Source organism: Myxocyprinus asiaticus, chromosome 19 (genome assembly GCF_019703515.2).
Source record: "Myxocyprinus asiaticus isolate MX2 ecotype Aquarium Trade chromosome 19, UBuf_Myxa_2, whole genome shotgun sequence".
Classification (NCBI taxonomy): domain Eukaryota; kingdom Metazoa; phylum Chordata; class Actinopteri; order Cypriniformes; family Catostomidae; genus Myxocyprinus; species Myxocyprinus asiaticus.
The window spans coordinates 14,104,969-14,177,057 of NC_059362.1; positions in this window are offsets into that span (position 1 = coordinate 14,104,969).

Here is a 72,089-nt window from a genome sequence, read left to right on the forward strand (position 1 = left end):
ACTTTGGGGTTAATAATGAGCAGTGTTGGATTGATCGCCATTACAAGAGCGGCTCCACTGATTAAAAACAGCACAACTTTCTCCATCCCTATTTCTGTCATTTAGGTGGGTAAAACTTGTGATAACACAAAGACATTGATGATATGACATCATAATCACTTTAGTAAAGTGTTTAAAATATTGAAGTGGAATATGTTATGGAAATTTGTGCTCATTCCACATACTGTATGTCTTATAATTGTACGGTTTATTCTTCTTCTTACTCGTTTTGCTTTTAATGCTGTCCTCTATTTGAACTAATGTTCTGTGTGTGTTGAAGAAGATGCTGTTCCGACTCTAGTTTGGGTGTTAAGTAACAGGGCAAGGTTAACAACTTGAGACAATTAACAGCCGAAACTCTCAGAGATGAAAGCAAGAGCAGCTATGTGGTGGAGTTTGCGAAGGTGGGGGCTGCACTCCACAGATACTGATAAATAACCAATGTAACAGAAGGCACTGGTTTCACTGACCAAGAAGAAGCTTTGGCATTCCAAATGGTGACTGAAACAATTTCTTGCAAGAAATTAAACTTACAGAAAGACAGTCCTCTGCTTCTGAGTCTTTTATTTCAGAATTTCCACAACCATTTTGATGTCCCTGGGTGGGCCGTCGGCTGATCCGACCAACTAACTCAGTGGTGAAGAAAAAAACTGTGCACAGGCAGGGGTTGGAGTCCCCGGAAAAAGTGGGTGAGACGTGGCTCCCGGACGGCTGAGAACAGGGTTGGATCACCGTACGGCCTAAAGAATCGAGGTGGTTTACTAAGATCAACTCAAGCAGGACTTCTCTTTCTGGTAAGAGGAAATGTCTTATAAGACATTTTGGGTAAAGGGCAGTGATCTAAATAATTCAGGGAATTATTTTGGCTGACGGGTCACTAGGGCAGGTCAAGGGAGACCGCTAGAGAATCACTTGAGTACTCCATTCACTAGGGCTGGGACACTCTGCTAGTTGTACATTTTATAACTAAGGCTGTTGCAGTGACACCGCTAGTTGGATGGTATGGGTTCGAACAAAAGCAAAAATGGGGATAATTCGATTGTAGATGAACCCGATTTGGGTTCTCCAAATTGTAAGTACATGATAACTAATTATGGCAATAGATGTTGTGATCAACTGCGAGTCTATGCCTACATAGCAAACAAGGGGTGTCCAAATTGACAGTTGAACTCTCTCCCCACGCAGCAACAGTCCAAATGCTGCAGATTCAGGTGTCAGCTGGAAATGGTGAGGTTCAGTATGCATATTGACCATAGACTTTTGCTGATATTAAAGAAGTGGCCCAAACATTGCCTGATGTGGAGGAAGTTGGGGGGAAGAGTATGTGCGGCAGTTGAAAGAGTTAATCCCACAGTTTTGACCCTCCACTGGAGAAATACGGAGATTTAGGAGGAAGGCCCAAAGGGAAAGCAGGTGACAATGGCGCCAACAAGGAAGCTGTGGAACCCATATGAACTGTTGGGGTGTGGCCTGACCTGTGGTACACTGATTTTGACACTGCTCACATTGGTAATTGTACTGCCCATATTGTTGTCTCAAGATCTGCAGCAACAAACACAGAAACATGGAACTCCAAACGAAGATGACTTCTTTGCAGCAGGTGGGAGAGGTGACCTGTTGAACAGAACAAAAAGGGCAGTGCAGAGTGGCAACAAACCATGGTTAGATGATGATTCACATCCATTGCACCATTATTATGCCAACAATCTTTGATGGAGATACGCGAACCCCACAGCAAAAACTTGAAATCACTCAGAGTGTTATGTGCACACACTTACCACACTGGTCCAAAACACCTTTCCTGAGAATGCAAAACTTGACCAGTGAGCACACAACTTGCCTAGTAACATTTGCAACACATCCAGGAGTGGGGATTGAGTGGTCAAAAGCAAACTACTCTGTACCACTAAAGATAATGACCTCACCGGTGATTGATTGACCATGTAACATGCTTACTGACTACTTAGCGTGGCCCCAAGTAAGCATGAAATTCAGAGAAAGAGTAGTGGTGTTGCCCAAAATAACATTTGAAAGCTGTCAGTGGCGGAATGGAAGCAAAGAATTGGGCTATTTGAACAAAAGGTAATGTACGCACAGTTATGTGTATTGCCACAACATAAATAAAACCAAGTGCATGGTGTATTTGAAAAACACTAAACTTTACACAACTTCGAACCAACTGAACTCCCATTGCGCGAGAATTCGAACCAATGAAGAACAGCAGGGAGCAAATTATGTTAATGCATCATATTGATCTGTTGCTCCTGGGCCCAAGGGGACATGGAACTTAGCTGATTGGTACAGGTTATGTGGAGGGCACATTTACACTGCTCTGCCCAAGAACTGGGGTGGGTTGAGTGCCCTGATAGGACTGGATGGCCACACCTATATCAGCCCCCAAACCGACTACCAAGGCCTCAAAAAGGGCAGAGAGATCACTTTCCTCTCCCAACATCATGCCATACGAACATCGTCTGTGGAAAGGACCAGAGAAGCTTTTCTAAGCCCTGTTCTCCATGGTAGGAATAAATGAAGTGATTAAGGAAGTAGAGATAACAAGACACAAGTTAATGGCTTTCATAAACACCACAAAAGACACAATTGAGTCGAACGAACACAATTGTGAGAAACGAACTTACTGCACTGAGGTTGGTGAATATGCAAAATCACATGGTGCTAGATCAGCTGACAGCAGCACAAGGAGGAGTATGTGTTATGGTGGGAGAAGCTTGCTGTACTTACATACCTGAAAATTATGCAGATGGACATGAGCTTCAACAAGTAATTGAAAATATGACAAGAATTAGAGATGAACTGGCAAAAAGAGAAGTTACAAGTGGTGACTGGTTTAATATTTTTGCAGGATGGCAACAAACATTAATGAGAATTTTGTTACCTGTATTAACAGTATTGACACTGCTTGCATTGTTTACATGTTGTTTAATTCCTCTGGCTAAAGGATGTATCAGTAAAATTATTAGTTCATCAATGGGTCAATACGTACAACTTAAATCAAATGCCAGTATTCCTGATTATGATCCTTATGATCCTGAAGAACAATCTGACATGAACCCAGTTCCAGAATGGGTCCCACCCTATCATGATTATAATGATGAACTTGTGTAGTAATGTGATTTAATTTGCTCTCTTTCCTTAAAATCTTGCTCAACCTATGTTAGCACAAAAACAGCACTTTGCAATATGTTTTATTATCATATTTGTATTTCTCTGAATGATATATAATCAATTGTAATGCCTCATGGTTTCTGTTGATTTCTTTTGTTTAGTGAGCATTTCACGCTCAAATGAGGGAGTGGGAATTTATGCTCATTCCACATAAGTCTTATAATTTTACAGTTTATTCTTCTTACTCGTTTTGCTTTTAATGCTGTCCTCTGTTGAATTATGCTGTCCTCTATTTGAACTAATGTTCTGTTTGTGTTGAAGATGCTGTTCCGGCTCTAGTGTGGGTGTTAAGATAACAGGGCAAGGTTATCAACTTGAGACAATTAACGTCCCTCCACAGATACTGAAAATTACCAATGTAACAGAAGGCTCTGGGTTCACTGATCAAGAGGAAGCTTTGGCATTCTAAATGGTGACTCAAACAATTTCTTGCAAGAAATTAAACTTACAGAAAGACAGTCCTCTGCTTCTGAGTCTTTTATTACAGCATTTCCATGACAACTATTTTAGTAGCTGTTTCAATGCTGTTTTCAGAGACTGTATTAGGCCATCAAAATGGTGATTCATTAATGGTGTTTTATAAAATTATACTGAAGTTTACTCTATATGGTATGCTCCAGTACAATGAAACCCCTAAAAATGTTGTGTTTATTTCAAAGATGTTTATGTAATGTATGGTTACAGTTTATATTCAACCATCAGAGTGTTGATATTAATAATTTGAGTGGATGGTTGATAACTAGCTAAATTAATTAAGTTTTCTTTTTGGATTATTTGATTTCTGTGTTCATATTGCATTATTTGTGACTTGCTCATTCAGTAAGTTAACATGAACAGTCTATTCCTTAAAAAACATGCTTATTAAGCACTGGGAATTAGTCCATCAATACATTTAAGCAATGTATATGAGTGTGATATTGTGGATTGAAGAACCACATTGTAACACCTGAGACTTTTGCCCTAGCGGCCACCAGAGGTCACTAGGAGTTTAGTGACTTTTAGTTTGAAGTTTTGTGTTCACCTTCTTGTGTCTCTGTTCCTGGTTCCAGCCCTGATTGTTCCCAGCTGTTTCTCGTTTACCTTGTTTGCCCCAGTGTATATAATGTCCTTCTGTTTGCTCAGTCTTTGTCAGTTGTTGTTCCTGTTACCATTCATGGATGTGATGCTTGTCCTGGTCGCTTGTCCTGGTCGCTTGTCCTGGTCGCTTGTCCTGGTCGCTTGTCCTGGTCGCTTGTCCTGGTCGCTTGTCCTTTCCAAGTTTTTGTATCTGGACTTGTTTTAAATAAAGCTGCACTTAGATCCTGCTCTCTTGACTTCCTCCAACAATCGTTACAGAACAACTGACCATCGCTATGGATCTAGCTGCTTTGCAACTGCTGTCTCAAACAGGGAGACTTAATCATCGAGCAGTATACTGAGTGTTTCTGCAGTCTCACCCAGGATTTTAATTGGGGAGATATTTGTTTCAAGGACATCTACTGGTTTGGACTCAATTTTCCGGTGATGTCCTGCCTGCCTAGAGGCAAGTGTGAACTCCCTTTAGTAGAATTCGTTAACTATGCTTTGAGGCTCACATTCTCCCCTTACACTGTGGGGTATGGTGGGAACCCCGTGCCACTGCCAGCGTCCACACCTGCCACGTCCGCAAGCCAGCACCTGCAGACTCGACCGTCCCAGACCCAGCGCCTGAAGCCTCGTTGGTCCCAGTGCCAGTATCCTCAGCCATGGAGGCCATTCCCACATCAGCGCTCATGGCCATCCAGAAGAGAAGGAGAAGGGCTCCTACTCCCCAGTCAAGGTTGTACGTGTAAGAGGAGGAGAAGGGCTCCTACTCCCCAGTCGAGTTTGTACGTATAAGAGGAGGAGAAGGGCTCCTACTCCCCAGTCAAGGTTGTACATATAGGCACTACAATATGAGTCATTGTTCACTTTCACACATGTGTGGACTAAAACAGCACATTATCAGTTCATATATACTTTTTGCTCTGTTCCTCACACAATGTCTTATGACATCAAAAAACTTTATGGCACACAAGCTTAAAATTCAAATATGATGAAGTTGTGTGGTAGCTCAAAAGTGTCATAGAAGCATCACAAATAGACATGGTTGCTTCAGCAATTGTTTTTAATTTTATTTTTTATTTATTTATCCTTCATTTGCTTTTATGGCACTATCGGTTACGTTTAGGCAGTGTTGGGTAAGTTACTCCAAAAAAGTACTAATTACATATTCTACATTGTAATTAGATTACTGTACTTATTCAACATAAAATTATTCTTAATCCTTTAAAATAAATCCTATAATATCAAATAAAGTATTCTTGAACAGTTCTTAAACTGTTCCTAAATGGTTAATAAAATGTGTTACTCAAAATCGATCACTCTCTTTATATCTTCTCCAAGGAAGTACATTTGTTGCAAAAGGCTGTATTTTACATAAGCATCCTAGGCAACATTCATAACAGTAAACAGTTTTAACAAGGCACAGCGGCCCCTCAGCAAAAAAACATATTAGCTTACCATTTATCACAGGCTAAAACTTTATTTGGACTGAAACTTTACCATCTGGAATCATGTGTAATGGTGCAACAGTCACAAAGTCCTCTTTGACACCTGAACTTCAGAACATTGAATCTTAATGACACCAGTGCTGAAAACAAGCTAGACACAGCACAACAAATGAAGCAGAAAGCAGGTGTCTCGAGGTGCATTTTTAAATATTAAAGCTCATTTTAACTTGACACGGTGCCTAAAATTCGTCACTTTTGAGCGAGACTTGAATGAAACCCTAAGATGCGCCGCAGCAGTCAAAGATGGCCATCTAGCACACGATTACATCAGAAAACAAATAAAACACAATGCAGACGTGCGCAAAAACATGTTTGGTGTGAACAGCCCCTGCGATCTCTTAAAAGTGTATATCTATGTTGCCATGTCAAGTGCTTCAGTAGGTACTTGTGCTTCAGATCTGCATTTGTCTGATCTGCATTTGTCATAAACTCATAGTAATGGGGATATTTCCATTTGGTTAAACAGCCACTTGTCTCTTCCGATATCTTTTCACTTAAGTGATTTCTCATCACGCGTGTAGGTATATTGCCAATACATTTAAAAGGTGCGGCTTTGAATTAGAAAACAAATGTTATTATTAGACGTTAAATTTAATTTGTAATTAAATTACTAAAAAATTAAGAGTAATGCCTTACAATGGGAGTTAGGGATTCTTACAATAAGAAATGGGGCAATTACTTAGCATTTTTGGGGGAATCTCAAGGAGGGGTGGTGGAGGGAGTAATTTAGAGTTTTTTATTTTTTATTATTATACTTGATTATTGTATTTTATTTTTTGTTGTTTTAGTTTTGTGTTTTTGTGTGTGTGTGTGTGTGTGTGTGTGTCTATATTCTACTGACCACAGGGGTGTTCGTGGGGGAGTCAGGGTGGGGTGGGAGTTTGGTAGGGAGAGGGGATATAGTGGGAGTTTAATGTTTAAAGTGACTGATTCAATATTTATATATATTTTTTGTGTTAATTTATGAATCAATAAAAATGTTAATAACAAAAAAAAAGAAAAAAAAAAGAGTAATGCCTTTAATTTTGTTTTATAGGTCTCGTACAATACATTTGCATGCATCCAAGGTCAAAAAACACTTTAATTTGCTCATAATTTAAATTGCAGCATTACCTTTTTTTCCAAGTGTCAAAAACGACTCGTTCAATGATCCGTTCTAAAGGATTCATTCTAAACTCCTCCTTTCAGAGAGCCTACTCTGCTCTGATTGGTCAGATGTCCCAGTCTGTTATGATTGGTCTACCGCTTAGTGTAGTGTTTGAGGGCGGGTCAAAGCTGTTCGCGAGCAGCCAATGAAGACCAGAGGCAGGTTTTTTGTTACCAAATTACTTTGCAGACTTTTTTACATTCACAAACAGCTGTAAAACATACTACATGAAAGGTAATATTTGAAAAACCATAAAAGGTGCTCTTTAAATGTTATTAGAGGTGTTGCAGTTCCATTTCATGAGGGTTTTCAATATTTAAAATGCAATATTAATCAATATTTATGTCCTTTTTAACATGCATTCTCCTCTCTGCCCAGTAGGTGGCAATATGCACAAAGAATGCAAATCGCAAAAAAGGAGATTTATAGCAAAAAAGGACTTAAATATTGATCTGTTTCTCACCCACACTTATCATATGGCTTCTGAAGATAAGGATTTAAGCACTGTAGTCTTATGGATTACTTTCATGCTGCCTTTATGTGCTTTTTGGTCCTTCAAAGTTCTGGCCACCATTCACTTGCATTGTATGGACCTACAGAGCTGAGATATTTTTCTAAAAATCTTTGTTTGTGTTCTGTAGAAGAAAGAAAGTCATTCACATCTGGGATGGCATGAGGGTGAGTAAATTATGAGATAATTTTCATTTTTGGGTGAACTATCCCTTTAAAGTCCAAAAAGTATAAGAATCTGTTTTAAGAGAGGACATGACTCAGGTCAAATTCGAACCAAGGTCCCCAGGAACAATGAGCTCTTATATGTCCTGAACGTCTGTGTAGCCAAAGCTCTGACAGGACTGAATAGATTCGTACTACAAACAGTTACAGTTACTTCATACAAAATTCATCTTCCTCTGAAGAAATAAAGCAATTTGGATTTGGAACAATTAAATGATAACAGAATTTTCATTTTTGGGTGAACTGCTTCTTTAAAGCTATGCAGGTTGACAAAAAAAATAAAAATAAAAAAAAAATGCCTCATTCAACAACACTACTCAACTTTTATCTTGCTTTTGTTGTATTATGGCAATTAAATGAGCCCTTAGCATGGAATAAATGTGCAGTGACTTCCCCTATTTCCAACAGAGCAGGTGACAATGGCATATTGATTTGTCATTGCTTTAGCTCTTTAATTGCAGTGCAGTCTTCTGTTTCTCAGACAGTTATAGCTTACACAGAAGATTAAAGATGCAGTCTAGCGATATTGATCAGAGAAAAACTCCACAGCTCCAGCATAATTAGAGACACAATGCATGAAGGTCAATAAAAAATAATGTTTCTTACTGCAGTGTTTTCTGCCCTCTGTTTTATCTCCTTCGTTTAAGCAAGAGAAAGTGCTGTTGTGTCCCACTTTTCACTGGGTTCATTATACTAACTGATTGCTCAAGTAAGTGTGATCTTTCTATGGATTATTCAGAAAGCCCTTCTTTGTTCTCTGGAAACTGTGCAGGGTCAAGTCTTTCTTGGTAGAACTTTTGGTTTGCTAGAAGATACTTTATGTTACGCTCCTCCAAGCAAAGGTCCTTTATTGCAGCACCTTAAGGCCGAAACATACTTCACGTATGTACGCAAACGTAGATGCGAGCGCTTGGCCAACGCTTGGCCAACGCATGGCCAACGCGTGGTCCCGTTGTACATATGTTACATACGCTCTTGCGTTGCTCTGGTGGTTACAAACCTCAGACCACAACGGGGCAATAGATTTTTTAGGCGTGACCACGAAACTAGATGTGGTTGATGAGTCGATAGTTGAGGAGTGGGGAGAGACACAGAGAAAAAAACAAGTTCGTTTGAATGGACTGGGAACAAAAAGTCATATATATTTTTAGAAAAGATTCAACTCAAATTGCTGCCCGAGTCCGCCATGACAGTTGTTGATTGAAAGAAGAAAATCCGCTCTAGCGCTCCTTGCGCAACGCTAAGAATGCAACGGGTACTTGAGTTGGGATATGAATTGAAATCGAGCTTGCGTAGTTTCACGTACCTGCGTAGAGTATGTTTTGGCTTTTAGGTTCAGCAAAGAACCCATTTCTTATTATGAGGAATTTTTCATTGCTAAGAGTTTTTGAAATAGCTTAATGGTTCTGTTTAGAAGTTCCTGATGTTACATTATAGGTTTTTCAGATCAGCTGTTGGTTCATATGTTCTGCCAGCATAAGGCCCTTTCCCACTAGCAGTACTAAAGCCTGTTTAATGTACTTTCCCCCTGGACTAGTACTTTTCGTCGCTTTCGCACCCAAGGATCTATGGTTCCTCTGAGCTGTTTTTGGGGGATTTTTAGCTCCTACTCTGGAGTAGGTACTCTGGAGTAGGTGTGGGCATATTGGGACTGTTGGAGACTGTGGGATGTGCTATAGCCTGTGATTGGTCAAAAACCTATGACGCACAAAGCATTGAGAAAGGAGAGGAGTCCACAGCTGCCATTGTAAACAACTAGCTGCTAGTATGCTACTCAGAGGATTGCGCTAATTTTACAATTCCCTTAACAGAAATAAAATAAAACCGACAAAGTATACAAAGAGGATCACCCATTGAGTGTGTGTGTGTGTGTGTGTGTGTGTGTAACTTCATCAGGAGACACGCTTTGAGTTTTCATCACATCTTTCCCAGGCAGCCATGAGCGTCGGGCTAGAGTGGAACCCTCCACTCTCCCCTGAACCCTCGCGGCTCAATGATTGGTTCCTGGGCTGAAATGTCTCTCTCTCTCTCTCTCTCTCTCTCCTCCCCAAGTGACATAACAGATTCCCACAGACCCCACATGGCTTCCACTGGTTTTAATTATATAGGAAGCACTTTCAGTACTCTTTATTTAATAATTATGGCATCCTACAAGTAGTTGTTTACTCATAGCTAGCCTAGAACATAAAATTTGGTTGGTTTCCCATTTCCTTGTATGAGTATCAAAATAAAGACAGAGGATGTTTTTGAAAAGCATCCATCACTGTATTGGAAATGTAAAGTATAATCAACTGAAACAACATCTGAAGAAAAATATTTGTTCCAATTCCTTTAGAGACTGTGCTTGTAAGAGATAGGAATCAGAATTTTTTATAGGCAATTTAAACTAAGGGCCCTATTTTCATACATGCATTAGACACAGGGCTATGCACTACAACCGTGCGTGTTTTCAGATCTGTTGCTTGTTTCATCACCAGTTTTAGGGAAGCAGCCACTTACATATCCTTGGGATATGATTGGCAGGCCCATGAACAAGCTCCTCCCAAACGTACGTTTGGAACTTCATTAATAAAAGTCACACTGTCGCCTCATTGGTCAGAATATTTGTACACCGTTCTGGGATTTAACTCATACTGTAATGTTACAGAGCAGGCAGGACAGGCTGAAGACAGGAACAGACAACGATAATGTCAGAACCCAAGTGCAATTTATTTACAAAACCAAAGATGTAGTCAGTAAACCTGAACATAAACTAAACTTGAATAAACTTCACTATAAACAATGACTTGACTAACAGCATGATGACTGACATAATGTTACACCAACACAATACTTGACAAAGGACAATGGCACACATGAGGGCTTAAATATATGGACATGGGTAACCAGATGACTTAAACAACCATTGATGAGACTAAACTAATGATCATGATAACATGAGCGTCGGGAGCCGCCCGACGCCCAAACATAAACAAAACTAACAGTAGAGTTCAAGGCATGGTTTGGCAAGACAGGGCATGGAGCATGACCTGGCAAGACAGGGCGTGGAGCAGGAGACCAGGGCAGAGCTGGTGGTGGGTTTGGTGGTGGCTCCAGGAAGGAAGCGGGGTCCGGTGGTTTGGGTGGTGACCACAGGGCAGGGACAGGAGGCCTGGGAGGCAGCTATGGGGCAGAGGAGACAGAGTTCTGGGCTGCGGCCGTTGGACAGGGTTCAGGAGGGAGTGGCTCAGAGGGCGGAGCCATGAAATCTAAGGGAGAAAACGCAGAACAGATCTCACTGTGAAATCATAAACAGTCGGTTGCATTTTATTTCGCTAAAATTGGCCTGTGCTTACTGAAATTCGAAACACTGTTCCCAGTGACCAAAGCGCTAAGTGTTGTTGGACATATGGGCATGTGTGATATCCATTTTCCGGGTGTAATGTCCACAGAGAGCCTCCATTATAGGTTGTAATACAGTGAAAAAAAAATCATTTTTTTTTTTTAAATGGTACCCCCTAAGCCAAATCCTAAACCTAACCATCAGTGGAGTAAATTTAATGTTTAAAAATGCAACCTCCGAATCATACTCGTCACTGATTCTGCAAGCATGATTACTTCCAGAATCCAAACCCGGGTCTCCAATGCTGCTGACGCAACGCACTTCAAGTCAGACTACAAGGGAAGGTAACCATGCCAGAGCAAATGCAAAAAATGTCTTACAGGAGATGATGCTTGTCAGTGAGTCATCATAATGTGGCCAATCTTAGGGTGCTGTAACTCTCGGAAACAACATGCAGACTTCCCGTGTGATCATGCTGGAGAATGCACCAGGTTCAGAATCAAATGCTTAAAATAAGCCAGGTGTGAAAATGCCCTAAGTGCATTTTTTGTGCCAGGACAAAACGCAACTGGGTGTAGGAGTAGCCATAAACGTGAAAACTGTATATTAGTAATACTGTATGTAGTATTCGCATATTTATAATGGTAAAATAGTAACATAAAGTATTTGCATTTTGGATGTGTTTGTCTTTTTATTAATAGATACATTGAGGGTGGAGACAGGAAACGATTGGGTGAAGAGTTGGTGGGGGTGGCTTTTTTGTAGTTTTATGTGGATTCCCCAAACAACTGGAAATAGTCGCATTCTGTGGCTCTGTTTTAAATATTGGACAATAATGCAAACATTATAAGATAAGATAAAAATGAACACTGTATCCTTAATTTTCAGACTTTATTTGTCTAAGCCCCCTTTTGCTCTCGACCTTGTGGTTCAACATATTGTATTCTGTTTCATATTTTCTATTTCCTCCAGTTGCCAAAGTGGGTGTGACCAGGTTGGAAAGACACTTAACTAATTGTAATATCAAATTGAATAGGGACAGAAATCCAAGCCTTGTTCATCTCATAACCGAGCTTATTAATAAAGACTGAATTACATGCCGACTCATTAAAATGAAAACCAATGCTTGCATTGATTTTTTTCTTAACCATCAGTGAGAGGCTCTTCATGATGGCAAAACCACATTGTAATTCAATTTTATTAGACAAGTACAACAGCTGAGATGAACTGGTGTTATAAATTATTGAAGAGATGGCAGACATAATCCAACCTTTCCCTTAAGTGAGAATTCTCCTGCTTTTATTTGCTTTTGCAATAAACTAAGGTTTTCAGGAACATCTGTAGCCTATTTATTTTCTGCATGAAATGGCATCAATATGTTTATCATCTTTCTGTATGATTAACTAAAATTATATATTGCAATACATATCAATATGTTACTGTGGATGATTAACCAAAATCATCTACAATCAGATCCATGAGTGTCATTTATATTGACTGTTAAATTATGCAGAATAACAATCATACAATCTTTGACAATCATACAGGAATCAGTACTCCAGGTTTATATGTTGACATCCTATATCATTGATCCTGATGCTGTTTTCTATGCATTCCTTCATGTAATTTCTGTAGATGATTTAGCTGGTTAATGACAGAGAATGCACTTTTATTTGGATCATGTACTGTAGAGTATAGCTTAGATACTGTATATAAAGTCTTCAAGCCCTGTTACATTTTCACCTCTAAGAACAAATTTGGGGCTGCATACTTATAGTAACAAAGTTGGTAGACAATAATGACTCAGTACAAAGGTTACCAACAAACCATACAGTATAGCTTTTGTTTCTGAGCAAATCCTGCATATCAAAACATTCAAAGTTTCCATCCTACTTTCAGAAATGACAAAAATCGCATTAGTACTTTGACATTTAACTTCTGTTTTTAGAAGACCGACCACTCAGAAGCATATAGATCCAAGTTTTGTGGAGACTCTGGCATTTGTTTTGTATTCATTGCTATGTCCATCTGAGAGATTTTTATACCAGCAATTCTGCAGGATTTATTAAGGGTCATTGACAGATCTCTCCAATAAACCTTTAGATTAGTTCATGATATTATGTGATTTAAATGAAAATGAAAATGGAAAATTGATCTTCCCATAAATTCATTGTTATATTAAAATGTCTTAATGTCTGACCTTGGGGTCATAGTTATTAATGGAAAATAATAGCATCACATATTGTAGATAGAGACATCATTTTTTTTCTACAATGATTGCAGTGCTTGCATGATAAATGAATCAAGACATTTGATATGAGTTAAGCCGGGTTCACAATGTTCAATTTTGCCGCCTGACACAAATGTCGGGGATCGTAAAAGGTTTATCTTGTCGAAGGGTGAGATCGGCAGTCTCTGAACGCTCGGTATGACATGTTCACAGAGGCCAATGCATCTTAGGCCACTTCCACACTAATACGTTTTGGCCTTCCATCCACACTGAGACAGCGTTTTTGTCCAGCAAAAACTGAGCTTTTTGAAAGCGCTCTCTCAAGTGGATAAAATTGAAAACACCATTTTCACTTTGCAGTGTGAACAAGGAAAATGGGGATATCTGAAAACGATGACGTATTTGTTGTCATGTGACATAGTCATGTGATCCATTCAACCCAAAACAATCAAGATGGCGACCCATGTTGTACTTGTGCCTGCTATTCACTTTGTTAGCATTGTTAAAGATAAATGTTACTTGACTATGATGTGTATTGTACAGTCTGACATAATGTTGCACAGTGTGTCATAGCTTTTACCCAAGATCTCACTGGGATAATATCTTGCAGTCTGACAAGCAACAATCTTAAAAGATCATAAAAATCGTACAGTGTGCATCCAGCTTTTGGCTTTCTCCAATAATAAACATATCATTAAAAAAAACTCCTGTAACATTAAAATTAAGCTTCATTTTTAAATAATAACACATCAAAAGGACAGCAGTGTACAATAATACATCCATTAATGCATGTTTTTAAGTCACACATTCATAGCTTAGGCTTTAGATCACTGGTGATGAAGCAGAAGTTCTTCGAGGATGTGTGAGACTATCCGATCTCTTTTCTATAACGATACTACAGTAATCCTAAACTGAATAAACATGGCCTGTGTATTGATTCCAGAGCATATTGTATCAAAGATCTAAGCTCCTTTGTTTTGTGTGTGAGAGGAAAAAAAAAAAAACAATACAACTTGTGGTGTCCCCTGTGGAGGTTTTAAGATTCATTATCGATCTTGTTGGACAAGTTTGGCCCTGGTGAAACATTGGTGGGTGACTCAGAGGGCTTGTTTTAGAAAAGTGAGTCTCTTTGTGTCACGTTCTGTCTTCCTCATGTTTCCCTTGGACTCTTATTTTGAAGTTTTCCCCTGGACCACATTTCCCCCTCATCACTTCCATCTGTTCCACATCATCCTCACCTGTCTTCCATCCCCTCAATAGTTCCTTTATGTATTTATATCCTCCAGTTATGTTTATTCATTGTCAGTTCTCATCCGTGTAACACTTATGTTAGTCTGTGGTTTATTTGGTTCTTTGTTTACATGGTTTATGGTTCTCCACATTGTTATATATCTTCTTCTTCGTCTTCCTCAATAAAGCCTGAAAATAGATCCATCACCACTTGCTCCTTCATCATCTCTACTACACAAATACGTGACACTGAAGTTTTAAAAGCAAAACTGGGAAGAGTTGTAGAGAGTTTTCAGTCTGAGTTTCAAAAATGTATACTTATCATTATTATTTTTAATATTTATAGATGAGCCTTTTCCAAATAGCACCAATGAATCAGTGTTATACAATCAATTATCATGCAGAAGAAAAATTAATTGAAAAAACAAAAAAAACAATGAAGAGACGAGTCATTTAAGTAATTTAGTTCTCAAAAAATCACATTAGGTCATGTGTAACTGTTTTTTTTTAATCGTCTCTCCTCTTAGGTCATTAGGCCTACATAATTACGTTTAGGTGATTGTTTATTTTGAAATCTACTGATTTTAATGGAGAATGTTCTAGTGTTAATCACATCCATGACTTTTCACATTATTAAAAAATTAACGATTAAAAACAATTTTTTTTTAAATGCTTGTGTTGAAATGTAAGAAATTACTTCAGTAAAAGACTTGAAAGGTGCTCTGGTCAAGCTTGGTCAAACTTAAATGTAATAACTTGATTATTTACACAATGGCAAAACAGGATGCCTAGCAGGATATACTGCAAAGAGCTAAAGTTATCCATTGCTCAGTGAGGGATTGGGAGTTAGCTTACATGAGGAACTTGAAGTTAATTTTGATATTTGTAAAATTTTATATTTTTGACCATTTTTATAGCCTATAATACAGATTACTTAACTTTACCAAAAAGGATGGAAGGTTTTAGTGTGATTTAGAGCACAAACCAATATTACCACAAAACATACAATTCATAAAATCCATTTCTAATGCTGTACTGTTGTTTTCCCACCAAAATGATGTCACTTCCTGGCAAATGATAGCAATAAGGAACTGATTTTGTTAGTTAAAGGGATATTACAAAAGGCTAACAGGACGGAATGTGTTTTTGACAGCCTGATCTAATGAAAATTACATGCTTCATTACGCATTTTACTGCAGTTTCCTAGTGAAATGTCCAGTGAGGGGTGCGAAAAGTGAGTTAAATGGTGTCATAATTAGACAAGGTTTTTAAGGTGAATGTTAGATGGAGGTTTTAATAAGTAAAACATACCTCCCTAACCCAAAACTATAAAGTCGCACTGAAGTGCCTTGACGAGCGCTGTTCAGTTCTCTGTTTTTAAAAATTGCCAATAGGCTTTAGTTTACAGCCACTCACTCACACATCTTTCCACTGTGCTGCTCATGTCAGAGTTGCTTACCGGGGAAACTTGTGAAATTGCGATCTCAATATGATCTCAGCGAATGATCAAACTGTCATCATTTCTACATAACCAGCCCACAAACGCACACAGCACATTGCAGTATTTGTTTACAATAATGTGAGAGCCATTATGCCAATACAGATGAATGAGAAGATTCATGGTGACTTTAACCTAAACCTAACCAATAGTGTCCTAAAAGCAAATGAAAAGTAAACAAAACAGACATCCTTACCCTAACCAACATCTTAACTTACCGATAGTGTTCTAAAAGAAAATGTGACATGAAAAGCAAGTTTTCTGAAGCAACCACGCCATTTCATGTCACTTCTATGACACTTCTGGCTCATGTGTCAGCATACCTGCTTCACTGGGCTCAAAATACAAGAATACAAGAATTAAAATGTAAAGTTTTTCAAATGATGCATTGGAGTTAAAGTGTTTCTATATCCTAACAGTGTTTGAGTATTATAGCAAAAACACAAGTGTTTATAAAGTCATAATCGACAGTTAAACCAGAAACTGCTGTGAAACATTGAACGCAGCACATAAAACTCAGTTTGCAAAATGTAGTTAAAGTAATGTTCATTCTATTGGTTTTTGAGGACAAATGAAAAATCTCTAAATTGACCAATTATAGCAATATTCTCAAGAAAACATGTTTTGTTTGAATCGGAAAAAAAGGAACATGGTATACTTCTTAATAAATTCCCAGTTTCATTTTAGAAGTAAAACTCAAAGTATTGAAATTATTTCAAATTCACAATTATGTGAACTTACTGTATTTGTGATAAAACTAACTACTGATTTCCACCTTTAAAATCTTGATATTAATATGTTGTTTAATATTTTATCCAGGATATTACTGTAAGACATACTGTATTTGATTGGGACATGAACATGTTCTGCATAGTAGAAATGACCCCACTATATTTTGACACAGACTTGCTTTTGACAGTTCTCACAGCTCTGCTCATGTCACGCTCCTGTCTGCACACCTCTTTAAATTACATCATAAAATTTGAAAATCATGCTCATCGCAAATGAACATAAATACCATCAGAACCTCTCTGGGCTGTTAATCTTATGCATTTTAAATGACAGTCTCTTTGTGAATTATAGCTTTGTAAATTGTATTCTCATTATTTTAAGATGAAGTGAAAATAGGAACATATGTTTAGAACACTGGAGTGGAAATGATTGATTTGACAAATAATTTGGAGAGAAATTATGCAATGAGAAATGACTTCCGATATGGAAAATATCTCTCATTCTTAGGACATATTTAGTAATATTATTTTTACCACAGACTTAATGATGTGTGAGGTGCTCGATCTCAGAGCATATTTTGTATCTTCTCCAGTTACTTAAAGTATAAATATGAATTTTGCACTGCATATGCTGGACAAATGCTGTACATAAATATTTCTGAGAATCCTCATGAATTAGGCCTTTTTATTTGGCTGGTTTTCTGTTAGAACAAAAATAATCCTCCAATGAAGATTCTGTATACACTGTACAGCATTTTTGAAAGAGCTGCTGATGGAGGAAAAGAAAGAGTGAAAAAAAAAACAGTATCATCCACTGTATTCTGTATTCTGTATTCTTTTGTTTCAAGCCTGGAGGCACCTTACAGGGTCCCACATCAATCGACTGACAGGAAAAGAAATACAGAAACAAAGCATGTGCACAATAGCGTCTTCTCTCAGAGGAACGGTGTTCCTTTTGAATGTAAAATGCATGTTTTGAGCTAATCCTAAAAATCACATTACAGAATCCCTTTAAAAACCCATCCATCATGTGGGACAACAGCATGAGGGACACACAACTCATGTTTCAACATTGAGGATGTGGTGTAGGACTTCAATTTATGAGCAGGGGTGTTATGTACCAGGGATTAAATCCTGATCCAATGCATAATTTTCACAGTAATAACTGCAAACAAAACTGCAAATTAACTTTACAGTCAATGTGGATCATGCATTTCTGTTGTATGCATAAGAGCAGTTGACATTTTAAATATAAATCCTTTTGTGTTTTACAGGAAAGATTTATATGAATTGTGCACATAAGTTATTTTCAATTGAAAGCAAATGATCTGTGGAAGGTTCAGCTTGATTGTACTGACCAAATTTCTTACCAAATTGATTATTGTGTGTGCCACCTCAGTTTGAGTGGGCATGGCTCACTATTGCTTCTGAGGCATTATGGAGAGAAAATAAAAATATTTGAATAATAGATAAATGTCTGCCTGACTAAGTTATGGTCTTTAGATTATTCACCCCCACCTGTTCAGTGAAGCAGAAAATGGGAAATGTGCCTCGCAGGGCAGCAAAGGTTTATTTTCAGCAGAAATGGCAGGTTCCAGGGAGCCACAAGGAGTCACCACAAAAATCTCCCAGAGTGGCAGAAGCAGCCTGCAGCATTAATTATAACACATTGGAACTCATATGAAGAATAAATCTGCTTAAAACTGTATCCAATTCAAGTGAAAAGGGCTGAGACAAACTGGAACATGACTGCTTACAATGCTTCTATAAGTTAAAAGACAGCAGAGTTTTCGAGGCTATTTGGCCTTAGTCCTGGTGGCCGTGTCTGACACACACCGGAAAGGTAGCTGTAGCTTTGCTTTGCTTCAGTTGCTGTACTTTTAGAACCTAAATGTTTTCATTCCTCATGGCCATGGTCATTTAAAACTTCTGGCAATAAAAAGGTTTTAAAATCTGGTCATTTATAACAAGGGTCGGCAACCTTTTTGACATGGAGTGCCATTTTTAATTTCATTTTAAATACTGCATTCTAGTCACACTTTAAAATTAGCTTCCCATTCAGCTCATAAAAACAGGCTGCGTGATCATGAGGAAGGATTATATCAAGAGGTAGATTTGCATGCAGGTGCAAAGTGACTTTATATAAATAAAATAGCCCACTCTCTGGCTATTACTCTCGTGCCAGTGATTACCCCTCGGCGAGCCAATGCTGGTACCCATGCCATAGGTTACTGACCCCTGATTTACAATATCAAATTCCTCTGTTACCAACAGATGACTGTCAAGGGGTAAGTTTGATCTAAGTAGATGTTTCTTCTGAAATAATACATTTTTTTGCAAGTAATATATAAATTCCAAATATTTCATATTATAGTACATGTTTTGCCAGACAGCGATTTTTAGAGGGGTCTTAAAAGCACAAAGTTTTCCCCTGTCTGCTGTCTCCCTTGTCAAGGGCTATGCAAGTTCTTGTGGTGCCATAAACCAGTGCTGGGTAATAATGGATTATATGTAATCTGGATTATGTAATCAAATTACAAAAAATAAGTACTTGCAATCAGATCACATTACATTTTAAAATACTTGTAATCAGATTACAGTTACTTTTGTATGGACTACGTGATTACATATTAAATGGAGTTAATTAACAGAGGTTTGGGAGGAGCATGTTAATTTTAACCTGACAAATCACAGCCCACGAGCAGGAGTATATAAGATGCTGCTTGCCTGCTTCCTGTGACAACTCTCCTGACATCCCACCTCCACCCCATCTCCACTTATTCTCTAGATCCATTATCTAAATAAGTAAAGTCCGGGGGGGTAATCAGGACTCAAATCGAGTCTCGAGCTCCGAGCCCTCCAGTATACGGACTGCAAGCCAAATACATTTACTGCTTCAACACAAGATTACATTAACATAAGGGGGCCTGGGTAGCTCAGTGGTAAAAGACACTGGCTACCACCCCTGGAGTTCGCTAGTTCGCTAGTTCGAATCCCAGGGCGTGCTGAGTGACTCCAGCCAGGTCTCCTAAGCAACCAAATTGGCCTGGTTGCTAGGGAGGGTAGAGTCACATGAGGTAACCTCCTCGTGGTTGCTATAATGTGGTTTGTTCTCGGTGGGGCGCGTGGTGAGTTGTGCATGGATGCCACGGTGGATGGCATGAAGCCTCAACAAGCGCTATGTCTCCGTGGCAACACACTCAACAAGCCACATGATAAGATGCACAGACTGATGGTCTCAGATGTGGAGGCAACTGGGATTCATCCTCCACCACCCGGATTGAGGCGAATCACTACGCGACCACGAGGACTTAAAAGCGCACTGGGAATTGGCATTCCAAATTGGGTGAAAAAATAAAAGATTACATTAAAATACGAACTACTGAATCAGGCAATGGCAGTTTTTGTAATTTTTCATTCTTTAAATCAGACTTGCATTTGGTAAGTCTTTGAGTGTTTCTTGGAAGAGAGTGTGAGGGTTGTGGAATTGCACACACAGACACATAAATACTAGCCACTAGCCAGGTGGCTATAATTACACTGAAGATGGAGTGGTCACACTCATCATTTGGCCACTGGATTTACAAAACTCATTTCACTTTTAAGGATACACAGGGCAGAAAGATTACTGTGCAATGTTAGACTTTATATCTTATTCACTGCAAAAAATTCTGTGTAAAATCTTTACATTGCACATCTAACTCCTAACAAACACATTTTGATTATTATTTGAATTATCACTCTGTGTGTCAGATAATTATGTGTCACTATGTCTTTTTAAACATTTTTTCCATCAAGCGCATCAAAATGCCAAAATACACGTCATTTCGGATTCACAATCTAATCCACACAAGAATACCAAACCAACTGCATTAGCACGGTAAAGTTAGTTTTAGTCTCGCAGATAGGGTTGCCAACCGTCCCATATAATACAAAATCGTCCCGTATTTGAGGGAACAAATGAGTTCCACATGAAATCCATAAGGGACACCATTTGTCCCATATTTAATGTCTCACACCCAAACTGCTGAGAATGTTTTACAATCTAAGAGAAATGGACCTGAAACACTTACCTTTCCTATGAGTTGTGTGATATATCAGCTGTTAAAGGTTACACGGACACCACACTTGACAGAAGCGGCTGGGGGAAAGATCGATGTAAAGCAGCACCTGTTTTCAGTCGTGTTTTCTGTCAGAAGCAGGAGCATTTGGTCAAACAAATAGCATTCGAGTGCAGGAGAATGTTTCTTACCATTGTATTTCCAAAAACAACAGTAATTCATGACATGACATGACATTGCATATGTACTCGTTCTGGAAGAGAGACTCTAATGCTAAACGATTGTGAGGAAAACTGCAGCACAATACAGTACAGGTTTAGTTAAACACTTAATGTGATTTTCTTACATTTCCCTTGTGATAAACATTATTTACTGTCAAAACAACAACACTGTAATCCAAGGAGAAATACACTATTTCATGTTAAGCATTTTCCCTCCTATGAAAATCCATTATAATAATAATGCATGGTTACTTAACACAGAAGGACTACTAGAACTTGTACTGAGAATTTTACTGGCCCTGGAAGGCCAAATAATTTTTTTTTGTGATAAATAGCCTACTATTTTTAACACATTAGTTATATACTCTCTGCAAACTGATGATCTCAATTTTAGACAGAACGCCGGTTCGTTGAGCTCTAATGATGAAAAAAAGGGGAAGAACTCTTTTGTCAGAGGTGTCTCCAAAGCCACACCTCCTCTATCACACATGAACACACGCGCTTTTAGCACGCTCTTGATCCAGATGTTTTTTCGTTGTAGAAGTTTCAAACACAGTCTTTCTTTTCTTGTTTCCTTTTACTGGTGGTTCAGGAGGAACATAAGGTAGCTGCGGTTCACCTTCCATGCGTCAAGCAACCCGCGCTGATGACGTGTGATTGTCTGCGCGAACAAGTTGCGTGGCGGGATGCAAATATAGATTGGCAGACAGGAAGGGCATCCTATCGTTACATTCAGACCGATTGCAATGATTGGTCGATAATTTTTTAGTCCTGTCCATTCCACTGTAACGTCTGTGTAGGATCAGTGATGGTTAATTACACTTTGTTTAAAAAAACCCTTTTAGCCTTTTGACATTTGCATATAAATTACTGACCTGGCCTCCGCGTTTACATTTATATGGGTGCTAAATTGCAGATGGTCTTTATCACTATCAAAAGGATGCTAAAACAGGTCGCCTCTGGAGTGTCTCCATCAAGCTTCAAACACATTCCACAGAAAGGGGGGTGACCCCCGTGCCAGGCACCAGAGCAGTTGTCTGTCTCCAGTAATTCCAATACACGTCACACACACACCTAAAGACATTTTCTCTATTTAGGCCATAGTAAGCAGTTATAAATGTATCTGCTATATGCATGTGTTGTATGTATATTCCCCTATTATATTAACTTAGTTAAAACCCTTTACTTGTATTAGTTAGACGTTAAATGCCTATATTCAAGTGTATGAGTGTATCTCTGCTTTAATATCGTCTGGAGGTTACCTTCTTGGTATCAAAATGATCTTCTCTTTATTTCTCACACCATAATGTACACCATGTGATCGTGAAATGCATCGAACAATTCTTACTATGTTTTGAATTAAAAGCTGCACTAGCGGTCCAGATCAGCAATAAAATGCGAATGGGCCATAAACGGAGACAAAGGATGTCTCTCCCGCTCAAAATGCATGCCTCTGATTGGCCACTCCACCCACAAAATGGATGCGGCAATGAACTAGTAAAACTCCAGAACGCAGACTAATCATCGCTCAAAACTCTTCTTCTTGAGACCAACACACTCCAAAACTCTCCTCTTGAGTTTAACCTTCTGGCAGTGTTTACCTTCAAGTAACTCTGTGGATTTGCTGTGGACTTCTTCAACTCACTCCTAAAGAAATCGTCGAGAACCTCGTCTACCGCATCAAGACTCTTATTCAGCAACAAACCAATGCAAGTAACCATTTACAACTGATTAGATGCGCGTTTAAGTTTGAACCCCTTTTAAGGTGAATTGTGCCTCTGATGATTCTCATTTAGGTTGTGGTTAACTGACGTGAAATACTGCCATTCTTTGCTCTTCTCTCTCCTTTCCTTACTTTCCTTCATTCTATATATGTATGTTTTGCTTAGTTGTTTGTATGTTAGTTATAGTTTCATTTATTAAATCCCTTATATTCACAATTGATTGTCTCTGTGTTCCGCTCACAATTCAATGTCACTGAATGTTGCTCCTTGCTACATGCTAAACTACTGCTAGCACTGTATAAGTAGGAAGGCTATTGTTCCTTGGCCAGGAAAGTAATCTTCTTAGAATTGATAAATAATTATATTGTCTGCTCGGTGGACGGACAGATCAGGTAATTGTAATATCGATTCTGCTACAGTTAATTCTAAGATCTAATCTAAATATTTATTATTAATTATAACCAGTTATAATTAATTATAAATAGTTCCCTTTTTAAGCTAATTTGCTATACCACAGAAGAGATATATATATATATATATATATATATATATATATATATATATATATATATATATATATATATATATTTTTTTTTTACATTTAGACCACTTAAATTATTGATTGCTATCAGGATGTGAAGAGATTTTCAACCAGTATAACAAAAAAAAATTTGCACACCCTAGCTTTAAAGCCTGTAGATCTGAATTCCACCTCTTCAGCCTATCCCTAGGAGTCCTAAACTACAACAAAAGGCCAGTAGACAAAGACATTGTTCACAGCAAATAGGAAGTTGCTAATTTGAAGCTGTTGATGTGTGTATTCTCTATACTCATTAGCAGCTGGTGTCATCTTTCTGAATATTTGCTTAGTTATGAAAGTTTACTTCATTAATCGCACACAGCTGATGGCATTGGAACATTTAGCAAGGATTTCTTGTTTTCACATTGCAACTGATTATTAAATTACTTGATTCAACAAAATGGTTGAAAGGAGACATTTTGAAGACTGTAACTAGGACACAATAGCACCATAAAAGTTATTAATATGACTCATGCAGTATATTCTAAGTCTTTTGAAGTAATTTGATGGCTTTGGGTAAAAAACAGCCCTTACAAAAAAATCTAGAGTTCTAGCAAACTAGCCACAAACTTGCTACAAATTTGCCACTCATTATATTCACATGAAAATGTTTGCCAGAGGTTGGCAGCTTTTCACTGGTGGAGGTGAACCTGCAGCAAACATTTGGCAACAAATGACAATTTGCCGTAAGTGTGGCGCAAACCTCATTTGCATGTGAAAATAATCAGTGGCGAATTTGTGACAATTTTGCTATGAACTCTCGATTTTTTGTAAGGGAGACTTATTACATATTAAATTCTGTAATATGGGATGTTCCTACCATCTGAGTAATTCAAGCTTGATGTATCACCTTGATGTTGTTGTGAATCTGTGGTAGTATGGGGTAGTCAGCACTCCGGCTGAATGTGATCCATTCAGATGGTCCCTTATCATAGACTCCACAGTTTTAGCACAATTTAGCACAATGTAAGGACTTTTCAGACAGCCCCTTACCCACCATAGGCATAATTTCCAACAAATATCAATGATCTTGAACGAATTTGCGGTGACGCCATTGGACCAGCTTAAATACGATCACATTTTTTATGGGACAGGTGGCAACCCTACTTGACACAGCATCTTAAAATCATAGCAAGACGCAAAAACTAGTAAGACAGCGCAACCAAAGTAGGATGATCCAACAGAGTCCATCTTATGCATGAGTACATAGACCAACAATTACAAATACCACAGAGTGAAGTAGGCCTATAATAGGGTTATGTTCAATTGTATGGAAATTATTCTGCATTCCATTCAGTGCTGAAAGACAGAATTTCTAATTTTCTTCTTGGAAACATGTAATGGAATGCCACTTGAAGTCGAACTTTCAACTTGTGTGATGTCACGCAAACATGTCTGCACCCATGCAGACAATATTTATTATTGATAAATATTGAGATTTTTTGCATCGAGCAAAAATTTCTACATTACATGTAATTAAAACAGGTTTAGCAAATGAATGCAGCAGCAGGTGTGTAAAACACGGTAAATTATAATCTGTTCTGATAATGATACACCTATTAAACAATGCTAGCATTGTAGCATCGATTATCAATTGAGTTGCTAGGAGATATCTCTGTCGCAGACAAATAGCTGTTAGGTTAAACCAGAGCATTGCAGTTTTCTTTCCTAATGCGTCATCTTTTGATCATTGGGCAATGGAATGCCTTTATGGTCAGAAATTGGAGGTATCAAGTAGGAGTGACCCGCATCAGATTTAAAATGGAAGGTAGCATAAAAAAATATACTTTAACTTTTATAGCCACTTTTTGTATTGTCTAAATGCTTTACTTTTCTGTTGCCACAATATGTATATGATGTAATGTATTTGAATTATCTGAAATATAATATATATTATATATTAGCCTATATTATATTTATAATTAATTTCATTATTATATTCTAAATTATTAATAATTAATTGGATCATTATGTCATTAATTACATTAAAAATATTTATTGATTGACAGCCCTAATTTTCAGTCCCCATTCATGAACAAATCATTCTTTTAAGTTGGATCATTTGATCTGATACGGTTCTTAAGTTACATTTTTATGACACTTTTATGATGCTTTTGTGTACATTTTGAAGCTTTAAATCATCAGTCCACATACACAGGGCCAGCCCGTGGGTTTGTGGGACCCTAGGCGAAATCATGAAAATGGGCCCCCTGGTGTGAAAATTGTCATAAATTTAAAACATCCATAGAACCACTGCAAATGTGATGAGCAGATTTTTTTAAATAGAAAGCACTAAAAAAAAGAACCACTATACTGTATAGCTTGGTAGATGACAAATAACGTGTCCAATAGCTTTTTTTCCCAACATGAAGATGTTAGGTTAAAATGTACATGCATGCATAAAGGAATATGTGTATTTTAGTCTCCATTTTATCACCTTATTTTTATCACTTTTCAAACTTTTTCTAGAAGCACAAATAAACCAGTGTCTCAATTAATATGAGGTCATGGAAACTGCAAGTGTGATAATTACTGGGTAACATTTTACAATATGTTTAGCATTAGATATAATTACAATGTATAATACAATTTTTACAATTAAAATTTTTTACTAATACAACAAATACAAATACAATAAAAAAAGAATACAATTGTTTATTGTTTGTTCATGATAGTTCATATTGTTTTAACTAATGCTAATTTACACAATTTTAATGTAAAAAATGGACTAGTATATGTAGAAATTAACGTTAACTAAGATTAAGTATTGTAAGTATTGTTCATTATTAGTTCATGTTGACTAATGTAGTTAACTAATGTTACCAAATACAACCATAAAACTATCTAAATAGTTTTATATAGTTTTAATAGTATATGACACTGCTGACAATACTTGAAATTCCATATCAACCACCCAAATTTGTGTAAATGCTTATTTAGAGCAGCAAAATCAGTGAAAACAAAAAGTTGGCCAGAATGTGTGCAGAAGTTAATAGAAGTTAAAACATCAGGGAAAATCTGTTAACTACAGAAATAAATGACATATTTTAAATAGGGCCTATAAACACAACACCTTGAAATATATATTTGTAAACAAATGTAAAGAATAAACACCTTTACAGATAGGATGGTTTGGTTATTTTCCAGATTAATTGCTCATACGTATGTTCACTCTATATGAGTTTTTTGCATCTTTATATGGGCAGTGTTTTAATTCCTTCCCCAGCAGATTATTCTTGAGGAAACGTGAAAAGCTCTAATGATTTGTCAAGCGCTGTTCCTGCTATCCTTTACACAAAATAAGCCTCAAAGACTCAAATAGCCACAAAGCAATATTTTTCATAACTTATTTCCTGCGTTTCTGTCAGGCTTGCGCATTATTCAGCAAGTTGTGCAATCTGTGTCTTATAATACTGTTATAAGAAGCCACACTCCATTTCCAAACAATGCTTTGCATTATGAATAAATTATGCAGATTAGTGTGTACTGCTTAGCTTTACTTCTTGCCGATTTTAGATATACTGCTGTTATTTTATTTGTTGTAACTTTCAGTTATTTGTCTTTTAGTGATTATTCAGAGCTCATTTTATACTTAATAAGTTGTTTTTAGTTTTCACTCTCATTATGATTTGTATGTTAAATGATCAGGTCCACGTGAGTTGCATGCTCTCCTGTTTGTGTGCGCGATAGAAACAATTGCACTGCGGAGAATTTCAAAGTAAAAATCAACAATGTTTCTTAATCTTATGACTTGTTCATTTACTTTACACGTGTTCACATTGTAATTGCATGTAAAAGAGAAACCAACACAAAATGTATCTTATTGTGTACAGTACCATGGAAGAAAGAAAGTCATAAGGGTTTGGAACAATGTGAGGATGAGAAAATTATGACAGAATTGTCAATTTTGGGTAAATTATTCTTTTATCCTTGATTTTCAGAGTGCTTCAGATTATTTTCAATTGCTGGAGACAGTTATATCAAAATGTTTTCAATGACATGATCAAACCTGAGATCAAAAATGTATTAAAATTATTTTTTAATCAAAACCTCACACAAATAAAATGTATTGTATAGAACAAAATAAAAAATAAAAAATAATAGCAGTACACTGCATGTCCATGAAATCTCCCAGTGCTGCTGGTTCACAAGCCGCATCACTCCTGCAAAAGGTCGGCCACCTCCAGTATGAGATCCATACTGCCATCCAGCAGGGTGGTTGACAGGCCGGTAATTTCCTCTGTCAGGTGACTGATTGAGGGATGTAGACTGTGGCACATACAGCCTGTAAATGAGATGAGGGTCTTTGGCTGCAGGTTGGCTTGTCATGGCTGTTTTAAATAAGCTGTTACATTCACTGTCACTAAGAACATTAGCCTTGAGGCCTCAAGGTTAGCCTCACTCATGTGACAGTGTTGAAGCATGCTAATGAGAATCCTGTATGTTACTATCCTAGTCAATTTGTTTGTCAATTAGCAATTCAAGGTTTGGGTAATTGATGACATTTATACAGATAGTACAAACAGTAGTGCATTCAAGGCAGCAAAACAATTGTGTTCATGTTTTAGATAAGTTTAGGTTTTAGGCTTCTATGACATTAACTCTGGGACAGCTACTGTACATTTATTTCAAGCACAGAATATCCATACTGTATAAATGCATAATACAACCATAATCCTAATTGTATTATTTGATGCTATACTAAGGTCAGAACACTACAGCCATAGCGAAAATGAACACGGCACATAAATAAAACAAGGCACAGAAAATCAAACTGCAACGACAAGGGATTGATTGTTTGCCAAACATTTTGTTTAAAGATGGTGTGAATCAGTACACACAGCTGGTTTGAATGAAACTGGCATTCGTATAGTTAGACCTCACACTATTAAACATAACAATTTCACCCGTGTCGAAACAGCAAGGCACCATCAATGGCAAGGATCAAAGATTTTCCTTAGAGATTGTGTAGATTGGTGGAGATGGTGGAGATTTTTTATGGTGTATTTTAAGTTATGACATCTGAAACACAGTGTGCTTATATCCTGTTCATCTGTTGGATTGAGGTTACTACAAACCCTCTTTTGAGTCTCTGTATAAATGCATGGCCGATGTGAAGTGTTGGTTGGCAAACAACTTTCTCCAATTAAACGAGGATAAGTCAGAGTTTATTATTTTTGGTCAAAGGGGATGTGGGGTAAATTTAGATGGCAACTTGTCATTGCTTCCAGGTAAAAAACTTTCCTATGTGAAAAACCTGGGTGTTATTTTTGACACTGAGCTCAAATTTGATCGGCAAATAAATGCTGTTGTTAAAAATAGCTTTTTCCATCTTAGATCTATAGCAAAGTTGAAGTCCATCCTCTCTTTTGATGATTTGGAGAAGGTTGTGCATGCCTTTGTGTCTTCTTGTCTGGACTATTGTAATGCTTCGTATCTGGGTGTGAGTCAGGCCTCTCTCTCTCGCCTGCAGCTGGTCCGGAATTCAGCTGCTAGGCTTTTAACTGGAACCAGGAAAAGAGACAATATTACCCCAGTATTGATTTCCCTACATTGGTTAACGATCCAATACAGAATCCAGTACAATGTGTTGCTATATTTATTTAAGGCTCTCCATGGTCTAGCACCAGAGTACATCTCTGAGTTAGTAAGTTTGCATCAACCTTCAAGGACTCCCCACTCTGGTGATCAGCTGTGTCTGTCAGTTCCTCGAACTCGCCTTAAAACTCAAGGTGATAGAGCTTTTGCGGTGGCAGCCCCTAGACTTTGGAACGAGCTTCCGTTGGCCATGAAATCATCTCCGTCTCTAATGTCTTTCCTGGGGGCCTTAAAAATGTATTTATTTCCCTTAGCTTTTAATTAATTGCATTATAAACTGTACTGTGTACTCTTATCTTGTCTTTGTCGGTTTTAAATGCTTGTTGTATTCTTAAGCTGTATGTATGTATGTGATTTTATTTATTTTATTTTTTGTAATTCCATGTACAGCACTTTGGTACCCAGTGTGGTTTTTGAAAGTGCTCTATAAATAAAATTGAGTTGAGTTGAGTTGAGTGTCCTAAAAGCAAATTAGAGATAAACAAAACAGACACCCTTTCCCTAAACCAACACCTAAACCTAACCAATAGTTTTCTAAAAGCAAATGTGACATGAAAAGCACATTTTCGTGTTACTTCTATGACACTTTCCATTGCAAAAATCGTTCATGGCAAATTTGCTGCAAACTTGCCGCAAATTTCCCACTAATTATTTTCACATGAACTCTGAATTTTTGTAAGTGTTCGGCTCACGTGTCAGCTTACGTGTTTGGCTGGGCATGAGCCTCGGTCCTCCGAGTCCAAAGTCTATCAGGTGAGTTACCGTGCAAGCTTAATCATGTTGGAATAAGTGTGTAAATGTAGGTGGGTCTGTAATACAAGTGTTAAAATTGTTTTTTAAATGATGCATTAAAGTGTTTCAATATCATAACATAGCAGTGTGTGAGTAATAGAGCGAAAACATTTTATAAAGTCATAACCAGCCAGTGTTCTCGTGATTTGTGTGAAAGTTAATAAAACTCACAGTTACTGTAGCACTTCTATTGTTAATTGCACCAGGAAACTGCGGCAAAATGTAGAACGTGACACGTAAAACTCAGTTCCCTGTTTGTCACTCACTCAGTGTTGTGTCGATGTAGTGACACTAGGGGTTCCCACTTGAGAGCCCCTATCACCTTTGCTTTATTCAGAAAAGGCCAATGAAAACTGGCAGTGGAATTTGCATGCCACTCTCCACCCCGGACATATGGGTATAAAAGGAGATGGCGTGCACCAATCATTCAGACTTGTTCTTCGGAACCGAGCACATGTGTGTGTTCGTCCCGTCACCTTGCTATTACCACTGGAATTACGGCGCATATCAGTGGTCACCCTCGCACGGTCGAGTGATGTGCTTTCCCTGGGTGCTTCGGTGGCTGAGTCCACAGGTATAAAAAAGAGTATATTCAAAAGAGTATATTTTCTCTTAAAGAGCTCGCACAAATGATTGCCGTCTTTTTAAAGATGTCCTTTCGCCTTTGTGCTACAGGGGGTGGCTGTTATCTCTCCCCACCAGATGGTCACGAAATCTGTCCCGAGTGCTTGGGTCGCTAGCACGCCACAGCAGCTTTTGTGGATGGGTGATGTTTTCACTGTGAGAACTTGCCCATAAGAAAGTTGCGGTCACAGCTCTCTTCCTTCTTCGTGAAGCAGAGAGCCACCGCAGTGCTTCCCGACCCAGTCCATCCTGCTTTGAAACTAGGCGGCTGGGTCAGCGAGCGCCGTGGGCGATTTGGATGTGGATATGGGAGCTTCTCCGCCGGCTCAGTTCCTGCGGACCTCCCATCCCCCAGCAAGCTCGTTCTGCCCGGTAGAGTTCACGAGCGAGGCAGGCGGTCCGTACACCTGAAGGACGTGTACTTTCACATATCGATCCTTCCTCGACACAGACCATTTCTTCGGTTTGCCTTTGAGGGACGAGCATACCAGTACAAGGTCCTCCCTTTCGGTCTGTCCCTGTCTCCTCGGGTCTTTACCAAAGTCATAGAGGCTGACCTGGCCCAGCTAAGGGAGAAGGGCATTCGCATCCTCAACTATCTCACTCGTGAGATCTATCGTGGGTGCACAGGGACCTTGTGCTTCAGCACCTCGATCAACTGGGGCTTCAGGTCAACTGGGAAAGGAGCAAGCTCTTCCCTGCACAGAGCATCGCTTTTCTCGGTATGGAGTTTGACTCGGTCACCATGATGGCACGCCTTATGAACGAGCATGCACAGTTGGTGCTGGCCTGCCTGAAAAACTTCAGGTGGAGGACAGCGGTGCCATTTAAACAATTTCAGAGGCTCCTGGGGCATATGGCATCCTTGGTGGCGGTACTCCACCTCGGGTTGATGCATATGAGACCACTCCAGCACTGGCTACAGACTTGAGTCCCGAGGTGGACATCATGCCACGGTGCTGCCATACTTTGAGCACTTGGTCAGATCTGGCATTTCTACAGGCAGGGGTTCCCTTAGAGCAGGTCTCAAGGCGCGGCGTGGTCACAACAGATGCCTCGAATTGGGGCTGGGGTGCCGTGTGCAACAGGCAGGCAGTATCGAGGCTCTGGAGAAGGCCCTGCCTGCAAAACATCAACTGCCTAGAGTTGCTGGCAGTATCGCTGGCCCTATGGAGGCTTCGGCCGTTGATTCAGGGCAAGCACGTGTTGGTCCGGGTGGACAACACAGCGACAGTGGCGTACATAAACCGCCAAGGCAGCATATGCTCACGTCGCATGTCGCAACTCGCCCGCCGCCTCCTCCTTTGGAGTCAGCAGAAATCTCTGCGAGCCACGCACCTCCTAGGCGTCCTCAACCATGCAGCCGATGCACTCTCATGGCAGGTAATAATCCACGGAAAGTGGAGAATCCATCCCCGTGCAGTCCAGCTAATTTGGGAGAGATTCGGGGAGGCGCAGGTGAACTTGTTTGCTTCGTGAGAGTCCTCTCATTGCTCCTTTTGGTACTCTCTGTCCGAGGCTCCCCTTGGCATGGATGCCTTGGTGCACAGCTGGCCTCAGGGGCTGCACAAGTACGCGTTTCCCCCAGTGAGCCTTGTTGCAAAGACATTGTGCAAAGTCAGGGAGAATGGGCAGCAAGTCCTGATGGTTGCGCCGTACTGGCCCAACTGGACTTGGTTCTCATACCTGATGCTCCTGGCAGTAGCCCCTCCCTGCCGCATTCCCCTGAGGCAGGACCTTCCCACTCAGGGGCAGGGCACGCTCCGGCACCCACGACCAGACCTCTGGAACCTTCACGTCTGGCTTCTGGACAAGACGCGGAAGACCTAGCTGACCTTCCACCAGTGGTGATAGACACGATCACTCAGGACAGAGCCCCCTCCTTGAGGCGGCTGTACGCTTTGAAATAGCGTCTCTTCGCAAAAAGGTGTTCTTCCCGTGGGGAAGATCCACAGAGATGCGCGGTCGGGTCTGTGTTGTCCTCTCTATGGGAGGGGCTGGAGAGACAGCTGTCTCCCTCCACCCTGAAGGTGTACGTGGCTGCTATAACAGCGTATCATGATACACTGGATGGGAGACCCTCACGGCAGCATGACCTGATCACCAGGTTCCTCAAGGGCATGAGGAGACTGAATCCCCCTAGGCTGTGCCTGATTCCCTCTTGGGATCTCTCTGTGGTCCTACCTGCCCTACAGAGAGCCCCCTTTGAGCCCCTGGAGCAAGCCAAGCTCAGCACTTTGTCACTGAAGATGGCCCTCCTGGTGCAGCTCACTTCTATCAAGAGGGTTGGGGACCTGCAGGCACTCTGTGTCACCAGCGAATGCCTGGAGTTCAGGCTGGCACACTCTCACGTGATCTTGAGACCCCGGCCTGGTTATGTGCCCAAAGTTCCCACCACTTCCTTTCAGGATCAGGTGGTGAACCTGCAAGCGCTCCCTTCAGAGGAGGAAGACCCGGCCTTGTCGTTGCTGTGTCCAGTTCATGCCCTGTGCATCTATCAGGACCACATGCAGAGCTTTAGACACTCAGAGCAGCTCTTTGTCTGTTTTGGAGGGCAGCAGAAGGGGAAAGCTGTCTCCAAACAGAGGCTGGCCCATTGGATTGTGGATGCCATTTCTCTGGCTTACAAATCACAAGAACTGCCGTGCCCTTTAGGAGTCTGGGCGCACTCCACTAGAGGTGTTGCATCCTCCTGGGCACTGGCGAGGGGCGCCTCTCTAACAGACATATGCAGAGCAGCGGGTTGGGCTACACCCAATATCTTTGTGAGGTTCTATAACCTGCGAACAGAGCCGGTTTCGACCCGAGTGTTACGGGGTAACAACAGGTAGGCCAGGCAACCAGTCGGGAGTATCGCTTGCATTTGCGCATTTCCCCTTTCAAAGTGATAATGTGCGCTATCTTGTCCACGACAGTTCCTCGCAACTGGTGAACACTGGACGCCTCTTTAATTTCTTAAGCACTTTTCGGTGATGAACTCAGTGGAGGAGTAACGCTGCCAGGCCCAGTACTCGTGGTATGCCTCTTTTCAAGTGAGCCCGCGTACTTGGGCTCAGTGCTCCATATGTGGTGATTCCCCCCTTAGTAATCCCGTATGATGCGTTTCCACTGTTCGGTTTGCCCTCAGGTGAACCCTGTGATTCCCCTCGACAGAGCTCTGCTCTGCCTCGGCCACTGTTGCTGTGTACCCTCTCCGTAGATAGGGTCCTCCCCAGTGGCATCATTCCATATGTGAACTTCCCCGTTGGTAGGTCCATGTGAGGTATTCTCCACATGATAACCTCCTTCCAGTAGGATGTGGTCTCCATAGTGCTCTCCCTTCTGGAGAGGGAAGAGCACTTCTCCAGCGCTATTCTAGCAGGTGCTCAGTGGGAAATTGCTTAATACAAAAATCAGGAAAGGCCACCGCCTGTAGCCTCCTTGGGTACGTGCCTACTCCCACCATTATCAGGACCAGGGAGACGCCTTTCCTAACCCGCTGGAAGTTTATGGCGTGGTCGAGCGCTCGCTGCGAGGCACGCAGCAGCCTGCCCGTGTCTGCTCCTCCATACCTCGTGACACGGTTCAGCACCTGCGGCATTTAGTATAGGAACCCCTAGTGTCACTACATCGACACATCGTTGAGTGAGTGACAGACAGGGAACGTCTTGGTTACTGATGTAACCTCTGTTCCCTGATGGAGGGAATGAGACATAGTGTCCCTCCTGCCGCAGCGCTGAACTGACCGCTGACATGGACGGGCCTCTCTCTTGGCTCCTCAGCACAAATCTGAATGAGTGGTGCATGCCATCTTCTTTTATACCCGTATGTCCAGGGTGGAGAGTGGCGTGCAAATTCCACTCGCCAATTTTCATTGACCTTTTCTGAATAATGCATAGGTGATTGGGGCTCTCAAGAGTGAACCCCTAGTGTCACTACATCAACACAAAGTCTCGTTCCCTCCATCAGGGAACAGAGGTTACATCAGTAACCAAGATGTTTTCAAAAATGTAGTTCAGTCATGTGAACTCTTGGAAAGACTTAGCATGTTAATGTGGGTATGACATATTGATTGGATATTGTTTTTGAGATTTGATACTGCTAGAACATATACAGACATACTGAGTTAAGCATATGAACATGCTGCTGCTGCACAATTAGATAAAATGCAATACATGCTGCATTGAGAAATCCCCATGTAGCAGAGCTAGACCAGTGAAGCTGGGGTGTAGGTGGGTTTCAGAGAAAAACTCTCACAGTGCTCTGCAGTAAAACTGGATTATCTGCAAAACTGAGCTATTTAAATGTTATACAAAGAGAGAGAGAGAGAGAGCACAAGGTGATTGGCTATCCAGTTACATGTCAAAGGACCAATAAGCTTACACCATGAGACCCGATTGGCTTAACATGTCACATATGAGCGAGTCGATTGGCTAACAGATAAAAAGTTCAAAGAATCTATCAGCTTGCGCCACAGAGAGTTATGTGGCTGAACTTCAGTCTTTTATTTTAATGTTTTTTCTATGAGACTAGGTTAATTTCGACAGTTTTCATTGTGCTTCCAGAGCTGAATGGGCACATAACATTTAAGTGTTTAGACACAGTAACTGTTAATATGCACAAATGTATTTGGATTGTTGTATGAAATATCAAACCACGTGGCATTCATTTAATTTAAAGAAAAACTGACAACTTTCTGGTTGTCAAACTTAAGGCTGAATTACACTAGCCGAATTTTCAAATATGAATAGATTATAAAAATACTAGGTATCACACAATTAATGACTATGTCAATGGCAACAGAAAAAAAAAATGGGAATTATCACAATTATATTAAACGCAAGACAAATGACTGAGAATCACACAACACCCTATGTTAACCCTCTGGGGCCGACGGACACACCAGCGTGTCCTGCTGGATTTTTGCCGCACAACAGCGGAAACAACTTAAAATACTCCGTCATTTTTGTGCATACAGATAAGTGTAAGACATCATTAGAAACTATAAAGGGTCCACTTTTATTTGTGTACACTCACAATAACAACAAAAACAGGGTGCGCTTTCAGCCATCTGTCTCCGTGAGCATCTTTCTGAAACACGTCACAAAAAAGTGAAACTCAATGAATACTTACCACACAAACATGAAACATATGTCTAAAGAAAGCTTAAAATGTCTACTTTTAAATAAAACAATTCAAATTTAAAACAAATATTCTCCTGCAATGTAATCTGTATGAAACAAAGTGATGTACAGTTTCTCCTGGCTCAGCTCATTATCGCTAATGAGATTACACCCACCAGCAGAGGGCGCTATTCATACGGTAATGTGCTGAGGCGATCAATGCAAATGGTGAACGCCCCAACAATGCCTTAAAAAACATCAAGTTCATCATTAGATTCATTCACTTTCCTGCACGTTTGGAAGATGGCACGCTACACAGGTGAGGAAGCTCTACAGATGGTACTGGATAGTGACAAAGAGTTCACATTTTCCTCAGAAGAAGAGCAGGATTCTGACGATGAATGTTTACATTTTGAAGAGCGATTTGATCCAGCCGAGGATACAATTCCGGATGAGTAAGTCATTTAGTTTTACTTACATTAGTTGACATGCTATTTTATATAAACGTACATATTTTACTAGCTGGACTATTTCCAGACTTGCCAGCCAGTATTCAGAGTATTGACATTTGAAATATGTCCCAATAGGCAAGTTTTAGTTACATTTAAATGTTGTTTCGGCTAAAGCAGGTATTTAAATTGTATGCTGTATGATATAAATATGATATAAAAATAATATGAATGTTTAGATTATAATTTAACTAGTGTTTATGCTGCCTCATTATCATCAGTGAAGCTTGTACTTGCAAATATCTGTTCGGGTGTAAATGTGTAAAATGTGCTGTAAATATGCCCATATTAGAAAATCAGCATATTAGAATGATTTCTGAAGGATCATGTGACACTGAAGACTGCAGTAATGATGCTGAAAATTCAGCTTTGATCACAGGAATAAATTGCATTTGACAGTATATTCAAACAGAAAACAGTTTTTTAAATTGTAAAAATATTTCACAATATCACTGTTTTTGCTGTATTTTGGATCAAATAAATGCAGCCTTGGTGAGCAGAAGAGACTTCTTTTAAAAACATTAAAAAATCTTATAGATCTATAAACTTTTAAACGGTAGTGTAGGTCTAAACTTTTAAGTAAAGTCTTTATGTAAAGAAAATGTATAGTCAGATAATACATTCAATCATTAAGTCTCCTCACATTCATTCTCTCTAAGGGGAGGGGTCTTTGTCTCCTCAGGTATGAATCACATCAATATTCATGATCATCCACGCCTCCTGGCATATGGCCTTTCTAACACTAAAAGTGTCTTACAAAAGTTAAATGACTATATTGTTTTGTATGAATGAGTGATCAGGATGGTTTCACATCATTTTTGTAGTAAAAACTCTAGGCTAGAAGATCCAGTTCTCAAAAGTCTTGTGAACAGATGTTTAGTATGTGATATATGGCTTATTTCAGTGACTTACAATTTTTGTTTTTTTCAAAAACCACACATAAATGTTATTTTCTCAAAAATACAAACATGTACATACATGTTGTTCACATGTTATTTTAGCCCAGTTTGTGCTGAATACAGTGTTATCAGACTATAGCCGTTAATATGTTTTTAAGCAATTGAAAAAAGCACAAATGTCAAGGCATGTCAAAACTTCTCCAGGGCCCAAAACACCCTCAGATCCCAGAGGGTTAAGTTGATCCAACCAAATCAAACACACACCCTCCTGTTCTAGGAGATACATGACAGATGTAAATAAACATGGATTTACAGGAGCTGGCCGTCTGCTAGTCTTTGTTCCGAGTTGCAAAAGACACGAGCCAATACATTTGGGTGCAGTCTTGGGAAGACACGGCCTGTAGAGACTGCAACGTGAATTGGAGGTACGTGTGGCATTAAGTTATGATCCACTTTGAGTGCTTGTTCACCATCTCTATTCCTTGAGCTACATGTTTGATATCCTCCAACTAGACAGAATCATGGTCTGAGGGTATTAAATCTGAGTACCCATCATATACTGCATTGTTTTCTTGAAAAATTGTCAACTCCGACTGGCCCAAAATCTGCTGGCTGGAGCAGACTATTACTGATGAGAATCGACTCGGCCCAACTGCATATCGGGGCTAAAATTTGTGTTAAAGTTGGTTAGTTTAATCCTTCAGTGGAACATGTCTATAGTTAATGGGATGACCTACACCTGTAGCTACTCTACTAGGACACCTATGTGAACTGACTTCATACATCCACTAAAAATGAGACCAGTTGGTTAAAAGTAATTGCAAAAATGAATAAGCAAAGTGAAGTTAGCTGTTTGCAGATGCCATTTCATTTGATATTTTGTTATAATGCAATTAGTTTCTTTCATTTTTAAGATTCACTAAGGTGTCCAAAATGCCCAAATACTTTAGTGTTCCCATACGGTCTACAGGAGATGGTGGTAATATGAGAACTATTTTTATATTTTTTAAATTAATTTATTCATTTTCATTTCTGCTTTATGGTTGTATGCACAAAGAAAAATAAATAGAGTCAACCAGTGGAATGCTTAGTGTATAAGGTTGACTTTTCATCAATGAATGCCAAATGAACATCTGGGAAAACATGTTTGGACTTTTTTGGCTCTGGAGTCTCACTTAAAGAAATAGTTCCCCCCATAATTAAAATTCTCTTAACATTTAAAAACTTGTAAACTTTCTTCCTTCTGTGGAACACAAAATTATACTTTTTTCAAAAATTATCCTGGCCTTTCTTTTCCATGTAATGCAAGAGGACCAGGACTGTCAAGACTGAAATGACCAGGGGTCACAAATTATACTTAAGTGAAAGTATGGATACTGAGTAAAAATTGTACTTAATTAAAAGTCCAAGTATCTTGCCGAAAACATACTTGAGTGAAAGTAAAAAAGTATTCACATTAAATTGTACTTAAGTAGTAAAGAAGTAAAAAGGAACTTTTTCCCTAGCTAGAATGAAATCAAGTAAGGAGATTGTGTTAGAGAGGATGTTGGTAAATTCGATTGGTTTGTTAAGTCACCTTTTACTGTCTCTGACATTCGAGACCTGGTCAAAGAATCATGTTACAATAAGTAAATTTTTGCAAAATTGTTTTTATGTGGCCTGTTGTACGTAACAGGGCAATTTCCTGGTGGAATGAACACTAGATGCGCTAAAACAACAATTCATTGTACCCCTTTCACTCAAATCACGAGTAAAACGTCAGATTATCAGTTCATAAACACTTACTTTTCGCTCCGTTCCTGACACAATGTTATCTTATAACATATAAACACTTCTACTATAGCGTATGACTAATTACAACATTTGCATTACATAACCAACTACATTTACAAGCTTGTTTAAGTGTGATCAAATTGTGCGGTAACTCATCTGATAGAGTGTTGCATTTGTGATACAAAGGACCAGGGTACGAGTTCTGAAGAGCACGCAAGTTGATAGGTGAGCCGAAAGTGTCATAGAAGCACCACAAAATTACACGGTTGCTTCAGAAATTGCATTTTGCATTTCTTATTTGCTTTGTATGACACTATCGGTTAGGTTTAAGGTTTAGGGTAGGGGGGTAGGTTTTGTTTATTTAAATCTCGATAGAATATTACCTTAAAATCCTCATCTGTTCAGGAGGATATTTCACTCACTTTTAGTGCCACACTGTGGACATTTCACTTCGGCACTGCCCTGAGATGTGTAATGAACCACATAATTTTATTTTGCAAATATGTTGCCACAGTCATGCAATGTCCGTTGCATGGGAGACGGACTCACAAATTGCGAGTCCCCTTGAGACAGAGAGAAAGTAAAAAAATAAAAATAAAATGAAGCTTTCAAGAAAGTTAGTAATGTTGTTGGATTTTTAAATTGTTTTTTTGAGGTTTGCTACCAAACCTTGTGTGACAAGTTTCTTTCACTCTCTCAAGGAGGAAGCGGGAGACGGCGAATCAAACTCAAATGATATCTTTATTTTCACTCAATCTAATGTTTTTTTTTGTACACGCAAATGATGTCCACACACACACACAAGTGCAGGCTCGGCTCTCTCCTATGGCGGTCTGGATTGCCCTTTAAATCACTCTCCGCTCTCACTGCAAACACAAAACAGCTGTTAGAGGTGACTTCCCACAAGTGCCAACCCTTACCGCACTCGCTCTCTTGGCCTCACTCTCCACAGATGTCGCCCACCATGCCCTCATCACAACCTACCCCCATTGCTATCCGCAATAGCCATCTGCGCCCCCCGGCCTGAGGACCACCTCGAACTTAAAAGGCTGGAGAGCTAGATACCAACAGGTGATCTGCATGTTTGTATCCTTCATGCGATGGAGCCACTGGAGCAGGGCATGGTCCGAACAAAGGGTGAAAGCACACCCCAACAGATAGTACCGGAGTACGAGGACTGCCCACTTGATGGACAAACACTCCTTCTCGATTGTGCTGAACTTCGTCTCTATCATCGAGAGCATGTACAGCACAGGGCGCTCCTCCCCCTCCACCATCTGGGACAGTACTGCTCCCAACCCTCTGTCCGATGTGTCCATTTGCAAGATAAAAGGGTGAGAGAAGTCAGTAGAGTGGAATAATGGCCCACCACAGAGTGCAGCTTTTACTTGCGTGAACGCATGCTGACATGGCTCTGTCCACTGGAGTGGATCTGGTGCCCCCTTTTTAGTAAGATCAGTCAGCGGGCTGGTGACGGTCGAATAATTAGGCACAAACCTAAGAATATAGCCAGCCAGCCCCAGGAACTGTCTCACCTCCTTTTTGGTCTTAGGTCTTGGGTAGGCTGCAATTGCTGCGGTCTTATCAATTTGCAGCCGCACCTGTCCATGACCCAAGTGGAAGGCCAGTTACCGTACTTCCACCCACTTCCACTTCTTAGGGTTCTCCATGAGTCTCGCTGAAGTCTCAACAACTTCAGAACAGCCCTCAGATGCTGCAGGTGCCGCTGCCAATCATTACTGAAAATTATGATATCATCCAGATAGCGTCAGTCTGAGGATTCTGTCCATGAGCCACTGAAATGTAGCTGGGGCCCCAAACAAACAGAAAGTAAGGACAAATTGTTGTAAGCCAAACAGTGTGGAAAATGTAGTTTTTTCATGGGACATGGGAGTTAAGGGGACCTGCCAATATCCCTTTGTCAAATCCAGTGTCGAATAAAAACGAGCTGTGCCTAACCGATCGAGCAGTTCATCAATACAAGGCATTGGATACGCATCAAATTTAGACACCGCATTGACTTTTCTATAATCCATACAGAATCAGACCGAGCCATCACTCTCCGGAACCAACACCACCGGGCTGGCTCAGTCACTGTGGGATTCTTCTATTACCCCCATATCTAGCATGGCCTTTAATTCTTCCCGAACCACTTTTTTTTTGTGTTCAGGTAATCGGTAGGGACGACTGCGTATCACTACCCCTGGGGTCATTTTGATATGGTGCTCTTTGAGATTCGTACGACCGGAAAGAAGCGAGAACATGTCAGAGAATTCTCCTTGCAACCTGGCAACCTCCGTGGCTTGTGATGGTGAGAGGTGGTCTCCGCAAGTGACCAGGGTGACTCGATCGGTGGCTTTTAAGTTCACCTCCGGTCCGAGCTCCTCCCTCTCCAGAACCACTGTCGCCAGTGTCACAGGGACTGCCTCTCTCCATGGTTTTAAGAGACTGAGGTGGTAAATCTGACGTGCTCCACCTCTATCCGTTCATTTCACCTCATAATCGATTTCCCCAACCCGTGAGTAATTCAGATCTCGATGTGGGGAGTAATATAAGGACTTTATAGCCCGGTGCAAATTCGCCGATTACCCCTATTATACAGCCGGCTTTGATGTTCTTGAGCCTGGAGCAAATTCTCCTGTGTTAATTGCCCCAGTGTGTGGAGTTTTTCTCTCAGGTCAAGAACGTACTGAATTTCATTTTTGCTGTTTGAAGATCCCTCCTCCCAATTTTCCCATATGACGCCGAGCACGCCGTGCGGTCGACGTCCGTATAATAATTCAAATGGGGAGAACCCCGTGGAGGCTTTTGGGACCTCTCGTACTGCAAATAATAGGGGCTCAAGCCACTTGTCCCAGTTTTGAGTGTCTTCATGCATTAACTTAAGAATCATATTCTTTAGTGTCTGATTAAATCGTTCAACCAAGCCTTATGTTTCGGGGTGGTAAACACTGGTCCGAATCAATTTAATCCCCAATAATTCATACAGTTCGTGTAGTGAACATGACATAAATGTTGTGCCCTGATCAGTGAGGATTTCTTTCGGATTCCCCACTCGGGAGATTATTCTGAAGAGTGCCTCCGCAACATTACGTGTTGAGATGTTGTGCAGAGGCACTGCTTCCGGATATGGCATTGTGTAGTCCACCAGAACCAAAACAAAGCAATGTCTGCATGCCGTCCGCTCTAATGGCATGACAAGGTCCATGCCAATTCGTTCAAAGGGGACCTCGATCAAGGGAATGGGGCACAATGGCACTCAGGGTGGCTGGCAGATTCACCAGCTGACATTCACAACATGCCGCACACCATCTGCGAACATCCCCGTGAATGCCCGGCCAATAGTAATGGCCATTAGATGGTTCAGTGTTTTTTCCTGCCCTAAGTGACCTGACATCGGGTTAAAATTAGCCATCTGGAATAACATTTCCCGATGGCTCTTCAGTATTAACAACTGGGTTTTATTTTCCTTTGTCTGAGCGTCCTGTGTCACTCAATACAACCGATCCTTGATAATTGAAAAATACAGATATGCAAGCGCAATGACTGGCTGGAGATGTTGACCATCAGTCACTTTCACTTGATCAAAGGCGTGCCTAAGGGTCTTGTCTCGCATCTGCTCCAACGGGAAATCCCCTGCAGGGAATCCTCTAAGGGCTGGGGAAGCCGGCACTTCCCTCTCCCTTACGTCATCCTGATGCGGAGCTGACTTAGATGGCCCCGGCTCCGCCTCCCCAGCCAGTGCATCGCAAACCACACACCGAGACACTCTGTTACAGGACCCATCCACACAGATTTCCCTCATTAAAGCAGTAAATTCCAGCCAATTCATACCCAAAATTAGTGGATGGGTGAGGCGGGGACTAACCGCAGCCTCTACACTATGCTTTTGTCCCCAAAATTGAATGATGACAGTCACAAACTGGTAATCGTGAATATCCCCATGCACACACCTTACCTTCACCCGCCTGCTTGTATCCAAAACCTCAGAATCAAGCTTTGGTGAATGGAGGTTTGATTACAACCTGAATTTACGCCCCCATCACCACACCTTGGTATTGAGAAAATGGATTAATTCAATAAAATTCATAATTTACTCAGATTCCATTATTGTTATTATCATTATTATCAGCATTATCATTACTGGTTTTACAGTTATTATTATAATTAATAGTTGCCTAACAACAATAATAATTCAGCAAACAGGGAGTAGAAATTCATAGATATGATTTAAATATGAAGGCAAGTGTAGAAATAAATGACACGTACACACACACACACATACGCACATATATATATATATATATATATATATATATATATATATATATATATATATATATATATATATATATATATATACAATACATATATATGTTTGTGTGTGTGTATATATATATATATATATATATATATATACACCGATCAGCCACAACATTAAAACCACAAGCCTAATATTGTGTAGGTCCCCCTCGTGCCACCAAAACAGCACCAACCTGCATCTCAGAATAGCATTCTGAGATGCTATTCTTCTACTCAGAATGGTGCTAAAAACAAAAAACATCCAGTGAGCGGCAGTTCTGTGGACAGAAATGCCTTGTTGATGAGAGAGGTCAACAGAGAATGGCCAGACTGGTTCGAACTGACAAAGTCTACGGTAACTCAGATAACCCCTCTACACAACTGTGGTGACAAGAATAACATCTCAGAATGCTATTCTGAGATGCGGTTTGGCGCTGTTTTGGAGGCACGAGGGGGACCTACACAATATTAAGCTGGTAGTTTTAATGTTGTGACTGATCAGTGTATATATATACAGTTGTGCTCAAAAGTTTGCATACCCTGGCAGAAATTGTGAAATATTGGCATTGAATTTGAAATATGACTGATCATGCAAAAAAAACTGTCTTTTATTTAAGGATAGTGATCATATGAAGCCATTTATTATCACATAGGTGTTTGGCTCCTTTTTAAATCATAATGATAACAGAAATCACCCAAATGGCCCTGATCTAAAGTTTACATACCCTTGAATGTTTGGCCTTGTTACAGATACACAGGGTGACACACACAGATTTAAATGGCAATTAAAGGTTAATTTCCCACACCTGTGGCTTTTTAAATTGCAATTAGTGTGTATAAATAGTCAATGAGTTTGTTAGCTCTCACGTGGATGCACTGAGCAGGCTAAATACTGAGCCATGGGGAGCAGAAAAGAACTGTCAAAAGACCTGCATAACAAGGTAATAGAATTTTATAAAGATGGAAAAGGATATAAAAAGATATCCAAAGCCTTGAAAATGCCAGTCAGTACTGTTCAATCACTTATTAAGAAGTGGAATATTCAGGGATCTCTTGATACCAAGCCAAGGTCAGGTAGACCAAGAAAGATTTCAGCCACAACTGCCAGAAGAATTGTTCGGGATACAAAGAAAAACCCACTGGTAACCTCAGGAAAAATACAGGCTGCTCTGGAAAAAGACAGTGTGGTTGTTTCAAGGAGCACAATATGACGATACTTGAACAAAAATTAGCTGCATGGTGGAGTTGCCAGAAAGAAGCCTTTACTGCACCAATGCCACAAAAAAGCCCGGTTACATTATGCCCGAACAGCACCTTGACATGCCTCACAGCTTCTGGCACACTGTAATTTGGAGTGACGAGACCAAAATAGAGCTTTATGGTCACAACCATAAGCACTATGTTTGGAGAGGGGTCAACAAGGCCTATAGTGAAAAGAATACCATCCCCACTGTGAAGCATGGTGGTGGCTCACTGATGATTTGGGGGGGTGAGTTCTAAAGGCACAGGGAATCTTGTGAAAATTGATGGCAGCTATACCACCTGCAAGAATTTGAGGCCTCATAGACAACTATTACAAAAGACTGCACGCTGTCATTGATGCTAAAGGGGGCGATACACAGTATTAAGAACTAAGGGTATGCAGACTTTTGGACAGGGGTCATTTCATTTGTTTTATGATTGTGCCATTCTGTTATAACCTACAGTTGAATATGAATCCCATAAGAAATAAAAGAAATGTGTTTTGCATGCTCACTCATGTTTTCTTTAAAAATGGTACATATATTACCAATTCTCAGAGGGTATGCAAACTTTTGAGCACAACTGTGTATATATTTGCAATGTGAATGATCATTTTTGATTTCATATCTGTCCAATCTAGAAATAACATTTAGAATAAAGTTTAGGACAAAAACCGCCAGTGTTTCTCACTCCGTGCTCATAGTTTTGAATGAATACATCACATTCAGTCAGGTGGTCACATACGGTCTAGTTGCACAAATATTTCAACATATCCGAAGCTCAAATCAGATCTGAAATTCCAGCTCTGCAGATGGTCGGAACTCCACACATTCGCCGTGCAAAACTCCATTTGAAATGACTGACCTCTGGTCTGTCATCTGTCATTTGTCAGATGCAGTGAGAAGGCGTCTTTAGTCGAGTAAGAGGAAAGAAAATAATCTGCAAAAATATAATGAGTACTTTTCAACTTTAAATAAAATTGTAAGGAGTTAAAAGTACTATTTTTTTCTTTGGAAATATAATTAAGTAAAATTACAAGAATTCCGTTTAAATTGCACTTCAGTAAAGTACAAATCCCAAAAAAATAATACTTAAGTATAATCCTTAAGTATTTTTACTCAATTAATTTACACCCCTGGAAATGGCAAAAAAGCACCATAAAATTGTCCTTAAAGCACCATAAAAGTAGTCAATACAACTTGTGAGCAATATTTTAAGTCTTCTAAAGCTATTCCATAGGTTTGTGTTTGAGAACAGATTGGAACTGCAGCTGTTATTTACTGATAGTATTCCCCTCTGCTGTAGCTCTTAAATATAATGCTGTTTAGTCATAAGACATGTGAGGACTAATGGTGTTACATAATATCATTATGCTCCAGAAGACTAAGAATATATTGCCCAAGTTTTTGGGTTAACTATTTCTGTAAAAGCAGGATTTCACTGTGGAGTTAAGAGGGGTGAAATAGGGCATTTTAGTTCAAGCAATCCTTTAGATTCTGACTGGCTGTGGATTGCGTTAAAATCAAAGATGCATTAGATGAAAATGTACAGCTGACTAGTTCTTCTCCCTCATCTAATGTGTCCATATCACAGAGAGGTATGAAAGTGAAAAGGACCTCCCTGCTGAAACAATGGAGTGAACACACACAAAACCCAAGCACACATGCTTACAGCTTCCAAATGGAGTTCAGTCATAATTCACCATCTGCCCGCCTGATCTCGTGGGCATGTAGACCTAGTGCTGTCATCTGTTTGATCATGTTCTACTCGCTCTTCACACCTGCTGCTGACAGTCCTCTTCAAATAGACTGTAATAACAAAGCATAATTAGAATGAGTTTTACAATGAGCCATGCAGACCATTTTCAAATTTCTAAAGCTTTTACAAAGCACGGTCTTTGGTTTGTCTAACATGCTGTTTCTTGAGGAGTGCATGGATATTTCTGATTCTTTCATAGTTTCAGTGTATTTAGATGCTAAAATAGCACATCTCTGCATTGCTCAGTGGGACAATTCTGTTTATTACGTCCCTTTTTGTGTAACTCTTTCCATTAATGCTCCCTTTGTTAAGGGTTTATAAAGGGATTCATTAATGACTAAAAAGTATAATTCATAAACACATTATAAATAATTTATATACAGTTATTATAACATGAATTAAAAGGGCAACTTTCATGAAAAACTTGCCAAATTGTGAGCATTTTAACTCACATGTCATAAATGTTTGATAAGGCAGTTATTCATACATATTAATCAAAAATATAAAATGCCATAATTGATTATTTATGTCACAATGCAGCAAAAATAGGCTATTGTAGTGAAATTAAAAGGAGGGATTATGTTATTTTGCTACAGTCAAATATATTTTTTATATTAATTATTGTAATGTCTTGACTCACTTGAGTCACTTAACTGAGTCCTAGTTACCAAAAGTCCTCTGCAAAAACACTTTTCAGGTCTTTATGCTCATTCACAGCATACATATATAATATAATATAGTCTGATGATCATTAAACCATACAGAAATGTATAGATTTTTAATGTTGGTAACTCATTACATGCTTCACAAGTGTCCGCTTTACATTAAGGTATATTTTCATAGGTAACTAATGCTGAGTATGTGTTATTATGTCTTTATAACATGTAATGTAAAAACGGCTCATTATTTGGAAGGTATTGCTTGAAAATCAGCTTTGTATGCATGTTGTTATAACCGCATATCAATGATTTCTAATGCATTTTAAATGAATTATTAGTCATTAATGAACCCTTTATAAATACTTAACAAAGGACACATTAATGCAATCCCCCCCCCCCATTTTTGCTAACAAACTTATGTCTCACAAAGTCCATTGGCAGGATCCATAAAATGACAAGACCATGGATTGCCCACTTCTATTGATAAATCTCTTATTTCTTTGAAGTTTTAAATTTAATAAATGCATCATCTTTCATGCCTCATATTTAGCAGAGGTAGTTTGACCAGATGGCCATGACAAAAACATAAAGGCACACAAGGAACCCAACAACTATAACTCTGTCAGAATGCAGGATATGGCTCATAAAATCCATACTGTCCCGATTTTATCAGGATGTCTTTTCACCCTGAATGAAGACATTTCTAAGTTACTTTCTAAGTTAATAGTAGGTCCTACAGATTCATCTTCCAAATGTCAGACAGTTTTTATGTTAGTTTCCTTTCGTGTAATATTGGTATAATTTTTATCAGGCGAAGTACAAGTACAGGACTATGACTAGCCATCACACTCTAGAATTTTTACGAATTCATATGATTTCGCCAACTCGTACGACTTCTCATGAGATCAGGTTGGAGTATCTGTATTTATGAATTTCAGGAACACAAAAGAACCTAGGGACCGTCCACCTCTAAACAATGGTGTGTGCAATTCGGAGGTTGCGTTTTTCCTCTAAGATTAAATTTTTACTTTACTGACGGTAAGGTTTGATTTGGGGTTTGGGTCAGGGCGTATTGTTAATAAAATACAGTATTCATTCCTGTTCACTGTATTACATTATTTACAACTAAAAATACAACTAATTTTTTTGGTGCCACTCTTTGGACATTTCACTTGGAAACTGAAGATTGCACGTGCCGATATACATTTAACAACAATTCCAGCTTTGGCCACTAGGGGCAGTGATTCCAATTTCGGTAATCAAAGACCGATTTCCACAGCAAAACATTCAACTCGCAGTTGCTGAATTCAGAGAGTAATCAGTCTGTAATAGATGCATAATTCTTCATGCTTCAGATGTAGATGTAGTGGAAATACTTCTTACCCTTAAGTAAATTCCTGTTTACTTTACCAACATAAATAAAACTAGCTAGTCTTTTTAAAAGGGTTGGTCAAACATAAGTTCAATCCATCACCAGCCAAAATTTCATAATCGTGACACAGAACAAGATAACACCCTAATGATGAAATGCAGACTTATGCATGACATCAGTGAATTTTCAGATATAGTGTTGCGAAATATCTCAACCAGCAGTAATAACTTAATTTAGATGAACTGGTGGGTGAAGATAAATGTCTGACAATCTCTTACTCGAGGGACTTAGTAGTAGCACTTCTGAGCTGTGCAAGCAAGTGCATTTTAACTTTGTCTGATATAATACTTCTGCGTGGGCTCAGTTCGATCTGTCTCTGTCTTCTGTTCTAGTGAGAATGACGAGAGCACAGTACCTGCCCCCACATTCACTGTTCAACGCTTGTTTTTTAAAGAGAGAGAAAGAAGGAGAGTCAGAAAGAGAGAGACAATTTGCAGGAAGGAAAAGATTTGTCAATAAGGAGCAGAGAGGCACTTTTCAGTGACCCGAAAATTACACTGCCGTTACGTTCTACTGCACATAACACTTAAATAAATCACATGGGGAAATCACACACACACACACACACACACACACAAAACACGCACAGACTTAAACTGTTTAAAAAATATATAAACTATACTATAGACTATACTATAGACTTCCCCTAACCCAGTGGTTCTCAACCTTTATGACACCAAGACCACCCCCCCCTCCATTGTCAAAGACAATATTTGATGGCCCCAACCATCAGTTTATATGTTGGAGACCAACATTTAGATTTTCAGCTATTTATGGCATTTTAATTAAGTAAGATTATTTGAATATAACTTTTTTTAATTAATGTTAGCTACCTTGGTTGAGAACCACTGTCCTAACTTACACCTTTACTCTTAAATAACACTTTTGGCATTTTTAGAAATGTCAAAAACATTATTTGCTTTATTTATGAATTGATTTTCCAACTGAGGAAGTCCGTGGATGTCCCCAAAGGGAGGTTTTGTCAGATTTTGTCCCCCAAATATAGCTAAGTATGTACATACACAGTTGTTTCTATCATGGTTAGTACTTAACATTGCTTTCTTTTTTATATATAGAGCAGAGGTAATATATTTTCTATCCCCTAATCCTACCTCTAAACCTAACCCTTAAAAGACAGAATAAGGTCAGTGTCTATAAACTTGACATTTAAAATGAACAACTATTGTTGAAGTATAATTACCCTTCATTTTTATAAAAAATAAAAGCAACGTTGTGAAGCTTTATCCAGAAAAATGACTTTTGGTAATGATTCTGCAAAAGGGCTGAAACATGCCCAGAATATTCTTCACGGGACAATGGAGGAGGATTTTCAATCCAGGGGGCTGCTGTATGTAATTTTTGCATCAGAGAGCTGCTGAGGGGAACAAAACTGAAGCACTTTCATGTCTGTAATGATCACAAAAAGAGAAGAGATGAAAGCTAAGATCTTTTATCTTCTGAGATACTGAGGTATAACAGAGGAGTCTGAGACCAGGCCAACTCATACTGGATTTCATAGATGTTTTGTAACTTTCTCTATACCACTTTCGCTTTTTTTAAAATGGCTGATTTTTAAAGGGGACTGAACTCGACGTCTAGTTCCAGTTCCTATTTGTTTGGCTTTGAAGAAACCATGGATGTTTACACTCTTAATATTCATTGTCAGCTTTTTGTCTTCTGCCCTTCATCCTCTCAGACATTTGCTGACCACTACTGTACTTGAGGACAAGGCAAAAACCCATGAAATCCTTAAATCAATGTTGTTAAAAGTAAAAAGTAGTCCCTAAAGACTTGTCTTTCATAATATCAATGTTGGGATCCAGGGATGGATTGGCCATCGGGAGCACCAGGACTTTTCTCGGTGGGCCGAGTAGTGGGCCATGCAAAATACTCAGTGTAACGAAACTGTTCTACCCGATTAAACCGCACAGCATATCATGGATACACAGCTTGCTGCATCGTGAGAGCAGAGTGGGATCCCAAAGGGCCAATTTTTACTCCCAGTCAAGCCCTGTTGATATAATTTTGATCAGGATAATTTTTGTACCAGTACAGTACAAGCTATATTTATACAATTCAGTATTTGAATGAACTGTTGTCATTATGTTTGCATTATATTTTTTGGCAGTGCCAGAAGACAACAGAGGTAAATAACGTGTTCCATTTAATTACACAGAGTTTGTATTTGGCGACTCTTGTGTTCCTAATTGTCATATTTAAAGATACATTTTATTACTCTGAATTTTTTCACAGAGTTGAAAAATATGCATAGCTACTAGGAGGGCACTTCTGAGTAATTTTTGTACAGATAAACTTCCATATTTTTGGATAGACACTAAAACCTACAATATCAACACACCGACATCATCTACTGTAAATGGAAACCCTTTCACATATGAGTGGATCTAGAGATGTGCAAATCTTTATGAACCTTCTGAATTTTCTGTGTAAGAATCTAATTGGGTTGCAATTCCCAAAAGCAACATTAGCTAACTATGGTTGCAAGTTCCATCGTTGCCAACATATTTGAACTATTTGGTGTATCCTGAAAACCGTAGTTCCAATAAACATTTGCAAACAGCATCGCAAAGTTGTGTGGTTGGAACTATAGCTCTCCACTAGTGGTTAGAAGCATAGTTCCTTGTTAGTTTGCTGTGTGGACATCATTTGACTTAGCTAAGGCTTCTATATCTTTCATTCTGTCAACACTTTGACCACGTTTGTATGCACTTAAGGAAACGGCTTATTCTGTTTTTATTTTATTTTTATTTTAAGAGTGCACCAGAGGAATCCCAAAGTCTGATGTACAGGGAAACCTCACTATTGCAGCACAATGCATCTGTCACATCTACATAGTGCACAGCTTTCATGTCTTCAGCAGCTTTCATGCATTAAACATCTTTCTGGAGAACCTGTAAATGAGCTATTATAATTTGATATCCGCAGACATTATTTCTCCACCTCCTGCGTGGTGTCTTTAATGATGTTCTAACTATGGATGTGTGACATAGTTACCACAGTTTCGGAAAACAGTCATCACTAACTAGTTTATTTCTCGAAGATTAACTATCTTGTACTATGGTGGTTAAGCAGTAGTTGTATGGGAACAAACCCCTGATCGGAACTGAAATAGCTGAATCCTTTGCAAGGGTACGACCGGAGATGATCAAGTTTAATACTTGGACACAATACCCAGACTGCAATCCCATAGTGGGACTCTTATTTATCAGTAAATGATTGATAAAATTTGTCCAAGTGTGGTGAGACAGCAGTTAAAGGAGTTCAAGAAATTCTCATTCAATACACCTCTAAGGATATTCTACTTTTAAAATAATTGACTACGGCACCCTGGTATATATACCCAGGGAAATACCTAAAAAGGGCACACAGGTTCAAATTTCTCCCAAAAAGACAATGAGACATGGATATTTTATAATCAAATATATATCTTTATCAAATCACAATAAATAGATAAAACTAGATGAAATGCAAACCATCATTGTCAAATGCCAATAAGAGTAACCAGCATACCAAAAAGTTGCTATGACAAAATGAAAGAATGCAAATTTACTAGACAATTACACAAAACAAACCAACACTGAGCTGAGGCTTACAAGTAGCAAGGCAGGCTAGCTCAGGGCTTCAATGATACCCACACTAATAAGTACCCACATGTGCACTAAACCACACACGCCCTCCAGTGGAGTCACCTGCAAAGACCTACACACAGCACTTGGTGAAAAGGAGAATCACCACCACGGGGACAGCTAGCCTGCCTAATCTGTGCCCCCAGCTCCTGTAAATGAAAAGAAATTACAAACCATCATTAAAAGAAGACAGAAGAAATAAAGGAGTCACAAATACCAAAACCAATGCGAGTAACAATTTAAGAAAATATCAACACAATGATAGCCCTACAAATAAAGAAGAGCATATAAAAAAAATCAAGTTGTAACAATACAACAAACAAACAAAAAAAATAAAAGAAAGAAAAAGAAAAAAAAAACACTCAAACCTGGGAATAACAGACTCCATTGATTATTAGGTGCACCACAACAATGATTCTAACCCCCTTTGATATAAGCAGGGTTGGGCGGGTTACTTTTGAAATGTATTCCACTATAGATTACAGAATACAAGCTGTAAAATGTAAATTGTAACGTATTTCGTTAGATTACTCTAGGTCAGTAATGTATTCTAAATACTTTGGATTACTTCTTCAGCACTGGTAGATTTTTTCACTTGTTTTGACTATGAAAAGCACAGTAAGACAAAATTCATATGTTAAAAATACATTCTCTGAAAAACCTAAATATCTTATGCAGTGTTGTTTCTAAAACAAGATAAATCAAATTGATCTTGTTTTAAGGATTTTTCGATATTTTTACAGGAAAACAGTACAAAAATGATTATCAAGAATACGATTTTTGCCCTAATATCAAAGGTCTTACTAGAAAAAAAGAAATTATGATCCAACGTGAATTTTCTTGATAAAAAAATATGATCGTGCCTGGTAACGTGCATGTAAAATGGCTAGAAATAGCATTTTAGCTTAGCGTAAAGCTGACAATTTACACAAGGTTTATTTCTATTTCTTCTGCTCCAAACTTACTTCAAACTTACTTCTCTGTCTGCTTGTATGAATGTAACACATCATAAGAAAGTGTTTCACTGCTGTTCAAATGCACTTTGGATCACATCATTTATATGTATAAATGTTTTCATCTGAAAGGACTAAATATTAAATGAAACAAATGACAATTAAATGCAAAGAAATCTCAAAAATCACACAACTAATACCTGCACAGTGTAACAAAAACGAATGGCTAGGAGTAGATAGACATACATACCTAGGAGGGAAGTAGCAGTCAGCCAAAGACACACAATGCAAATCAACTCTTTAGCGCAGGAGGACGCGACACCAGACAAAGGCAACACAAGGTGAATTTGCAGCAGAAATAGCGCACCCAAACAGGCACTAATTACACAGGAAATTTACTGCTATATGCTTATAAGCAAAAGCGAGTTACACAAAACGCCTAGCAAAACATACCTCAAATGCAGGACAGCGCATTACCGGAAAGGGTGATCATCTGACAGTGACGAAACACCTGGTGGCATGTTATTGCCTTTATATACACCTCCAGAATGGGACTCGATTAATGGACAGAAGCCTACAGGGTGTGGTAAACAAACAGACCCATTGATGTACCCCAACAACTGCAATCCATCACACAAGAAATACTTTTTTAAAGCTTTTGCACGTGCGATCAAACTGGTGTGATTATGCTAGGCTGGGCTCAGACACGTTCTATCAAACTGGTGCGCTCTGCATTCGTGCTGCTGTTTACCAGCAAAAGATGGACTGAAGTGGTTATCAAAATGAACCAGCTGCTCAAATAGTCTTTTCAACATCACAATATCTTTATTTGTTTATGTTACAAACATTTAAACAATCACTAAATCAAAAAAGTTAAATCACTAAATCACACAAAAAGTTTCATGCCGTTACCGCCGGAGCTGACTGTTTTGATGCAGCGATGCAGCCATGTTTTCTGACGTCAAACAAAGAATATACAAACTAGTCAGTCCACTCCAGCCTTCTCTCATTCTGTCTGTCACTCATTCTAACCACTTCCGGTGCTGGGAAAGTGGAAGGGCTAGGTTTTTAGAAATGTCTATGCATCTATGCTATGACGAAATCAGAATCCAATGTTGCATTGCAATGTGAACAACATGTCGGCAAGTGCATTCGCGATTGCATCTTATCTCTTATAATCAATCAATAAAGAACTCATGCTGGGGGAGAACTCATATTGGACTAAGATGGCGCCGAGTATGGCTGCTGCGTTGCGAGCTCCGACACAACATAGCAATGGTTTGTTTGTTTTGTTTACAATTCTTATGTTTTTTGTCTTGGATGTTGTCTGCCTTATTGTCTACGACAGACAAACACTTTTGGACATTGGTTCAGCGATCTCACACCGTAAACCGGACTTCACATTCCTCAATGCCGACCCGCTGTTTACAAACACGCAAGCGGAGCCCTTTGTCTGGGCAGCACGGCCGCGGAAACGCAGGAGGAAAAGGGGAAACAGAGCCGGCGTTCTCATCAGAGTAAGATGCCGCGCAAATCGACCCCTGCTACCCACTATTCTACTGGCAAATGTTCAGTCTCTGGATAACAAGCTCTGCGAGCTGAAAGCGCGGATCTCTTTCCAACGAGAGACGAGGGACTGCTGCATTATCTGCCTTACGGAAACTTGGATGTCTGCGGAGATTCCAGACTCAGCCATTGAACCCGCGGGGTTCTCCATGCTCCGAGCGGACAGAGCGAAAGACCTCACAGGTAAAACTAGAGGAGGTGGCGTATGTTTTATGATCAACAAATCCTGGTGTGATCAGAGGAACGTACATTCCATCAAGTCTTTCTGTTCTCCTGATCTGGAATTTCTTATGCTTCTGTGTCGACCATTCTGGCTACCGAGGGAATTCACAGCGGTCATTATCACTGCTGTGTACATCCCGCCACAAGCCGACACAGACCGGGCACTCAAGGAACTGTATGGGAGTATAAGTGAGCAGGAAACCGCGAACCCTGAGGCCGCGTTCATTGTGACCGGGGACTTTAATAAAGCCAGTTTAAAATCAGTCGCACCAAAATATCACCAGCACATTAGTTTCAACACACGAGGGGACCGGGTTTTGGACCATTGCTACTCTCCGTTCCTGGATGGCTACAAATCCCTCCCCCGCCCACCATTTGGCAAATCGGACCACTCTTCCATTCTGCTTCTGCCCGCTTACAGGCAGAAATTGAAACAGGAAGCACCCACCCTCAGAACGATCCAGTGCTGGTCGGACCAATCAGACTCTACGCTACAAGACTGTTTTGATCGCACGGACTGGGAGATGTTCCGGTCCGCCTCTGATGACGACATCGAGCTTTACGCTGATAGCGTAATGTGTTTCATCAGAACGTGCGTAGAGGAAGTGATTCCGACCAGAACTGTGCGAATCTATCCGAATCAGAAGCCGTGGATCAATAGCGATGTTCGCGCGGCACTTAATGTGCGGACCTCCGCTTTTAATTCCGGGAACGCGGAGGAGCATAAACAAGCCAGTTATGCCCTCCGAAAAACTATCAAAACAGCAAAACGCCAGTACAGGAGCAAGATTGAAGGACAGTTTAACACCACCAACTCTAGAAGCATGTGGCAGGGAATTAACATCATCACGGACTTTAAAGGGAATAAAAACTCCGCCATGAACACCGCTGCCTCTCTACCAGATGAGCTAAATACTTTTTATGCTCGTTTCGAGGGAAATAACACCGCCCTCGCGGAGAGAGCTCTCAAGGCCGAAGCTACAGAGGTTAGTTCACTCTCCGTCTCTTTAGCGGATGTAACCCGATCCTTCCGACAGGTGAATATCCGCAAAGCCGCGGGTCCAGACGGCATTCCGGGCCGCGTCATCAGAGCGTGCGCGAACCAGCTGGCTGGTGTTTTTACGGACATTTTCAACCTTTCCCTCTCTTTGTCTGTAGTCCCCACATGCTTTAAAACATCCACCATTGTGCCTGTTCCAAAACAATCAAAAATAACTTGTTTAAATGACTGGCGTCCTGTTGCTCTGACCCCCATCATCAGCAAATGTTTTGAGAGACTAATCAGAGATTACATCTGCTCTGTATTACCGCTGAATCTTGACCCGCTGCAGTTTGCATACCGCAACAACCGCTCCACTGATGATGCCATTGCATCTACAATACACACTGCTCTCTCCCACCTGGAAAAAAAGAACACTTATGTGAGAATGCTGTTTGTAGACTACAGCTCAGCATTCAACACCATAGTGCCCTCCAAGCTAGATGAGAAACTCCGGGCTCTGGGCTTAAACAGCTCGCTGTGCAGCTGGATCCTGGACTTCCTGTCAAGCAGATGCCAGGTGGTTAGAATAGGCAGCAACATCTCCTCATCACTGACCCTCAACACTGGAGCCCCGCAGGGCTGTGTTCTCAGCCCACTACTGTATTCCTTGTACACACATGACTGTGTGGCAACACATAGCTCCAATGCCATCATTAAGTTTGCTGATGACACGACGGTGGTAGGTCTGATCACTGACAATGATGAAACAGCCTACAGAGAGGAGGTGCACACTCTGACACACTGGTGTCAGGAGCACAACCTCTCCCTCAACGTCAGTAAGACAAAGGAGCTTGTGGTGGACTTCAGAAGAAAAGACAGAGAACACAGTCCAATCACCATCAATGGAGCACCAGTGGAGAGAGTCAGCAGCTTCAAGTTCCTGGGTGTCCACATCACTGAGGAACTCACATGGTCCGTCCACACTGAAGTCGTTGTGAAGAAGGCTCATCAGCACCTCTTCTTCCTGAGACGGCTGAGGAAGTTTGGAACGAACCGCCACATCCTCACACGGTTCTACACCTGCACTGTGGAGAGCATCCTGACTGGCTGTATCTCTGCCTGGTACGGCAATAGCACCGCCCACAACCGCAAAGCACTGCAAAGGGTGGTGCGAACTGCCAAACACATCATCGGAGGTGAGCTTCCCTCCCTCCAGGAAATATATACAAGGCGGTGTGTGAAAAAAGCTCGGAGGATCATCAGAGACTCCAGCCACCCGAGCCATGGGCTGTTCTCACTGCTACCATCAGGTAGGCGGTATCGCAGCATCAGGACCCGCACCAGCCGACTCCATGATAGCTTCTTCCCCCAAGCAATCAGACTTCTGAACTCTTGATCTCCCACGATCAAAATACATCAGCCCTGCACTTTATTACTCTTTTATCTCACACCGGACTGTCATAAATTATATTACTGTTATTATATTATGTCTCTCTTAACAACTGACTATCAACCGACAGCCTGAATGTCAATACAGTACAATACTGTACATTCCATATATATATATATATATATATATATATATATATATATATATATATATATTTTTTTATATATATTTTAATTTTTAATTTTTATTGAATAATGCGTATCTATATAATATCTATATAGTAAAAAACAAAAAACAAAAACAGCATATTGTATACTGTACAGTGTATGTTATTATTTGTATATTGTTGAGTGTAATTATGTGTATAACAGATGTTTAAATTGTGTTGTGTTAATTTGATGTTTTAAGTTGTGTAATTATGTATAACAGATGTTTAAATTGTGTTGTGTTAATTTGATGTTTTAAGTTGTGTAATTATGTATAATAGATGTTTAAATTGTGTTGTGTTAATTTGATGTTTTAAGTTGAGTGTAATTATGTGTATAACAGATGCTTAAATTGTGTTGTGTTAATTTGATGTTTTAAGTTGAGTTTAATTATGTATAACAGATGTTTAAATTGTGTTGTGTTAATTTGATGTTATTGTAAATTGGTATATGTCTCATCACTGTCACGACTGCTATGTTGATCGGAACTGCACCCAAGAATTTCACACACCATTGCACTTGTGTATATGGCTGTGTGACAATAAAGTGATTTGATTTGATTTGATTTGGATCCGTCAGTAACTCACGTGCAAAAAGGTTAATGGCATATTTACTTTTAAATGTAATTCAGATTTGTATACTGTAGACTAATAGAAGTAAAGTCATTTGTCCTCTTTGGTTGAATTTATTTCTCAATAAATCTCTACAAGTATGCAATGTAAGTGAAACAACATAGGTTTTAACATGTAACATTAACATGTGTTTCACTCATTAACTGATTCAATATTCGATGAACCTCAAAGTATTCATAAACATTTTTGTCTTTAAAGTTGTTCATACAGGGTTTGATTTAAGTAGCTGTTGATATTTTATGTTTCAGTGTCTAACCATACACGAATACTACAGAGTTCACATTGGCCTATAAGTAATTGTAGACATCTTGAGAGTTCACCAACAAACAATACTAGTAGGATAATCTAAAAAAAGGTTCTGTATGTCTTTTGATATGCTGCCAGAAAATTAAAAATTCTAAAATGTTTTACCGTGATCTCAGTAAACATATGACAGTTTTAATGTGAGAAAGAAAACCTAATGAAAGATTAATGACACTGCTGTCTGCATTGATAAGAGAACATCTGAAGATTCTTCAAAGACTGAAATGGATGAGCCTGAGAGGTGGAGAATAAAAAAGTTATTCATTTATTATTAAAGAGCCTCTCTGCAGTGGCACAGAACCTTATAAAGAGCCAGTAAGTGTGATCCAAAAATACATCTCCATAAATCATCTTTCTTTCATATCAAAATTTCATGAGAAAATTTCACAATTCTATACATATAATAAATCTTAACGTTCTCTCATTGTCATTCAAAAGACATCGGTGATGCTTTCCTCAAGCATATGGGAGACATTTAATATTCTGAGATGGAGGGAAGGGTGAAGCCCTCCACAGATGACAGAGAGCAGATGATTTAGCACAGAGAAGCCTCTGGAGGACACCTGTGCTTACTGACATATGTACATCTAGAATTTCAAAGATGACATGTTGAGAATACAATGAACTCCCTGCTCCATAACTCTCACTGCATCTAAAAATAAACCTATAAGATATATATAGGTGTCTTACGGTAGATGTAAATCACATTAGAACTTTAGGAGGGTCCAAATTGAGACCACATTTATTATTATTTTTTATTTATTTTTTAACCTGGAAATAAAGAAGGTTTTGTCACTAAAGCAAGTGAATTTGATACTGACAATGTTACTCTAATTATTTTGTACAAAAGTCAGATTTCCTTGGTTCTATTGAAGCACACAAGATGTTCATTGGGACATTCTCTGTAATCTTCCGTAAAAACTCCACAGAAGTTCTTCTCCTTCTCGTTCTCGTTCTCTTTCTCTCTCTCTCTCATTCAGTGTACACATTCCAGTCGTGTTAAGTAGTTCATTTAGCAGGTTTTTCTGATACTATTGTGTGCTCTGAATAATTTCCCATTTCAGTGTTTCTGTTGTACTCCAAAAAATTCACAGATCCACTAGAAACATCTATAGTCCATCAAGCACGGCATGGATGCTTAAGGATTTAACAGCAGTCAAAATTAGAGTGGATTATGTTTGACTCAAGTTCTGAATTTCCTGCTATTATAACCAGAATCAGCCAGTTTGAGCTATATTTATAACTACCACAATCACCATTAGCACCATTTGTGTTTTATAAACATTTCAGAGTAATTAAAGACTGAATACCAACTCTGGAAACTAATGTAGTATTACCCTGAGCAAGCTGTACTCTCGAAATAGAGATATTTAATAAGTGTTTTAAAGTAACTGTGTAACTGATTTAATGGGTGGCTTTTCCAGCTCACATTAAAACTTATTCTGGAGCTTGAAAAAAATATATTAAAATGTGTACAATTGTCCATTTCAGTACAAAAAAATAAATTGCACTGCCAAATTCTCAAAGTGACTGGAGTGGTATAGAAGCTAAAGTAGAAGAAAGAAGATAAGAAGATATTTGTATATATATACCTGTATATTGTTAAATATTAAGCATTTTGTGTGGATTGGTTAAGTGCTCTCAAATCAGATGTGTTTTTGGCTGGTTCTTGAATGGTTTCAGCAGATTGTGTGGAGATTGGAGGCTTATTCCACCACAGCGGAACAGAGAAAGTGAATAATCTTGAAATAGTCTTTGTGCCTCTATGCGACAGGAACACCATGCACTGCTCGTTCATTGGCTGCAGATAGCGAGTTGGGACATAAACCTTGAGGAGTAAATTTATGTAAGAGGGTGCTGTTCCACAAGCTGTCCTGAAGGCCAGAGTCAAAGCCTTAATTTTGATGCCGGCAGCTACAGGTAATCAGTAGAGTGGAATCAAGAGTGGGGTGATGTGAGCCCTCTTTGGCTGATTGAAGACCAGATGCACTGCAGCGTTCTGGGCCATCTGCAGTGGCTTAATCCTGCTAACTGGGAGACTAAATATAATGTGATATGATGCATGGATTTTAAAATTGTCTTGGAGAAAATGCGATGTAACCTCAGACAAATATCACTTTTGATATCCTGGGAGACTCTGGTCTCTAATCTCTGCCCTGTTGAAAAGACCAGCATTGCTGGTTACCAGTTTATGTTGTGTTTTGTGTGCTGGTCCCCCAGCATGGAATGCTGGTATGCTGGTGACCCCACAAGGCTTTTAAACTAGCTTAACCAGTTTCTTCAGAAAGACCACGCTGGTCAACCAGCTTCACCAGCTAGGATTTGCTGGTGAAAAGGATGGCTATGCTGGTCAACCAGCTAGACCAGTACCAAACCAGCATAAACCAGCCTAGACCAGCATGGGAATTGCATGCTGGTTAAGCTGGTCTTTTCAGAAGGGTGGTTACAAAGTGGACCAATCAAAGCTGTTGAGGTCTACGTCAACGCAACTTGTTGTTAAATTTTGGGGGAGGTGCTTGTCAGAATACAGCCTAGGCTATATAGATTTGACGCAGAAGTATACATCGGCCTGTATGGAGATTTTGGAGCAAAGAGACAGTCTGCAACAGTGTTAATTGAAATAATCCATGCCATGAGTTGCCTTCAGATGAAGTTGAGTTCCAGCCACTTTCTGTGTCGGTATCAAAGGGGTCAAGGTTTGGTTGGTTAGCATGGCCCAGTTAGCCCCTTCTAGATGCTGGAAGTACACCATCTGTATGTAACAAGTTCTTGGTCATGAGCATTTACGTGACGTTATTGTTCTGCAGCTCCAGAGCCATTACGGACATTTTCGGACATTTTCAACCTTTCCCTCTCTTTGTCTGTAGTCCCCACATGCTTTAAAACATCCACCATTGTGCCTGTACCAAAACAATCAAAAATAACTTGTTTAAATGACTGGCGTCCTGTTGCTCTGACCCCCATCATCAGCAAATGTTTTGAGAGACTAATCAGAGATTACATCTGCTCTGTATTGCTACTCAATCTTGACCCGCTGCAGTTTGCTTACCGCAACAACCGCTCCACTGATGATGCCATTGCATCTACAATACACACTGCTCTCTCCCACCTGGAAAAAAAGAACACTTATGTGAGAATGCTGTTTGTAGACTACAGCTCAGCATTCAACACCATAGTGCCCTCCAAGCTAGATGAGAAACTCCGGGCTCTGGGCTTAAACAGCTCGCTGTGCAGCTGGATCCTGGACTTCCTGTCAAGCAGACGCCAGGTGGTTAGAATAGGCAGCAACATCTCCTCATCACTAACCTTCAACACTGGAGCCCCGCAGGGCTGTGTTCTCAGCCCACTACTGTATTCCTTGTACACACATGACTGTGTGGCAACACATAACTCCAATGCCATCATTAAGTTTGCTGATGACATGATGGTGGTAGGTCTGATCGCTGACAATGATGAAACAGCCTACAGAGAGGAGATGCACACTCTGACACACTGGTGTCAGGAGCACAACCTCTCCCTCAACGTCAGTAAGACAAAGGAGCTTGTGGTGGACTTCAGAAGAAAAGACAGAGAACACAGTCCCATCACCATCAATGGAGCACCAGTGGAGAGAGTCAGCAGCTTCAAGTTCCTGGGTGTCCACATCACTGAGGAACTCACATGGTCCGTCCACACTGAAGTCGTTGTGAAGAAGGCTCATCAGCGCCTCTTCTTCCTGAGACGGCTGAGGAAGTTTGGAATGAACCGCCACATCCTCACACGGTTCTACACCTGCACTGTGGAGAGCATCCTGACTGGCTGTATCTCCGCCTGGTACGGCAATAGCACCGCCCACAACCGCAAAGCACTGCAAAGGGTGGTGCGAACTGCCAGACACATCATCGGAGGTGAGCTTCCTTCCCTCCAGGAAATATATACAAGGAGGTGTGTGAAAAAAGCTCAGAGGATCATCAGAGACTCCAGCCACCCGAGCCATGTGCTGTTCTCACTGCTACCATCAGGTAGGCGGTATCGCAGCATCAGGACCCGCACCAGCCGACTCCATGATAGCTTCTTCCCCCAAGCAATCAGACTTCTGAACTCTTGATCTCCCACGATCAAAATACATCAGCACTGCACTTTATTACCCTTACTCTTATATCTCACACCGGACTGTCATAAATTATATTATTATTATATTATGTTCTCTCTTAACAACTGACTATCAACCGACAGCCTGAATGTCAATACAGTACAATACTGTACATTCTATATATATATATATATATATATATATATATATATATATATATATATATACTTTTTTATATATATTTTTATTTTTAATTTTTATTGAATAATGTGTATCTATATAGTAAAAAAACAAAAAAACAAACAAAAAAAAACCTGCGTATTGTATACTGTACAGTGTATGTTATTATTTGTATATTGTTGAGTGTAATTATGTGTATAACAGATGTTTAAATTGTGTTGTGTTAATTTGATGTTATTGTAAATTGGTATGTCTCATCACTGTCACGACTGCTATGTTGATCGGAACTGCACCCAAGAATTTCACACACCATTGCACTTGTGTATATGGCTGTGTGACAATAAAAGTGATTTGATTTGATTTTGATTTGAAAAAATTAGTCACATGGAATTTATGGCATTTAAATGAATTTTCTCAAAAAAACGGAATGCCCATGAACAAAGATGACAGATGTCAAATTGCATACTTCGGGGCACCAGCTTTAGCAGGAAATGCAAAAATTTCTGCTCCAGCTATTATAGACCTCTAAGGACAACACAAACAAGACAACCCAGAAGTTCAGCGGGTCAGGCAGCCGTAACAAAGTCCCTTTCAAGACAAGACAGTCCACTCTGCGGCCATCTTGGGAATGCTCTTGGGCAGCTAATTTTTATGGATACATGCGGCATAAAAGTATGGCTCCTGTCTACTTGAATGAGGAAAGACCAAAATCTCCAAAATGGTTGGTCAAAATTATAATCAAATTACATCAAATCAGCAGTTGAAATCTGACATCAGTAGCCATGTTTCCACTATCAGGCGCAGTGAATGCATGCTAGTGCGTGCCAGTACCAGTTGCGTTTCCATTGTTACTGCTGGGGGGGTTCAGCGTGCCTCTTTGGGGCTTCCTCTGGGCCAACAGCCAGGCTCCCTGGCCCACCGATTACTCTTGGGCCAAAGAAGGCCAACTGGTGATTGAGGCGGGGTCAGTTTCAAAGGCGGAGTTTCATTGAGTAAGGTCAGAGGTTTCAGCACAAAGAGAAGAATTTCCCAATTTTTCATATCTAGCTACCAACCTATCAACAGGTCAGCAAAGAATGGAGAAACTTCAGCACTGGTCAGTAGATGAAATCAGGGCTCTTCTGAATATTTGGGCTGATGAAAATATGCAACATCAGATTGACGCTGTCTGCTGAAATGAAGACTTAATTAAGTACACTGTCACCGAACTTGTGTATCTAGTACATGACGGTATGGGTTCGGGGGAAAAACAAAACAAAAATTGCGAACACAGTACAAATCAGTTTTCATTTCTAAGGGTAGCTAGTGTCCAGAGTCTGATACCTTAATTTGAGTTTCCCTCTTTCATTAGCACCAGGGCGGCGTAATAAGGGCAAGTCTTTGGGCAATGCTGCAGCACTATGGTCCCATGGTGGGAATGCAGACTGATTTTTAGGTTTTGCATGTCGAGGTCTGAGGCTATTGGCCCCGGATGACCAGTTGATATCCCTGGCTCGCACCGGCCCAATAGGGGAAATGTGGCTAATGCTATCATAAATTGCGATCTTTTAGCTCAGATCACGCTAAAGATTGGTCCAGATAATTTGCATGTGCGTTCTGAGTTAACTTACAGGTGAAGAATGTATCTGAAAGGTAAACGTCTCTTTTACCAGTAAGGCGGGACTTCAGTTTCTACATCTGCCATAGCAAAAATCAATACACTCCCTCCTAAATGCCTGTATTGCCTAGACGTGTAACATTTAAATTAAACAAATTACATTTTCAAAATATTATTTGTAGAATGAACTCATATAACAAAGGCTATATTCTAAGCCTCCATCTTTAACTGTGATTTCACCAAAACTCTTTGGTTACTAAACTTAAGCCCTTCATTTCATGGTTAATATAGTGGCATCTGGTGAGTCGTGTGGTGCCATGCGAGGAGCGGACGTGTGAACGGTGAGCTCTGCGCACTTTGCTAGTTTTATTACTATTTTCTTAACTGTTCAAGGAAGACAATATGTCAATGAATTCAAAATCCTCGGGCTCTGGAGATATTAAAAGACACTTACGTGCTCAAGCTGATACCCCAGACAGGGCCGCAAACCAGGGACTCAGTTTGGATGGTGCGGCAGGAGAGATTCAGCATCAATGCTGATGAAGGTCGTTGCAGACTTAGAGGATCTTGCTGTAATACATTGATCAATCATTGCCATGGAGACAAAATTCACTGAGATGGTTACAAGAGTGTCGGACGTCGAGAAACAGATCGATTATCTGGAGTCATCGGAGAGGGAATTTGCTGCTAATCCGCTAGCGACCAGGGTGGATTTGCAGTGCGTTTGGGAAAAATCGTAATCATAATCGACGAAACAACATCTGAATTGTTGGAATTCCTGAGCATGGGGAATGGAATTCCTGAGCATGAGGAAGGCTGAGATATGGTAAAATTCGTAGACGGGCTCTTTCTGAGTCTGCTCGACATAACAGGCCATAAGCTTGAAATCGAGCGAGCTAACAGGGTTCCGGAGACAGGCCCCAAGCAATTCTGGCCAAATTTCTGAGATCATCCGATAAAGATCTTGTGTTATGTGAGGCGGGGAGTAAAGGAAGGATTTCTTGAAAGAACCACAGCATTTTCTTGTACCCAGACTTTGCAAAATCGACAAGAGAGAAACATGATCTACTCAAGGAATGCATGAAACTTACATCAACGGAAGGTCGCTTAGCACTGATGTTCCCGGCCAAATTGAGAATAGATATTAAGGATGGCCACAAAATATTTACATGCCCACAACAAGCGATGTCCTTCATAAAGTCAATGGAATGAGTAAGTTATTGTGTGACACTGTCTATGCAGCCAAGTGAACCGACTCACTGAACATTCACTTGACTGTCCGAGGAAACTGGGCGCCTTCTATGTTTCTTTTTGTTTTATATATTTTAATATATATATATATATATATATATATATATATATATATATATATATATATACAGTATATATGTATATGTATTTTTTTTTTGTTTCATTTATATATGATATTGTGTTTCTTCAAGAAACACATCTTTCCCTGCAGGAAGCTGAAGAATTTTTGTAGGATATGGGGTGGACATGTTTTCTTTAGTGCTGGCTCAAGTAAGAGCAGGGGAGTCATTACACTGATAAGTAAGCATCTACAATTCAAATGTCTCATACAGATTAATAATAAATTAGGAAGAGTCATTATTGTTTTAGCAGAAATTCAGGGGCAAAGGATGATTTTGGCTAATATTTACGAACCTAACGTTGATGATCAGGGCTTTTTTTATAGATCTTGAAGGGATGTTGCAAGCTGCTGGCACCCCACATGATATAATACTGGGAGGAGACTTTAATATTTTGATGGACTCAGTCCTTGATCATAGTGAAGCAAAAGTGTGTAAGCCCCCTAGAGCAACACTAGCACTTCACAGGATGTGTAAAAATCTTGGTCTTACAGATATTTGGAGACTTTTGAACCCATATGTTAGGGACTATAAATTTTTTTCATTTCATCAGTCCATAAGATTTATTCTAGAAGAGATTTTTTTATATATATCTAAGTCCCTCATTTCATCTGTTGTTGATTGCTCAATTGGAAACTTCTTAGTCTCAGATCACACCATGGTGAGTTTAGAGGTGTTGCCACATGTGGAGAAAAATAAATCATATAGTTAGCGCTTTAATGTATCCCTTTTGCAAAATCCTGAATTCCAACAAATGCTAAAGGCTTAAATCAGTGTTTATATGGAGACTAACTGGTCCTCAGTATCCTCTGTGGGCGTGGCTTGGGAGGCACTTAAGGCGGTTCTTAGGGGTCGGATCATACAGTATGCCTCATTCATCAAAAAATCCAAAGCACGAGAACTCGTGGAGTTGGAAGGGAATATTAAAATTGCTGAGGCAGAGCTGAAGCGCCGAATGTCGTCTGATGGCCTCTGGTTGAAATACGGATATAATACTATTTTGTCACGGAAGGTGGAGTTTTGGCTGTTCAGGTCAAGACAGTCGTACTTTGAGTCGGGAGATAAAGCAGGGAGAGTATTTTTCTACCATTCCTTCAGTGAAAACTGCTAGTAGTGAAATATTTACCTCAGCCATTGATATTAATAATGCTTTTAAAGAATTCTTGATCTTTATAGTTCCACGTCTTCATCTACTGATGAAGATATTAGAAACTTTGTGGAACCATTAGAGCTCCCTAAACTGACGACTGAGCAAAACAATTCTCTTGATTCTGAGATAACCTTGGAGGAGCCTGACAAGGTAATTAAGGCTTTACCTGCAGGCAAGTCTCCGGGGTCAGATGTCTTTGCCGCTGAATTATTTAGATCTTATGCTACAGAACTGGCTCCACTTTTGTTAGAAATTTATACAGAATCATTAAAGAATGGAAAGCTTCCGCAACCATGACACAAGCCCGGATCAGTCTGATTCTTAAAAAGGACAAAGATCCAAGTGTGTGTAAGAGTTACCGTCCAATTTCGCTGATCCAGCTAGATGTTAAAATTGTATCAAAAATTTTGGCTAACCGATTAAGTTATGACATATCTTATACATACAGATCAGGTGGGGTTAATTTGGGGCCGCAGCTCTTCTGATAACATTTGGCATTTCATCACTATCATGTGGACATTGCCGAATGATCAGACTCCGGTTGCTGCCATCTCACTTGACGCCGAAAAGGTGTTTGATATTGTAGAATGGGATTATCTTTTTAAGGTTTTGGAAATATACGGGTTCGGAAATACTTTTATTGAATGGATTAAGTTACTTTATAGACACCCGGTAGCGGCGGTACAAACAAATGGATTAATTTCATATTATTTACTCTGGATAGGGGCACCCGGCAGGGTTGCTCTCTTTCCCCATTATTGTTCTGTCTTGCCCCTGAACCATTAGCAGCCACGATAAGAAAGGAGGATGATTTTCCAGGGGTGATGGCGGGAGGTGTGGGGCATAAGCTTTTGCTTTACGCAGATAATATTTTATTATTAGTCTCTGACCCCATTAGATCTATGCCTTGCCTCCACAGGATTATTAATTCCTTCTCTAAATTCTCAGGTTACAGAGTCAATTGGTCTAAATCCGAAGCTTTGGCTCTGACAGCGTACTGCCCAGTAACAGCTTTTCAACTGAGCGCCTTCCAGTGGCACAAACAGGGCATTAAGTATTTGGGCATTTTATTCCCAGCAAATTTGTGTTATGAGTAGGTGGGCTTTATTACAATTTACTATGATTGGGAAGGTTAATGTTATTAAAATGAATTGTATTCCAAAATTCAACTACCTGCTACAGTCTCTCCCTGTAGATGTCCCTCTCTCTTATTTCAAGCAATTTGATAGCATAGTGAAGTCCTTCATTTGGAATGGTAAACATCCCAGATTACATTTCGACAAGTTACATAGGCCGATTGACAAAGGTGGGCTAGGTCTACCCAAGATTTTGTTTTATTATTATGCATTCGGTCTCAGACATTTGGCTCATTGGTCGCTTCCACCTGAGAGAGCCCCTCCCTGGTTTTGTATTGAACAGGAAGTCCTTTCCCCTATTTCGTCATTGCAAAGCCTCTCTTTCAAACTAACCGGAGAAGTTAAGTCACACCCCGTTATCTCGAATTTGCACTCGGTTTGGACAAAAGTGTCCAGAGTGTTTAATTCGGACATTTATTTAAATGTTGCCTCGAGTATATGGCTGAACCGTAAATTACATATTAATAAGTCCCCTTTCTGTTGGTCAGAGTGGATTGTGAGGGGGGTTACTACACTCGTGACCTATATGAGAGGGGAGTGTTGAGATCTTTTGAAAATTTGGTTCAACATTTTAAGATTCCAGATCTCAGTTCTTTAGGTATTTACAGCTGTACCATCTGTTCTGTACTATTTTTGGGAGTAGTATACACCCCCCTAAAGCGGCAGATACTCTGGAAGTGGTGATTACTGCTTTTGGAAAAGGTCATGAGGCATCAGTGTATTACTCCCTGTCAATTCAGAGTCTGGGGGATGGAGCTTCATCTTCTCTCAAGAGATATGGGAGAAAGATTTAAATTTGGTATTGGAGGAGGGAGTGTGGGCTAGGATTCTAAAAAGCATCAAGTCTACATCTAGAGATGCAAGGGTCCGTCTGATGCAATTTAATTGGATTCTATTGGACCCCCTCTAGATCTTAAAGACCCACCCACCTGCTGGTGGGGATGTGGGGATGTGTTAAGATCCAAGAATTTTGGTTGAGGGTCCTAGCCAGAGTCATGATTGTCAGAAAAGTCATCCTCAGGGGATGGAAGTCGGATGGGGCACCCTCGTTTAGGGATTGGTGGGGGGAAATGGGCGTGGTCGTGGCGTTTGAGGAGATGATTTTTTAGAAGGTTGGGGAAATGGGATTTGTTTATCCAGAAGTGTGTGTGGGGGGGGGGGGTCGCTTCCACCTGAGAGAGCCCCTCCTTGGTTTTGTATTGAACAGGAAGTCCTTTCCCCTATTTCGTCATTGCAAAGCCTCTCTGTCAAACTAACCGTAGAAGTTAAGTCACACTTAACTTCTCCGGTTGGGGTGGGGGTATTTGGGATTTTTGGAGGGTTCTCGGGGAGGGGCTGTGGAGAGCGATTTGTAGTTTATTTGGTGTGACGAGGAGGAGGGCAGGCCCAGGCCGTGACAATGCACGCCCAGCCTCCAATCGGGCTAATCAGCTGAGAAGAGGGATAAATGTGGCAGTTCGGGAGAGAGAGAGCCACGCGCAGCTTCCATGTGTGCATTTGTCCCTCTCCTTGGCTGATTAGCCCGATTGGCGGCCAAGTGTGTGTTATCACAGCCCGGCCCCACCCTCCTCCTCGTCACAGTTGGGTATGTGTATTATTGATGTTGTTTGAAAGTATATATCTTTTTTTTAGGTATTTATTTTATGTTCTAGTTGTTGGTGAACACAGTAGTGCATGTTTGTGTCGGGTTTGGGATGTTCGGGGGAGGGGTTTAATGTGAATAATTGATTTCCTATTTTATGTTGTATTTGTATGTTTTATGATTGGAATCAATAAAAAATTGTTAATAACAAAAATATAGTGGCATCTAAATATAATAACCTCTCTAATGGAACAAGAACATTAAACACAAGGAGATACTAACTCAACTCTGCAGCATGGATGTAAGATGTTTGTAGAGGCCTGGGATCAGTGAAGGTCTGTATTCTATGTGCGTATGTCCAACTGTGATTTGCATTATGGAGGAATATGAGCTACAAGCAGAAATAAAAGCTTTTCTCTGTACATTTTGTCTGTGTGAGTGTATGAGATTTTGTGAATGCATGTGTATGTGTACTTTCGAGCAAAGACAGTTCACATAGTAAAATGCATTACCACAGAAATGTTTGAATGTATGTGTGCACATTGTGATGGTGGTTTGCTGAGGGTTCACATCATTTAGGAATGGGGTTCTTCTTCTTTATCATTATTCATGTGCACACTGTTAACTCCATGGATACATTGAGTGTATTCTTCATTGATGAATTGTTCAGTTTCCTAACTAAACTTAATGGGACATTGTACATGCAAATGAAAATTTGGATTGATATCAGAATTTAACCTATACTGTATCTCAGAGTGAGAACCCATAAGTAGTACTTCTATTAAAAAACCATCAAAACAACTTAACAAGCCAAGACATGAGAACTTTTGAATATGGGAACACATGAAACCATGAGACTCACCAAAAGAACATGTTACATACAAAAAAGCTAGACAAAAGACAAGGGTTTTTTTCCTAATGCCAAGAATGCAGAGAATAGACTTGCGTTCTTATGAAGCCTTGCCAAGATACTTTGGAAGAACGAACTTGGAAGGACATGAGGACGTAGAATGCATCTACTGCGAGCTCTGAGATGTGCTGCGATCTTCCTGTTGTGCAATTGCACATCCTAACACATTTGTAGCCAGTGAGAGAACTACTGGCATCATCACACACCAGTTAGGTTTTGCAGGACTAGTGACATGTTGAAAGAGTAAAGTTTGTTAACAATTGTTTCCTCCATGTGTTTATTACTTTATTAAAATGATGCCCAACAAAACAACAAATGTTGATGGAGTATGATGAATCTCATGAGCCGTCAGACTTTGGAGAGCTTACAGCGGGAAACTATTAAGGGAAAACACAAAGATAAATGTCCTTTTTCTCCCACCGCAATGTCACTATGACTTGTGGGACTCAAAATGGGCACTTGTCCACAAGTCACCATCTGATGCATCCTTGATATTCGGCCTGATCAAGAACACATCCAGGTATTTTAATGGATTCTCTGTACTTGCGTTCTTGAGAACTGAAATTGAACTTCGGCAGTGGATGATGGCATCGACCGAGTCCACGAGAATGTAAGAACACATAAAAACACACATAGAGAAACAGCCAAGGCAAACTTGAGGGATTAAATACACAGAGAACTAAAGTTATGTAACGTCTGTGTAAGATCAGTGATGGCTAATTACACTTTGTTTGAAAAAAACCTTTTAGCCTTTTGACATTTGCATATAAATTACTGACCTGGTCTCCACGTTTACATTTATATGGGTGCTAAATTGCAGATGGTCTTTATCACTATCAAAAGGATGCTAAAACAGGTCTCCTCTGAAGTGTCTCCATCAAGCTTCAAACACATTCCACAGAGAGGAGGGTGACTCCCCCCCGTGCCAGGCACCAGAGCAGTTGTCTGTCTCCAGTAATTCCAATACACGTCACACACACACCTAAAGACATTTTCTCTATTTAGGCCATAGTAAGCAGTTATAAATGTATCTGCTATATGCATGTGTTGTATGTATATTCCCCTATTATATTAACTTGGTTAAAACCCTTTACTTGTATTAGTTAGACGTTAAACGCATATATTCAAGTGTATGAGTGTATCTCTGCTTTAATATCGTCTGGAGGTTACCTTCTTGGTATCAAAATGATCTTCTCTTTATTTCTCACACAATAATGTACACCATGTGATCGTGAAATGCATCGAACAATTCTTATTGTGTTTTGAATTAAAAGCTGCACTAGCGGTCCAGATCAGCAATAAAATGCGAATGGGCCATAAACGGAGACAAAGGATGTTTCTCCCGCTCAAAATGCATGCCTCTGATTGGCCACTCCACCCACAAAATGGGTGCGGCAATGAACTATCAAAACTCCAGAGCGCAGACTAATCATGGCTCAAAACTTCTTCTTCTTGAGACCAACCCACTCCAAAACTCTCTCTTGAGTTTAACCTTCTGGCAGTGTTTACCTTCAAGTAACTTTGTGGATTTCCTGTGGACTTCTTCAACTCACTCCTAAAGAAATCATCGAGAACCTCGTCTACCGCATCAAGACTCTTATTCAGCAACAAACCAATGCAAGTAACCATTTACAACTGATTAGATGCGCGTTTAAGTTTGAACCCCTTTTAAGGTGTATTGTGCCTCTGATGATTCTCATTTAGGTTGTGGTTAACTGAGAGTTTTAAAACCCTTGAAATACTGCCATTCTTTGCTCTCTCTCTCTCTCTCTTTTCCTTACATTCCTTCATTCTATATATGTATGTTTTGCTTAGTTTGTTTGTATGTTAGTTATAGTTTCATTTATTAAATCCCTTATATTCACAATTGATTGTCTCTGTGTTCCACTCATAATTCAAAGTCACTGAATGTTGCTCCTTGCTACATGCTAAACTACTGCTAACACTGTATAAGTAGGAAGGCTATTGTTCCTTGGCCAGGAAAGTAATCTTCCTAGAATTGATAAATAATTATATTGTCTGCTCGCTGGACGGACAGATCAAGTAATTGTAATATCGATTCTGCTACAGTTAATTCTAAGATCTAATCTAAATATTTATTATTAATTATAACCAGTTATAATTAATTATAAATAATTCCCTTTTAAGCTAATTTGCTACAGTTAAGTTAAAGGGATAGTTCACCCAAAAATGAAAATTCTTTCATCATTTACACACCCTCATGCCA